The sequence below is a fragment of the Aquila chrysaetos genome, chromosome 16, assembly GCF_900496995.4.
Source record: "Aquila chrysaetos chrysaetos chromosome 16, bAquChr1.4, whole genome shotgun sequence".
NCBI lineage: Eukaryota > Metazoa > Chordata > Aves > Accipitriformes > Accipitridae > Aquila > Aquila chrysaetos.
The window spans coordinates 16,357,854-16,418,801 of NC_044019.1; the positions used below are offsets into that span (position 1 = coordinate 16,357,854).

General features: G+C 42.5%; 1 protein-coding gene across 3 annotated transcripts; it reads left to right on the plus strand.

Annotated features, from left to right (window-relative positions):
- The first annotated feature begins 14,845 nt into the window (after positions 1–14,845).
- On the plus strand, positions 14,846–60,720 carry RRAS2 (RAS related 2). 3 transcript variants are annotated; one of them, XM_030039290.1, is made up of 7 exons: positions 14,846–14,921; positions 14,964–15,203; positions 47,192–47,279; positions 48,018–48,120; positions 50,489–50,597; positions 58,664–58,782; positions 59,263–60,720. In XM_030039290.1, the coding sequence occupies exons 2-7, from the start codon at positions 15,099–15,101 to the stop codon at positions 59,348–59,350; spliced, it is 612 nt and encodes a 203-aa protein (XP_029895150.1). In that variant the 5' UTR covers positions 14,846–14,921; positions 14,964–15,098; the 3' UTR covers positions 59,351–60,720. The 3 variants fall into 3 exon arrangements, with proteins under 3 accessions (XP_029895150.1, XP_029895148.1, XP_029895149.1); XM_030039288.1 differs by lacking the exons at positions 14,846–14,921; positions 14,964–15,203 and adding an exon at positions 16,297–16,344; XM_030039289.2 differs by lacking the exons at positions 14,846–14,921; positions 14,964–15,203 and adding an exon at positions 46,140–46,161.
- The last annotated feature ends 228 nt before the right edge of the window (positions 60,721–60,948 follow it).

Here is a 60,948-nt window from a genome sequence, read left to right on the forward strand (position 1 = left end):
CTGGCCAAAGGAATATTCCATACCATGTGACATCATGCCCAGTATATAAAATGGGGGGAGTTGGCCTGGGGAGTGCAGAACGCTGCTCGGGAACTAACTGGGCATCGGTTGGCAAGTGGTGAGCAATTGCATTGTGCATCGCTTGTTTTGTATATCCCAATCCTTTTATTATCATTATTGTCATTTTATCATAATAATTATTATTATCATTATTATTTTCTTCCTTTCTGTCCTATTAAACTGTCTTTTTCTCAACCCACGAGTTTTACTTTTTTTTCCTGATTCTCTCCCCCATCCCACTGGGTGGGGGGAGTGAGCGAGTGGCTGTGTGGTGCTTAGTTGCTGGCTGGGGTTAAACCACAACACCTGCTTTGCTTGCTGTACCTTCTGTTGTGGTTCCCCCTTGCTGAAACACCTACCTCTTTTATCTCTTTTTTTTTTTTTGGGGGGGGGGGGGGGGCTTTTTTTTTTGTTTGGTAACATCAATCCTTCTCTTCTTCCAGGAAAGCCGGCACAGAGCAGCCTAGAGCTTGAAGGAAACAGCATTGCAGCACTAGCAGGAGGTTGCCAGATGGGAATGAGAACAAGTTCTAGGTGTCCATGTCCTTGAAGACCTGAGGAAAGAACTGTGCAGCGTGGTGACATGGCAGCTGTTCCCCATGTTATGATGTGGTACAGACACCTTGAACACATCTTCCAGTGAGAGTACACCACTAAATCTGACACTGTGTTGGATATCCATGCTCTCGACAGACTATGTGGGAGAATCACAGGGAGAAGGTATCCTTTGGATCCCGTTTCTAGACCCCACAGAGTCCCCCAGAGAAGACAAATCCAGGAAACTTCTTCAGCCCACTCCTAGACCCAGCCTGCATCAGTGATCCCTTGTGCCAGTACTTCTCGCTCCAGCCTGAGTAAGTGGGCTGCTTTTCTATGAATTTTTTGAGCAATTGTTGGGGGGGTACGAGTTGCAGCTTCTGCCAGGAGAGTTTCTGGCTCCTTCTAGAGCCACTGAGTTATGCTCCCAAGAAGTTCCAGGTAGGCCAGTTAATGGAGCACAAGGAAGAGTAATGTCTGCTGTGTCCCCCTCTCTTCAGAGACCTCTTTAGGTGTAGGCTGAGAGGACACAAAATGGCATCAGGCTCCATACCACATGGTGACCATTGGGGCATCTCCTCTCCACAAAACGGAGAGGCTTAGTAACATCTGGGGTGCAGGTGGCCTTTTGTGAGGTTCAGAAGGCAGAGCCACTCCATGAACAGAGGAGTTGGCCAAAAGCCCAGGTAAATGGGGAAATGGCCAATTTCTCTAGAGACAAAAAGGGGAGAGAACAGGACAGGACCGAAGGTCTTGTGTGACTGTGGACAGGGGGAAGGAAGATTTCCTTGGTGAAACGGTGCTTTTTTTGTCCTGCAGGATCCAGCCAGCTGGTTCCACCCCTTGCCTTACGAGCCCTTATCAAGTCTTACTGCCCCATCCACACGAGCTGCTTACACAGCCTTATTCCCTCTGCCGCTCTCCTCACTGCCTCCCAAGAAGCAGACGGCAAGCAAAGCTCTCCTCACCCTGCCCCCTTTCCTGAGCTGCATGGCACAGCCACTTGTCAGCCGCGTTTTTCTCCAGCAAAACACGTAGCCCTCAGCCTGTGATGTTTCCTGAGGGTTGTGGAGGCAGCAATCACAGCTGCATGCCAGAATGCTCAAAAGGTCAAAAAAGACATAGAGGGCCAGGACAGACACAGTCAGAATAACCATGCTTGGCCGGAAGAAGTGTGGATTGAGGTCCCCTGGGGAGTGAGTGGGTAAAGCAGGCAAAGCTAAACGCCTCCTCTAGGAAACAGAATGAGATAGAGAAGTCATGTGTAGTTAATTGGACTCCACGCTAACCTGCTCAGTTCAGCCTGTTAATGAAGGCATGGTCAGACATAGGGGGTCACCTGGCTTCTCCAGCTACTCACAGACTGCAGAAGGTGGGCGTAAAGCTGCTAAAGAAACTAGTCCTTGTTCTCCTGGCCCAGATGGAAAGGCTCAGCCAATTCCTTGCAGAAGCTGTGGAGGACACAGCAGTCATCAAGGCTGCACTGATCTGTGCAGCTTGTGCAGTTTGCACATTTGTGTCTAGTCTGTCAATCAGGACCTGCCATATTGTAGTCAAAGAAAAAAGCACGTTCTGCTTATTCATAGCATTTCATGGCATGTGGTTAAACTAGCCCTGTTCTGTACTGTTGGGTATGGCTTCATCACCCAACAGCACAGAGGGGTTTCAACCTCTGCCACCTTATGCGGTGAATGATCCTGCTTGGAAAGAAGCTTTCAGCATCCCCTCTGAACCTGATGCTGGAGGAGGGGAAAACACAGATATCGTGAGGCCTTCTAGTGAAGCCTGCCAGGATGTCTGTAAATCTGTGCTGGTGGGTCCACCGAGGCCTACTGACAACTGAGTGGGAGCCCTTCTGGGTTAAGAGGTTGCAGCTGCTCCGGGACAGGCACTGGGTGGGAGAGTGGCCCTTGTCAGATAGGGAACTTGTGAAGAGCGGTGGCCTGGATGTTTCAACGGTACATCTCACTCGTGCAGTCCAAAGCGAGAAGGTTTGGAGGATGGCCTTGGGATCTTTAATCAAGACTTTGCCCGTGTTGGATTTGTCCACCTCAGCCTGCTTGGCCGCTGGCTGGTGGGACTCAGAAGTCACGAGGCTCTAAGGGGCAACCACGGTGCAGCGCAGTGGTGGTGCCAACGGGTTTCATTTTGAAGTTCTGCATCTTGCTGCTGGTTGACCCGCTGGGCCGAGCTCATGTCCCTGGCCCGGAGTCTTCAGCTGACAAGGGACAAAGCAATTATAGAGACAAAGACTTTCAGAAACTCAATGCCTTTGTCTTCTTCCCCAAGCTGAGGGTTGTCCAGGAAGAGCCAGTTCACCCTGGGTGTCCTCCGAGAGCAGCTGCCGTGAGTGCAGTGTGAAGCCTCTCATTCGGCCTCAGCCTGTGACCGAACTCAGCGCTGGGAGGAGGACTGGACAGCAGGCCTACCGTGTCACCTGGAACAGGACAAGGAACGAGTGAGGCAGGAATATGATCGGAAGCAAAAGCTTGTGCGTGGGAGGCCTCGTGCTGGAGAGGATGGCTGGGGTGAGACGTGGCAGGTGGAAAGACAACTTGCAGGCAGGCAGAGCTTTGAACCTCATGCACAGTTTTTCAGTCCAGGGAAGCAGACTGCATCTTGTCCGAAGCAGTACAGCAGTGCATACCGCAGTTGTAGGGACCTCAGCACAGTTGAATTTAGTCTCCTGATCCACTCCTATTTCACTGCGTTCCTCGTTAGCAGGCAGTGCTCAAGTGAGAACTTAAATGTTTTCATTTGCGGGGAGCCAAGCGCGCAAATATTTGCTTGCGTCTTATAAGCTGTTTTGAAGAAGTGCAAATCTAATGCACTAGACTTGATGCCAGAACCCAGGAAAGCTGCAGGTCGCTTCCCGCGCGTCCCTGCACGGCTCCCCGCCGACGTGATAATGTGAGAAAAAGTTGCTGGTTTCCTGTGCAAGCTTTGCCACGGCCAGGGAAGATGTGCTGACCTCAGGGTCAGATATCTTACAAACGCTCTCATCACCACCAAATGTGTTATTTAGCATTGTCGCTGCTGATTTTCGTTTTCACCGCTTTCCTTTGCTTTTTAAAACATTGCTGGTTAAAATCAGGCCCTAGCCTTGCCAATGCTTTTGGAAAATGTCTACGCACAAGTTCTGCCTGGGGAACCAAGAAATGATTTAGCTGGGTAAGAGTTTGCTGGAATATTACTGATTAGCATTCATTTACTACAACGTAGTAAAGGAAAGTGCCATTTTAAGCACAGGAGTGAATTCAGTGAGTGGTGAATGCCCACATTTCAGTGGGCTCACAGTGTAAGCTTCTCAATGTGACTGTTTATTCTATGTAACTAATAGAAAGGTAAATTTAGATTTAATGGTAGGTTTAATGATTATTATAATTTGTTCCATTATTATTTTGTGTGATTACTACTTTTTTTTTAATATCTTTTCCTTTAATATAAGATTTGATAGTGAGCCAAAGCATCTTAAAAATTTTGCTTTATTGCCTTACGGACTTTTAAAAATGGGAGTTGGAGTTGCTAGTAACAGAAAATCCTGGAGATGTGTTTGTTCGATTTTTCTCAAGGAAGTTATTTAGCAAGTAGAACACTTGTCTTGCACAATGCTTATCAGAGAGGACAGAATTTAAAAAAATTATACATTGAAAAAATAGCGTCTGATTACATACAACATGTTCTGCCAGATATTCTGAGACAGCACCAGAAGGCACCACATTTCAAGTGGCAACAACATGTCATGGAAATATCTGAAAAGTCTCCTTTTCAATAAAATGTCTGTTTATCATGCACTTGTTATCAAGCTGGCCTGTTTGTTTTTACCTTAGTGTCCCCATTCTTCAATTGGTAGGTACATTTTCACTTTTCAGATAGATTCTGATTTTCAGTGATTTAAGAGCATAAACAAGCATAATATAATTTTTTAAAAAATACATATATTTAAAATTCATTAATTCCTACAACAGATATATTGATCTCATTGATTCTTATTGACTTCAGTCACTTGTTCTCATGTACATAAAAAATGACAACAAAAAGAAAATCTGTTTAAACAGCTTCTTCACCTGTGGTGCTGCTGGTGGTGAATTAATAGGCTGATTTTAAGGAAGATACAGAGTGTCTGGAGAAGAAGTAAAGGGCTTGTGTTGTTTATTCCCCACTATGGCTCACTTGACTGATGTAGGCTTTCTGCGTATCCTCAGGCATATTCCTTAGCGTGTTCATGCTTGAATGCCTTGTCTGCGAACAGGATAATATTTCTTCTGTCTATTTAGATGGTAATTTCCATGTGACAGAAACTGGGTTTTATGACATGTTGGTACAGAATCCACCAGTGTGATCCACTAATACAGGTTCTTTAAATTGGTGGTAAAAACCAACTTGTGCAAATACGAAAAATTAAATGTTAATTCCTCAGCTGAAATCTCAGTATAAGCTAATTTCACATATTTGAACAAGTGCTTTTCTTCTTCTTGGCAATAGGCCTCACTGGTCAAAATATGACAGATTTGGCAAAGTCTGCTAATATCACCTTTGAACCAAAAGCTCAAGTGCCTCTGGAGCCAAACAGAAGGTATTTGGACTACAGGGTACTCTGCTACGCATATAGGGTTTCCTTGAGGTATGTAGATTGGGGCAGGAGGAAAAGGAGAGGAGGAAGAATTGCTGAAACTCTGAAACAGCCTATTTCCTCACCTCCAGCAATTCTTCTTCCACTCCTATTTCCCCTTACCTAAATTGGGCAAGCCAGCAGACAACAATTTCACTTGGTAGTGTATGTCTGTTGAGTTTTGGAAAAACGCCCTTCCACGTCTTTAAGCTGCCATTCAGCAGTACCTTGGAATACCCCATATCCTGAGAAGGGGCTCCTTGGCCTGTCGATGATGGGAAGAGGGTGGAAAGGGAGTTGACTTCATTCTTCATTGTGTGTTGAGATGTACAGGGGGTGTGATGAGACTGCTAGGCTGCAGGACTCGGTGGAGGAATCTGAGGGCAAGACCAGCAGAGGCAATCAGTAGAGAGGGAGTTTGCCAACAAGGAGTTTCCCACAGAATGGGAAGAAAAAACGGGAAGAATGGTAGACAGGAGAAAAAGACACATTTTACAGGATTTTTACATTGGCATCTCACTTCTCACGTGCAAAGAAAATGAACTGCTGAACCTTCTCCCGTTCACCCACAACTAACCCTTACATGATGAAATGACAGTGCTGAGGCAAATTGTTGTAGGCTGAGAAAACAGTTTCACTAAGCAATAGCAGTGACTTCAGCAAGCTGTGACATCTGAAAACACAGACAGACTAGCCTGTCCTTTATTTACTAGCAGTAGAGATGCCCTGTTATGTTTAATAGGCAATAGTGGTCAGTAGCTTAAGGGTCGACCAAGACAGTAAGGGAAGCTTCAACTGTTGGGGCATCTTGAAAGTATGAAGAAATGTGGCACTTTGGTGATAGGATGCATGAAAAACAGAGTGGGGACAGAAAAAATATCTCCTTAAAAGAAATTCATGTCCCCAAGCAGCTTTTAGCCAGAGAAAGAATAATATTTATGTATCTATGAAACTCTTTACAGACAGGACCTTGCTGTACAAACCCCATTGCTAACACCAGTACTGTTTTAAGACACCACCTAGGTGAAGAATCCATGCTGCCCTATTTTTAGCGCTGGAAATTTAAGAGATGGATGTGAGTGTTTTGAAGGACAGCTCTTCTGGCTAGATGCTGATCCTACATCATATGGATTTTTGCTCATTTCAGTCGCCAAGAGATCAGAATGTGACATCTTGAAGAACCAAGCATTGGGCAGCCAGCAACCGAGGGTTTATCACCACCAGACCAGTGCTGATGGTTCAAGAAAGAACCCCCCATTTCATATCAATGAAAAGCAAACCTTTCACTGTCCTCAGGATGTACCTGCATTGCACGTGTAAGCGCACACTGTAGAAGCAGGGTGGGTAAACTAGTCTGGGCACCAAAATCAGGATCCATGTATAAATGTGCTTGTTTAAATATACCTCCAGTATCTCTATCCTATACTGCAACCTCAGTTGTTTAAACCACTCTGAAGTACTGAATCTTTTAAATCTCATCATTTCATAGTCTCAGACATCTGGTAAACTCCATCTGTGCTATGGAACTATGCTATTTCAAGGTCATGCATTTCAGTAAATGATTCCTAGTGCATTTTGCTCCTGTGTGGATTTAGAGTTCTCAGAATTAACCAGACGGCTCTCTGCATCCGGCTGAGGTACAGAAATACTGGGACAACGAATTCTAGAAAAATCGCATCAGAAAATTAATCCATGAGAATGGGTCATGAAGGATAAAGGGAAATAGAAATGAGGCTGCGAGTGGCCTTACAAAACGTGAGTTTATAGGAAATAGCAGAGTTGGCAGGTTGCTAAATAAATGCTGTGAAGCACAACCACCTTAGTGCAAAAGGAGGACAGGAATTTTACTAAGACCAGAGTGCCTCAATCATTAGCTCTCCTTTGATCTCAGCATAAGAAGGAAACATGCAGAAAATGAAATGTAGGTCATCATACTAAGGAATTATACTAAAATGGCAATACAAGCCTTTATCGTGGAAATTACACTGTGAGTTAGCAAGAGGAATAAAATGCAAGGAAGCATATTTCTGAAAGTATATCACTAAAAAGAGGGAGTTCAAGCTCAGGTGTTGTACGATACCAAGAAGTGAGGGAAAGCACCAGGGAAGGGGAAAGTAGGTTTTTTTTTTCATTCTTTCCTAATATACTTAACTGCAATCAAATAACTAACAAAGTCTTGTCTACATACGGAACAATGCATGTGTTGTTTCTGAATTACATTCTCTCTTTTCAGAACTTTTCCTTAATGCTTGTGGTCATTCAAAAGTCCTGTTTTCTTTTCCCCCAGCATGCAGCTTCTGAAAATGTAGGACGTGCTTTCTTGTTTCACTGTCTAGGTTATTACTGAAATATTTAATAATACTAGATCGGGTCAGGTCTTCTGCAGACTTGTGTAGTACTATCCTCAGTTTTGTCAGTGAACCACTGAAAATCACTGAGTCCAGTGTTCCCACCTGCCCTGCTCCCGCTTCAGTGCCACCATCAACATAATACAAGGAACTGGCCTGTTTATAAGCACGTCATGAAAGATAGTATCAGAAACTTTACTAAAATCAAGATGTAGAATGCATACTGCTTCCTCCTACTCAAATGCCTGTTAATGGATCATAGGAGAAAAATATTTTGATTTGACACAATTTGGAGAAGAACATATTGGTTGTCAGTTACGTCCTTGTTTTCTTCCAGGTATTTACTAATAGTTTAATTATTTGTTTTAATACTTTTTTTCAGAAAATGAGATTAGAGTGACTGATCCATAATTCTCTATTCTTTGTTTTCTCCCTTTTTTAACATATTTATCCTCTTCAGCCTCTTGGACTTCTCACCCGTCTTCTATAAAGTGCAGAGGGTAACCACCAATGCCTCCGAGACTGCTCACCATGTACTTGACAGCATATGTTGTCAGGCCCAGGTGATTTAGTCCAACCTGCCTAAGTAATTTCTCACCCTTTCTTTCTCTATTCAAGCCTAACTATCACAATTAAGCGGATCTAGAAGAGCAGCACTGGTGTGGGAGCTTTGTGTGAGTAGTGGAAATGCGGCTTTCACATCACAGCTCTCTTGGCTGCACTATCTTACCAACTCCAGGAAAACAATAGAAGCCAACTAAGATGTGCCCACAAACCCTCAGGTTTTTTACAAGATGAGTGGCAGAGGTTTCTTGGGGCAGGCGGCAAAAGCTAACTGCCTCGTTCCATTTCTGGGCAGCAGGATCATGCATGACCGAAAGGCGTGGGAAAATCTGGCTGTTCCCAATTTGAGATTAAGAGGCTGTTTTGGATATCCAGGCATTTCCTACACAAGAACGATCTTTTTGTTATCCTGCCTCTCTCTCATCGCTCTGTGGAAACATCATAAATGTAAGAAAGCAAAGAGGCTTCTGAGCGTTAGGGGAAAATAAGAAGTTTCTTATATCCTGTACGATGGGAAAGGAAACCAGCAGTGTTTAGCCTTTTGGCGGTGAAGAAAAAAACCCCAGTTTCTGTGTCTCGTGCGGGGCAGAGGCTCCGGTCATACTGTGGTACACGAAGTAGCTGTGTGCATCGATGAAGATAGCTCATTTTCCTGGCCAAGGAAATCCAGCTGTGGTTTGCGGGATTGTCTTTGACAGCACTGCCGGTTCATTTCTGTCTGAAGCCCCCCAGATTGTGGAGGTGGCGGGCGCAGTGAATCCGGCTGCCGAGCACCGTCAGGCTGGAGGGCGGTCTCCCGCGGCGCGACACGAGAGGGGGGCAGCTCGCTGGGATGTGAACCGGAGCCTGGCAGGTTGCGAATCCCCCAAACTGCCCTCGTGCAGCTGGCACGTGCTGCCGTTGGGGATGCGCACGGAGGCGAGCCGGGGGACAGAGAGTTGCAGGTGTTACCTCCTCTCCCAACCCTGAACTCGCCAGCCGTGGCTCCACTGCAGCAAGTCGGGAGCTGCGGGGCTCTGCAGCAGACCTCTCGCCGGGGGCACGTTCTGGCACTGCACGGCAGCTGCCTGCTCCTGGGAGACAGCGCTCAGCGTGCCCCCCGCGTCGGGAAATCACGGATGCGGTTACCCACCGAGGGGTGGGCACCACAACGCAAGCTCCTCTGGGATGCTGGGGGCCCCCAGCCAGCAAGGTCTGGCCTTGCCCTATCCCTCCGGCCCAGAGACAGGTCTCAGAAGATGCCACGAAGCCCCCCGTGATGGTCTCGGGCAGCTCTCTGCAAGGGGCACAAACAGCGACCGGAGGCACGCGTGGGGCTCGCCAGCCTCCGGGCAACGCTCTGCTGGGGTCCCATACTGCGAGGAAGCCGGGTCGGTGGTGACCACAGTAGATGGAAAGAGGTTTGCGGTGTAAGGGATTGAAGGCACCACGCTGAACGGCAAGGAAATGTCATCCGCCCCGAGCTTGCTTCTGCTGTCTATCACAGCCAGCAGTTGTACCCCTGGTTACTCACTTCATCTGGAGAGAGACCAGAAAAGGTACACTCTCCCTTCCGATAGAGTAAGGGTCTTCTTGCGAGCAGTAATTTAGAGGTGATTTGTGGAGAAATTTTCTTTTGGGCTCGCTTTCACATTTTTAGGGTCTGTGGGGAAGGTCTAAAAGTTTCTAGTTTGGGTTTCTTTCCTGCTTCTTTTCTATCCTAGCAATATCACAAAATAAATGTATTAATAAATACATATGTAAAAATATACACATACATAACATCTAAATATATATGGAAAAAAAATAATCAAGATTGGATTGCTTGTTTTGCTAGAGGATTGCCTGAATGCCTGGGTGTGCAAAACCTGACCTGCTCACTAAAGAACTGATGCTGGTGCATTCTCCAAAAAAAAATATATAGAAATTCGCCCACATGTTAATTGCTCAGTGCAGTTATGTAAGTGTTAGGGAAAACATATACCATCATAAACTTAAACAATGTTGTCTAAAAGCCTGTTCCTACACAGTTTATTTTACTCTTTTCTCTTGGGATGTTATTGTTTTGTAATTACAACTGGGTATAAATGCATCTGAATTGCTAAAGTAATCATAATAATTAATAAAAATTGATAAGCCCATCTTAGAAATTACAGCAAAAAAAAGGGGGGGCGACACGACACACATAGTATTTTTCCTTTGTAGATCAATTTCAAGCCTCAGAGAAAATGACACATTTTGAAGTGTTTACTACCGACTATTTTACTGGAATAGGTAGATACAAAAATAGATGAACATTTATAAAAAGCTGTAGCTACTTGGCTGAAAATAGTTTTATTCCTTACTTAGACAGAAACTGATAAGTGTGTCCGACGAGAAATGGCTTATCTTTTCTTCTAGTTTCCGGGTGCTCATTATAATTGTAACAAATAGTTCACATTTTTTTTTATACACAGGAAAAATTACTGCCCATTTTATTCTGAATTAGTTCTTGCATTCCTATCCCAAGGAAAATCAAATTGTTTATAACTTTTCTCCCAAGCTTCTTGTTCTATGGTTTTGAGAAAGCCAGTTTCCTCCCATCTTCTTACGGTCAGTGGTGGAGTTCTTGGTGAGAATTGCAGCACACGGATCTCCTTAGGTCACAATATTCACACGGAACAAGAGGTGATGTTTAAAGCCTATTTGAGCAAGGTAAATAAACAAGTGCCACCATTAGGTACATATATAATCCTAAATTAGTGCAATAACTCAGTGTTAAAGTTACCTACCATGCTGACTGGTGTCCCAAAGATTTTTGTAACTTTTTTCTGTGATAAGCCTGTGAACAAGTTTTCTTTTAATTAAGCTACTATGTTCTCAGAGAGCACTTTTTAGCTTTCAGTATGTCACTTACTGCATACACGTCTTCTAACCTTCCAAACCCACATCTTTGCCAGGCTGCCAATGTAAAATAAAGTTCTGGATCTTTCCCCCAAGCACTTCCTGAAATCTTTTTTTTCCTGTCATTACATAAAGCACCATAGTGCTCTTTCTTTTAAGCTTGCCATCTGGATGTCATTCTTGATTTTGTCTCTTTTTAAATACGGATATTCAGGCTAGACCTGAAATGACGCAGCTTCTTTCTATGTTAACGGTTCTAAAAGCTATACTTTCTTTCCCAGCCGCTTCATCAAAACTTTGGTCATGTCTTCATCATCTCAAGTCTTGATATTTCAAGTTCTTCCTCTCTGTTATGAAACCCTGCATTTTCTACCTCCCTAGGGATATGCAAACTGGTGCTGCAAAATTTATTTTCCTAACTGCATGGGCCATACAAAACCCCTTTTGAATCATCTTCCCCCGCCACCTCCTACCAGCCACAAGCTCCTTGTCTTCACCTTCTAGGCACCTCACCACTCAGTCTTTCCCAGGTTAGCTGGTCTTGAAATGAAACTGGAGTGTGCTGTATCCTCATCTCCATGTCTTTATTCACACCTTGTCTCCTGAAACCGGGGCTCACAGCAAGGGCTGCTCCCGAGGGAAGACAAGGTGCCGAGTCTCTGCCAGGGCTCAGGGTGCAGGGAGTAGAGACTGGCACTTCCAGGGCTGGCTCTGCCCTGGCTGCCCTGGTGCCCTCCTCTGGAGGGTCCAGCTTCTGTCCTTTGACAGCATGGGGAGTACGAGACAACTGTTTCCACGTACAAAGTTACTATTATGCATAGATGTTTGAACACCCAAGGTTTTAGACTCTCTGTATCTCTGAACTTGAGACTTTCTCTCTCTACCTACGTTTATATAACAAAGAGAAAACAATTCTTACTGGGATCTTTGCATGCAGTTATAAAACTACAGGAAAAATGCTATTCATTAATTGCTGTCCATCTCTTGTTTTTCTCTGATCACTACCTTGTGCTTTGCAAGAATATCACTCTATTTATGAAACTGGATCCCATTACCAAAAATAACAAATGCAAAGAATTTAACAGTAATAGGTTTTTTGCAACAGAGTCTTTTTTATCGTAATGGATGATTGTGTTAATTGTTTTAATCCTTTAGCGTATCTGTCAGTGTTGTTTAAAAAACCAACAAGATTTTCTTGTAGAATTCACAAGACTGGATAGCCACATCAGAGAGAGTAGCTATTTAAAAGGATGTATAATGAAACTGAAAAAAAGGTAAGGGAAAATAAAGATGTTTGGTTTTCTATGTATCTTTAAACCAAGAAATCAGATATCCCGTTGCAATAGTTTGCATAGAGATGAGCGTGTTCTTAAAACTCACTTAAAGTCTGCTTTTCATGTCACTGCCATTCCTGACAGTGGAGTTTACTGGTTACTGTACTAATAGCCAACTATGAGACTGTAACTGTATTTTTATTAAAAAACACCTAATACTCGATAAACTAGCAGCAGTTTCACTTCATCATAGTCCGCACTTTCGATTTTTCTTAAGCGAGAGAACATAATTAAGAATTAGGAGAAGACTTGTCCTGCTGGCTTAATACTCACAGGGGTTCCTGATCCTGACAGTGGCCAGTCAGCGATTCGTAGGCAAGAGCACCAGAACCAGGACACGTGGAAAGCAACTCGTTTCTCATAGCCAGCCTGCCTTCAGGCTGCCAGAGTTTGAGAAACTTCCCGAGTCAAAACTGTGTCCCTGATCGCTGTGCTTAGTAGCTGCTTTATGCTCTGTGACTTTGTCTAACCTTTCGTCACTCAGATGCGGTTTTGTTTTCCACAGCCCCTTGTGGCAGCGACTTCCACAGTTCCATGATTGTGTCTGCGGAAAACACTATCTTTTTTTTGTTTGTTTAAACTTGTTTCTTCATACTGTCACTAGGTGTCCTTTAGTTCTCCTATTTTGAGACTTTCTCTTCAACTTCTCTGTGCTGCTTATGACTTTACAGACCTCTGTTATTTATATCTCCCACTCACTTATCTTTCTTCCCAACTGGAAAATGTTAGGCTATGTATTCTCTCCTGCGTGATTTGTTCCGTATTTTTGATCAGCCAGGGCAATAAGGAAATGGATGTGAAAAAGCAGCTTATTCCTACAGGAGAATACCAAGCCAACGGGGCCCGAGTCCTGGCATTCCTCTTCCAAAATTCAGCTGTGAATCCTGGCGACAAAATGTCTCCATCATCTCCCTCTCATACAGTTACCCCGTTAACTCACAAGGTATCGGTTTGTTTCCTGTGTGTGGAACGCTCTTGCCCTCCACGGAGACAGAATGGGCGTTGAAAGACGTTATTCATTATGTTGCTTTTGGTTTTACAGTTTGGCTTTTTTAAGCAGAGAAGTCCAGTGAAAGAGTTGCAAAGTTCAGCGTGACAGATTAGGAAATGGTGGAATTAAGATTATGGGTACATCACTGATTTACCCCCATGCGTATACATGGTATCACGTTAGTTCTTAATTAGCTCCACAATATGTTATTTCTCCGTGGATCTCTGTTAGTCACTGCGTCAGGCAGTCAGTGCTAACCAGTGGGGTCTGCGCCGGGAAGGAGGCTCCTGCCTGTGGGACCCTCACCTCGTTTGGTGCCGAGCCAACACGTATGTCGAACGCGGGAAGTCTGGGTTTCTTGGGTGAATAAGCAGAAGGTTGCCTGGATTGCTGTCCCTGCCTCCCCACCCAGCTCCACTGCTGTACGGGGCAAGTCCCTTCAACAGAGCTTCATACACGGCCACTGCTTCTGGTTTTGTTATTTTCTAGGTAGGAGGAGCGTGTCCGTCTTGCAGACTTGTTGGCGTGACTACACCACTCGGGAACGCGGCCACAACTAACCGTCATTCCGTGCTGGCAAAAGGCTGTACGTATGTGTATGTACGCACGTAAAATTATACAGGTACGATTTTGTTGCTATGTATCTTTTCAAAAAGGGGCAGGGGAGAGGAAGGGAAGAAGGAATTACCTGGAAGTAGGCCTACCAGCAAAAGTTCTGCTTCTCTGGAGTATGTGCAGCGGCCATCTGCCTGGTGCTTTGGATGTCCAGACACATACTGGACGGTAACGACTCCCCAGGCAGGTAGGGCATCACGGAGAGCAGCAGCCTGCCCCCGGCCGGGGCAGTGCAGACGTGAAGGGCCAAGGTGAATTCACCGCAGACCGCAGCCAGCGTGCGCTGACCGCGTACACAACGGGGTGACCGCGGGGCCGTGACACCCAGCGGCCGGCGACGCTCGGGGGGAGGGTGGCCTTCATCCGACCGGCCCGAACGAGCGGGAGACCCGCTCAGGCGCACGGTGACGAGAAGCCGCGATGAGGCGCGGGGAAGGGCTGGAGCCTCTGGGGCTGTCTTCCCCCTCCGCCCTCCCGCTGAAGCCGTGCCGGACACTCGCGACGCTTCGGCTTCAAGCCCCTCTGCGCCTCGGCCCGGCGCCCGTACGTGGGGGCAGCGGTGCCTCCCTCCCGCCCCGCGGCTACGCGGAGAGGCTCGGCGGCGTCGGTGAAGCGCCCAGCGGCCGGAGGGAGGGCGGGCGGGCGGGCGCCCCAGGAGAGCCCGTGAGGACACCCGTCGTTACCTCTCCGGCGCTCTGCCTGGAGGGAGAGCGCGGAGGCGAGGGGCGACGCCGGGGCTGCCACGACCCGCCCGTTCCAGACAAAGAGGCGTGGTGCCCCGGAGCCGGAGCCGGAGCCGGGCCCCGCCGGGCCGGGCCGCCCGCCGGAGCGCAGCGGCGGGGCGGTGAGCGGCAGGCCCCGCCCCTCGTGCATACCGTAGCTCTGATTAGCATACCGATGAGGCGGGCCCCGCCCCCCGGCGGCCATTTGTAGCCGCGGCGCCCTGGCTGCGGGGGCGGGCGGTGCTCCCCAGCTCGGCGCTGCCGCACCGCACCGCACGGCGGGGCGCTGCCGGCGGCGCACTCGGCGGGGCGCAGGGGCGGCGGGGCGCAGGGGCGGCGGGGCCTGCGGCTGCTCGGCCCCGGCGGGCCCAGGAGGAGGGAGAGAGGGAGAGGCGCCGGACCCGCACCCGGCGGCGGCGCTGCTGCCGCGATCGGCTCCTGCTCGGCTCCCCCATGGCCGCGGGCTGCAGGGACGGCCCGGGGCAGGAGAAGTACCGCCTGGTGGTGGTGGGCGGCGGCGGCGTGGGCAAGTCGGCGCTCACCATCCAGTTCATCCAGGTGAGCGGCCGCGGCGCCCGAGGCGGGGGGAGCCGCTCCGCCCGGCCGCGGCGCCGGGGCCTGGGCGCTGCCCGGCGCGCAGCGCCGAGGAGGAGCCGGGGCGGGGGAGGGGGGGGCCGGGGCCGGGGCGGCGGGCGGCAGCTCCCGGAGGCGCCGGCGGGCGGGGAAGCGGGAAGGCAGGGGCGGGGAGGCGGCGGCGTGACCTTGAGGGGCCCGGGGCGGCGGTTGGGGCGCGGCGCCCCGGGGCGGCGCGAGCCCCCGGGAAGGTTCTGGAGGGCGGGAAGGGGCGGACGCCGCCCCCGGCCCGCCGGGGGCCTCCGCCGCGCCGCGCAGCTCCGGCACGGCCGGCGCCGCCGGGGCGGGCCGCGCCGGTTCGGGGCGGGGGCGCGGGGCGGCCGGGGGCGCCGGGGCCGGCGGCCTCCCGGGGGCGCGGGCGGGGTCCGGCCCCGCGCTCCGCCCGGGAAGCGGCAGCGGCGGTAACCGGCCGCGGCCGGGGGAGCGGTGACACTCGGCGGCCGGCTCCGAAACAGCCGCCCCGGGGCTGAGCCTCCGCCTCTCGGGCCCGGCCGGGCCGGCGAGGGGCGAGGAAGGTCCTGCGGCCCCCCCGGGGAGGAGAGGGATGGGCGCGGGGCGCGCTGGGCCAGCGCTGACCGGCCGTCGCCCACCGCCCCTCCGAGATCTTGCTGTTGGTGCTTCAACTTCTGGATAACTGAACTTTTTTTCTCTTCGATTTCGGTAAAAGCCGTGACAGAATAGGTGGTTTAAAGCGGGCGTATCAGTCTCACGAGGAAGAGTCCTTTTTACTGGTCCGCCGCTAATTCGGCCGTACCCCCTTTATTTATTTTCATCTTCTGCCCTGTTGCTTTCAGTGTTTCTAGCGCTGCCGTGGGAGCGTTATTAATCTGCCTCTGTCTGTGTATGGTGGAAGGAGGAGACAGCTACTTGCGTTCTGCTTGCTGATATTGCTGATGGCAGATCAGCAAATCTGGAGAGAATGACTTTCTGTTTGTTTTCCTTAATTCCACCGAGGAGAGGCCGTAATGCTCTACCTACCCCGAAGACGGGCTGTTTGACAGCGAGGCAAACTTGTCTTTTAACGCTTGGAGCAATGATATTCTCAAATAATGTACCGTTGGAACAGGTGATCTAATAGCAAATAGACTGTTTCTGTTTTTCAGATTTTCTTCATTAATGCATGCATCCATGTGTGTGTTAGCTGTAACCGTCTGTTGAGAATTTAAGCTCTGCAGCATAGACTAAGTAACTACATAGAAAACGGCGCTTTCAAAATCTGGGTGAGCACTGGATAACTGAATGCTTAGAAGATCCAGTATTGTGCAGGACATTAAAATAACTGACACTTTAGGAGAATTAGTTCTTCGGAAATCAGTTTGAACAGTGCATTTGAGATGGAAAGGAAATGCCTGTGGTACAGGTGCCTTGTTTGTTGGTCATGTAGAGCTGGTCAGATACTGGTAAGATACTGGCTCGCTGGTCTGTTTGAAGGTGATGGGGCTAGAACAACTGCAGTCCTCTTGGTGTGTGGATTGAATTCCTCATTGCTTGTATATGGAGATAATTAATTATTGTGGCTGACTGAAGCTGCTTTAGAGTGCCATTCTCTCAAACATGGTACTACTGCTTTAACGGTATTGCCTGCGTCTTCCTGTGGACATCTGAACTGGTTGTGACAGTAATGTGTGCAGCTGGACGCGGCTGCAGTGGAAAATTTTGCTGAATGGATCTCTGGTGTCCCTGGCGATGTTAAGGCTTGTGGATAATTTTAACTTAACAAAAAAAAAGCTGTAATTTCTATTAAAGACATAAGGAGGAAAAAAAAGTGAGGTTCACACTTGATGCCTTGGTATGTCCATTTATTTTAATAGCAGTAAAGTCCTGCCAAGTACTAGATAGCTTCAGTATTTGAATGCTGGTAGAAGTTCATTCTTTAAACAAAAGCTTGAGCTACACCCCTATAGAGATAAAAGTTTGGGCTCAAGTGCTGCGACTGACACTTGTCTTCCAGCAAATATCTGCAGAAGAAGAACCTGTGTCTGCTTTGGCACAGATAAGGATCTCTTCAAATTAATAGCAGAAAAAGAAATAGTTGGCTTTGAGTGTTGAGGCAACAGCACTGTAGCGTTAGGCTGACATGCTGAGGGTGAATTTTTCAAAACAACTTATTGTCAGTTTGTGTTATCTGTATCTTCTTGCCCTCTCAGCTGCTTTATCTTGAGATAAAATCTTGCCACCACAAAGTAATGTTTAGCAGAAAATTCAACCTTCAAAAAAAATGAGAAATAGCTGGGAAGTAAGGACCTTCTGAGCAGAACCTCAGGTACCTTCGAGAAGAGTTTTGTATTGTTTCCATGCTTGCCACGTAGTTACGGATAATAAGAGACAAGGCTTGGTGTATTATTTATATACCACGGTATCTTCCTGAGCTCTTAAAGCTATGATGTTATCAAGTGTGTGCGATGCCTTGCAACCACTTCTGTAGTTTCTGTACCGCAAGTGTATTGCCAAATACATTGTTTGTCTTCTAAGACTGCATAGAAACTGCTCCAAATTGCTTTAAAATCGATTACAAGCAAGTCACATGCTTCATTTTTGGAATTTCTTAGGATTAAGTGACAAACTTGCAGTTGTCTTCACTAAAATGTGGATCAGTACTAGCTCTTGTTAACATGACAAATCTTGATGTCAGTGAAGGATTTAAATTCTCTTTTGCTTCTTTATTGCTTGAGTTTAAAATATGGCTGTCACCAACTCGGTTTTGAAGCTCAAAAAGGAAAGTTTCTTCTTACTGATACTAGCAAATATTTCTACACTTGGTCTTGCTTTCCTATAATCCTCTATTTAATTTTCAGTAAATCAGTACTCAAGTACAGTTATTCTTGCTTTTACTTCAGTGCTGCTAATTATTTTCCAGTAGACAAGACTGTTGTGGTGGTAGGATATCATGGGAAGGCATGTGCTGTGATTTACGTTGTATCCTTTAAAGATGAAGAGGGGTTCATATCTGAAAATGGGAAAACTCTTCCTTCATTTCAGATGAAATAAGTAAAAACATGAGGAACTGAGGATGTAAGAAGAACCAGTATGTAGTCTTTCTTTTGCCAGCTTCCTGGTGTTTGTGCACAGCGCATCATTTCCAGCCTTGTTTAGGTGTTGGTGGGGAAGCAGAGAGCATTCATTCTTATAAGAGTAGCCACAGCTGAGGTTGGACTCTCACTTTGGTAGTGATCAGCACGTAAAGTATTCCTGTGCACGAGAGTATCAGTTCCTGAAGATCGTTGTGCCTCAGTCTGAGTTGAAACAACAATGTTTTTGTAAGGAGGCTGAGTGAGCAAACCCACGTCATACAATGAAAGCCCTTTCACGTACTGGGTTCAGCATCGTTGTGCTGATTATTACAGTGCAGTGGGAATGGTACACGAGATGTAACCAGTCACTTGTGTGTAATTGCTTGTGAGCTTGGGTTCCCTTTTCAGAAGTTCAGCTAACAACTTGGAGAAGCTTTAGAGAACAAATTAGCAGATCAGAGCTTTCAGTAGTTGGATGACTGGTGCGTTCCTCAAAATTCTTCCTCCGGGGAGATAAACACAGCTCGATATTGCTGTTGGTGGGCCAGGATTTCATCCTGGAAATATCAAATCACTTCCTTTAAATCAGGATATGATATATGAACTTACTGGTGTTGAGTCTGTGCACTGTTAAGACAGGAAGTGAAGACGCTTGAATTGTAGAGGAGAGTTGATGGGATCAGTCGCAGCTATAAACTTTAGGAAAGCAGCAGTGAATGAGAGTTCAACATTACACCACAGTGTTTTGTAAAACTGTAAGTGATAGAACTAAGCATGCCTTCTCTTATTTGAAACATACACAAATAATCCATCATGCTCACATCCCAAGAGGCAGAAAACTTTTAAAATGCGTTGCAGCCAGTTAACTGGCCTTCTTAGCAGGCTGAGGTATTTGGGAGTATGAGCTGTGCCGAGCACACAGCTGTTGCTACAATAGCTTTTCTCCAGCTGTCGTGCAGAGGTCTGTCACAAAATACCCCACATTCCCTTCTAACTCAGTCCTTTGTAATATTCAGGTTTCCTTGCTCAAAGGGAGTACAGCCTAGCAAATACCCAATCACCCTCTGCATCTTTTTATACTGCAGTTGCCATTTACTTCATGCTTTTTTTTGTTGTTAAACTGAACAATGTATAGCGAGTTTTAGCAGTATATGGCGAGAAAGCCATTGTTGTTTTTTATTCTTTCAACTCTGCTCTGCAAAATAGTGGATGCTTTTGATCAGAATTGTTAAAATTATGTCATACTATTTTTCCTGTTCATAAAAGTATAGCTTTTGTTTTGTGACAGTGACGTGTATTTTTGCATACTGAGTAGACTTTGGTGACTTACAAGGATGTATTGGTTAATAAATGTCCCTAGAACCTTGAGATGGTATTGACTGGATGTAATTTAGTGTGGCTGAGTTGAGCTTAGTTTGCCAGTCAGCTTAATGTTAACTATGGTAATGCATGAACATGTTTGAAACTGCGAAAATGCTTAATGTAATATAAAAATGTATGTAGGGGTTCAGTGTTTGGGTGGTTTTTTGTTTGTTTACTGATTTAATGCTGTATTTACAAGCTTAATTCTTACTGCCAAATTTGTAAAATAAAATATCTTTCCTAATGTTCTTACTGTCAGTAACAAGCTCTGATTGGAGCTGAGCTTACTGTTCTACTAACTAGTGAGTAAAATGAGTTGGGTGTAGGTTTGTTGACTCTTTAATGTTAGTATCAGATACTTGTCTGAAAGCAAGCATATATGACTTGCAGATGGGTGGTGAGCAGCTGTTCAGACTTCTTTTTCCCTTTTTCCTTTCCTTTTCCAAGCTGCTACTTTCACAAGACTGTTAGTTCTCATTAACTAGCAATAAAGCTAAAGGTGGGTTATTTCAAAGTATCTTTTATCTCCGATATAGCTGTTGGGCAAGAAAACGGCTTGTTCTGAATTTTATGGTAAAGCTCTAAAATAGAGTAGTAAAGCAGATTGAAAAGCAACAACTGAAAATGCAGCTGGTGTTCGAGCTGGCGTGCTGGATGTTTGACAGACCCCAATGTCTTAGTGTACCACTTTTGTATGCTAGACTTGGGGGATGTGCAAATCCCTCTGCAGCTTCTGGGTATTCTGACTAACTGTTGCTGACCGTCAAAAAAATGTTCTTCAAGTAAGCACATAAGAAAATCAAAGGAATAAAATGCCATGAATTCCAGGCTGCGGATTCATGCAGGGCTACACTAGGACTGGTATGCTTACTTTTTGATAAAGCGTGGGGCCTTCTTACGGTAAGTAGTAAAATGTAATGCAAGGTGACAAAATACAGTTTAGGAGAGTGAGCGACTGATTGTTGGCATCTGTTGAGGTTAAAGGTGGGAAATAAAAATCCTAATCAAAACAAAGCACTTATGATGCAGTCACCTGGAATAATAAGGGCTGCTTGTTGCACTTCTTGTGAAACTTGAACTGCTCAGCTCCTTACTTCCTAGAGCACTGCTACCAAACAAAAGATTTGTCTCGCTCCGGTTCGTTGTAGATCTACAGCCTGGGAAACGTAGTAGATGACTTCAGGCTTAACTTGCAGGCAAGAAGGAAGCATTGGTTTGCATGTTAGTGTGCTCGTATAGCTAGCAATGGTATCATGCGTTGTAACTTAGCCAGCAGGGACACCATGTATTAATGTACATATAGGGTAGAGCTGAGCTGGGTTCAAAAGCTGGCATAGATTTGGAGTAGTGCTTAAATTTTGACATACTGCTAATTCCAGTTTTGAGGAATTTACGATCCTTTCCCAAAGTGAAATTCCTTTGGGATATCTTAAACCACACTGCAGTCAGAAAGCACCTTTCTGTGTGTTAACCCCTAGCAGCAGTTGCTTGTATAGCAAGTAAATATTGACGTACCTTTTGGTTATCAGGTTGTCTTCTACTGCCACTTGCACAAGGAGTACTGGCACAGCTTCCCGGATTGCTGGCTCACGTACCCTTTGCACTCTTGGGGATGAATAGGCAGCCGCTGGCCCGTAGCCCTGTTCTTCCTTCCCGTGCTAGAGGGAGAAGCTTCTACTTCTGGTTTTGGCCGGAGCTCTGAATTCCAGTGTTCAGTAGTGGTGGTAGAGGGTGGCTTTTATAAGTAGAGCCCTTATATTCAGAGAATCTTGAAGGATCTGAATGGCTCGTGTTTGTATACCTTACGCAACCTGTCTGCATTTACCGAAAGCATTGCCAGCGCTAAAAATGTGACTGAACTCCTTGAGGTACCGGAAGATAAATACCAACTTCGTGAAGTGAAATGTAGCAGTCTTCTGGCTAGCTGGTAGGAAGCTAGGTTTTTTGCAGACCTTCCTAAATTAGTTGCTCTTCAGGTCTAGACTGGTATGACACAAGTGGATAACTTCTCTGTTGGTTCTGACGATTCAGGGGGCTTAACTGCGCTTTGATAGTCTTGTCTTCAATTATGGTTGTAAGCACCGTTAAAGGCAAATGTAACATCCATGTAAATGCAGCACTTATTATAAATGTGTTCTATTTCAAGAAATGTGTAAAACCAGCATTAAAACTGAAATCACACCTGTAATTGTAATTGCTCTTTCTCTTTTTTTTTTTTAACTTTTCCCTGTTGCTTTCATATAACATGTCCAAAGATTTCTGCATGTAACTTTGATCAAACAACACAAACTTTTACCAAAAGGGGTAGAGTGAATGGGATCCAGATCGAAAAGCTTAATTGTAAATAATACTGGTAGGCAATGTTTGCCTGGCAAACGGTTTGCCTTACAAAGTTGCTGAAGCTTTGTTTTGAAATACTGACAGGTAATAGTGGTAGCCTGTTACTTACAGATTTAGAGAGTTGGGTTGGATCCCAGGTGAATTATTTCTGTCTGAGCAGTGATTGAGGCCCTTCCTATTTGTCTTGAACTCTGTCTTTCTTTATGAAGAGAGGTATGCCCTGTGATTGTGAACAAATTTTTTTTATTGGCTTTTTTTACCTTCTGTTATTTGCCATTTTTATGTTTTGTCTCTCAGCTTAAGTGTGGTTGTAGCTTGGGTCTGGGATAGCCTGTAAGGCACTCTGTGGGAACAGGTAACACAAGAAAATACTACTTTTCTCTGTTTATAACTTAATTACTTGAAGTAGATAGCAGGCAAAAAGGATGTTTGCTTTGCCTTTTCTTACTGTCGTGGTTTAACTTATTCTCTTCCGATGACACACCATGCATATAGTTAAGTTAGTCACATCCCCACGTGTAAACTGCCTGATACACAGCACTTCTAGATAGAACTTCCATGAGGTTAAAATTACTTTTTTTTTTTTTTTATAGATTGCTTGCTTTTACTAGGTTGCTTCTAAGAGGGCTGGCTGGAATGCAGCGCGCAGGCTGTTGGTCGTTGAGTTAAAGAAGGTCACGTGTTCACGTTTGAAGTGCTTGATCTTGCGACTAATCAAGCATTAGGCTGCCCATCATTAAAGTGAGGTCAGGGATTCTTATCTGCCCCTGGAAAGGGAAAGGCTGGAGGACTTGCACTTTGGCTGTCCTTAAGTATATGCAGAGCCTCAGACGTGAGCTGGGCAGGGATTACTGGGGAGGCACTTCTCTAGTTACGGGTACGCTCGGCTTACAGATGGAGACCCTCTCGGGTGATTAAGTTCTGTGGTGAATTCTTGTAACGTACAAATGCACTCACAGAGAAGCTCACAAAGGACTGAAAAGGAGAAGGTACCTCTGGAATAGGCTTATGTGGAGCTCCCCAAAACTGTGATGGAAGGCAAGGGCTGCGTGCGTGGCCACGAGGCTGTTGCTGAAGCTGTTGTGGGTCGGAGCGTTGTGCCGGTGCAGCTGGCGAAACCGAAAGGCCTGGAAAGTGAGGGCAAGTTGATTGTTTCTTTGCTTTTTAGAAGGGACAATCAGTGGGGAGCCACAAGGCTAGAGAAATGTTCTTATTCTTCAAGCCCGAAGAAACAGGGCTTTGTTGCAATTGAAGGTTTAATTTGATAAACTAGTACTACCAGTGAGGGAAAACACTCGGAAGGTCCCCGTGCTGCCACAGCAATTTACCACTAGAGCTATTTACTCCATGTAGTTCTCTGGAACTCCACAAGTGATCAGAGTTAAAAATAACGAGGGAATGTTTTTACCCAGGATCGGTTACCCTGTCTGGTTCACTGTGCAGCTCTGCAAACAACTTCATCTGGCAGTTGTGCACATTTAACCGGACCTGCACCAGCTTCTCAGCCGTGTCCAGAAAGTAAACTGTAGTTTCTGGTGAATCTAGATAGGAGTGAGTTCAGATGGTAGGAATGTATGCAGAAGGGCACTATTAAAGATAGCATAAAGTACTAGCTGCTAGGACCAGCATGCATTAATAATTAACTAGATGTTAGCACTGACACATGAAAATGCTACAGTTCAAGCAAAAAAAAAAAAATCAGTGTAACACTAATGACTAAAGTACTCTACAAAGAACTTTATGCAGAAGACCTATGAGAAGCATTATTACTCAGCAGATTAACCTTAGGTAACATATTCATAACTTATCATGTGTATCACTTTCCTCAAGTCTTTTAAGCCAGAAGAACTTGAGCTTCCACACAACTTACAAGCAAATTATTTTTCCAGTCCTGTTCTGAGTATTCTGTAACTGTAGTGATATAATATGTTGACTCACTAGTTGTATTTGCTAGGAAAAGGAGAAATGTTAAAATAACTGCAGTTACCGTTTTTAGTTTTTCTGACAAAACTAACTTGCTCAGCTGGTATCACAGAGCATCTTCAGCATTCCTCATGTAAGCAGATATGAATCTATAAACTTGCAAACAAATCCGAATATTTTGCTTCTTATGTGGTAAGTAGACCATGAAATGGTAGGATGCCGGTGATAAATCTGTGTGAAAAATCTGGCATCTTTGGGTAGAAAAGTGATCTGCTAAATTTCTTCTGTTACTAGACTTACTCTATGTAAGGAAAGTAAGTGGGATTACAGTAATATGTACTGCTTGAGGTAAGGGGTTTCTAAACTGCATGTTCCTAATAGTATTTCTGCATTTATCTCTCCTTTTATAATCATGTGTAAAAAGCAGTTGTTGATAATATACTCGTGTATGTGCTACCAACTCTACTACTTAAGAAAAAGATCCTGTTAAAAATGCATACAATGTTTTTCTCTACTAGCTCACACTAAAAAGTCTTCATTAGCAAAACCTGATTAAGTAATGGTGATATATTTAAAAGGATTATGGCTTTGCATGACCCAGCATTACTCAGAATGCAATTATGAGTGTATTTTAATTTTGTCTTGCAATTTCACTTTCTGCTTAGGATCTTTTTCTAGCAGTTTGTCTTCAAAGTTCTCCAGAAACATACTCTCCTTGCCTTTGCATCTTATTCTCCTGCCTCCCCTCACATCCCAATGTTATCTGAATCTTGACTGCATGTCCTGATTGAGATTTCCAGATGTGAATATACATGCTGTATCATTTTGTTTTCCTATACTTTGACTTTCCTTTAACTGATGTTGCTCCTCCCTGTGAACCACGTTCTCACCCTGCTGGGAGTTCTCAAGATCCTGCTTGGGGTCTTAAAATATCATGGGTGGAGACAATATCCTCTTGTGCTCAGCAGCATTCCTAGTGCTGCAGTGAATTTGGAAAACTTGTCAGTAGGTTGTATGCCGTGATAAACAATTTCCAGACCCTCAAGTTTGAAAGTAAACCTGTGAGGCCAGAATCCTTCCTAGCACATAAGCACGGTAAAACAACTCTAAGTTCTTAAAGCCAAATATGTCTTGCCTTACTGTCTGAGAGTATTTAAATGAGAAGTTTTATATCTTATTTCTGTCTCTGTAGGGGTGAGATGTGTGTGTAGTGGGGTGGTTTTTTTGGGTTTTTTTTGTTTGTTTTTTTTTTTTTCTAGAAATGAAGTGTTCTGCCTGTGGCATCTAGTGGATGGACTACTTTGAGTATCCTGCCTTGCTACTTTTAATGCTGGCTCTTAACAGGTTGTCACCAACCAACGGTGCTGTTGACTGCTTAGTTTTGGTTCAGATGCTTGTGCTTCTAGCTCTTTCAAGTCCAGAAGTCTCTTCCCATAAACTAAGGGAAAAGGTATACTAAACTGCTGTACAGTCTTATGAATGGTTTAACTACTTCTCTAGCTTTTGGTGCAATATTATTTTATGTTGTAGAAGTGATACTACCAACTGCCAAAGTACAAAACCTTAAAGCTTTCATCTTGTTTGATTGCCGCAATAACTAATCATTGAAGCTGTATACCATACCTGGATTATGGGAGGATTAATCATCTGGAGGCGCTCCAGAATCATCAATAAATTATCAGAAGGGAATTGGGCTGCTCACTGTAACTTCTTGAGCATGATTTTAGCATTAAATGTTACATGAAAACAGGTCTTCAGCAGTAGAGGTAACTTAAGATGCTTCCACTTCCACCGGTTAATGCAGTTCATAACTTGCTCTGTTACATTGCTTCAGCCGGTGGGGTGACACTGTAAAAAGGATCACAAAAACCCGGGTAAAATTCTCTGTAGCTAATGTGGACCAACGCAGTTATGCCAAGACCCGTGTGCAGGCAGAGTGAGTGGGGGAGGGATGGGATAGGCAGCAACTTCTGCAGTGGGTTAACCACTGAAGGTGATGTGTGTACTACTGCGTGAAATCTTGTGCAACGGGGGGAAGTTAACCTGTTCCAGCTCTGCTCGAGATGGAGAATGAGACTCAAGAATGGTTGCTCTTACCGTGTAGAGCAAACACCAGAAGAGTTGCGAAATGCCTCCTGTGTATAATACTGATGAGTGACTCCTCTTATCTGATAAGAGGGTGTTCAGTTGAAGTCTCTCAGACTTTAGACTGTGTCAGATCAGCTAATGGAGCAAGAGGCTTGATTTCTTTCAGGTTCAGCTGAAAATGTCAAGGCAGCTCTGAGGCTTCAAGCTATTGTGGTCTCCTGACTAGTCTAGCTACGGTAGGTGCCTGTGCATCTCTGAGACCACAAAGGCTGAAGGTTAGTTACTGCCTGTCAGTGGGTTAGCTCTTTGATCCCCTCGCGTGTTAGTTCTGAGAGCATTACTTTGTGCAAGGAGACTTTTTTAAATTGAATGCTTTACTATTAACAAGGATGTTCAAATCTGAAAAATGTCTGAATTCCTGTTTCTGTGGCCTAAATCTACTAACTGTAGAAAATGTTTTGTCTCCTGCAGGGTTTCTGCTTTGTTTCTATTTTGCTGGAAAGGTACACTCAAATATATTGATGCATACATCTCAACTTCTTTGAATTTAAAACAGACACTTCAAAGCTCAGCTTTTGAAGTAGTTAAAGATGCTTTTTCCTTTTGCTGTCTAGAAGTTTTTGCACCTATTAGGATGACTATAGTGTGTATCAGGCAACTGAAGGATTTGATAATTTTTTTTTTCTGTGGAACTAATTTTTAGTCATGAACATTCTACAAAGGTTGATGAAATTCACTAGTATTTGTAAATTTGAAATTGCCCAGTGTCTATGTTGGTGGGACTGTATGGGAAGAGAGCCTCAGATCTGAAGTAGTTGACTTCTGTGTCCCAATATTATCTGCCTTCTTCCAAGTAGGTTACATTCCACACATTTTTAATAGTGGCTTCCCCTCCTCCATAGCTGCTTTGACTTGTTTTGTGGGAGGACTTGAATATTTTGACTGACACACCAGAAGCCTTCTCCCAAAAAAGGGAACTGATAATAGAATTGTTCACTTTGAGCAGAATTTGAAAATAATCTGATCTGTGCTGCCTGGATGTCTGTTCAGTGGAATTGTGACCTGGGGTTTTAAAATCCCACTGAGTTAGGGATTTTGCTCAAGGCTTAAGAGTTTGGGATTTTTCTAGTTTAAAAGCTAAAATTCCACCTTGAAATTCTGTGTTCTGTGTATTTCTTCAATTTACAAATATTCTGCAGAAAGTGAACAAAAGCCCTGCATCTCCTGATATGATCTCCTGAAAAAGATGCTGGCTGCCTCCCTGTGTGAGTGAAGGTGGTGATCTGGAAGAATTTGTTCAGGGTGGTTGCAGAAGATGAATAATTTAAGCTGCAGCTACTTGCTTCAGACTAGATAATTGAGACTGAGTTTTCTAACAGCTGAACAGCTTATGTTAAAACTTAAAAATTTCCTGCAGTGCATGTACTTTAGCTAGCTGTTTTTCACATGAGTACTTCCATGCCAGTTGAGTAGCCTTAGAAATTTAAAAGTACCTCAGGTTTTCCCCAGTGCTTATTATTTTCCCCAGTAGTTATTATGAGATGCTACTGTGATTGCCTAACACTATTCAACTAGGTATTTATCATCTTTCTGTAACTTCCTTGAATGGATTATGATGTCTCTGGTCTGTCCTAGATCTAGAAAATACATGAAGTGTGGTTAGTGAAAAAGGGACTTGTGCTACTTGATTCTCCAGGGCAAAACCTCAGGTGTATGCTAGTTCTGTTACTGCTGAGTGAACACCTCCGAGTTGGAGCGCTGGCTTTTTGTCAGCTTCCATGCTAGTGGAATTATCACATTTTCAATGTGTGCTGTCACAAACCCGTGGCTGCCTGCTCTCTTAGCAGTGGGCTACCATAGTGATCCATAGGAAAATATCCCTAGATTTGTTTTTATCTCTTATCTTTAGGATCTGACAATCATTTCCTAAACCTGAAGCATGTAGGCCGTCAGTGCCAAAACATGTTTGAAGAGGACTTTGTTGTAACTCTGCTTTCTTTCTAAAAAAAACCCAAAAACCAACCAACCAACCAAACAAAAAAAAAACAAACCAAAAAAAACCCCCAAAACCAACAATGTATTAGTGTGGTCTTGATTCTGTTCAACAAGGTTGTAATGTGTATGGCCCATCTAATCAGTTTTGAGTTTTGGTCATTATGAAAGGTTGCTTTTAACACATGCACAGGAAATAAGTCTACAAGACTTAGGATTCAAATTAAAATACTTTCTAATGCTGGAAGAAAGCTCAGAAGAGAAACTATTTGCCTTTAATTGGTAGCATCCACTCTGTCCTTGTAAATAACATTAGCTCTGCTGCATGTTAAAAGCTGGCAGAGCTGTGTGGTGGTAATGCTGTGTTCAGAAGTATGTTCACACTTCACTACGTAGGAGTTAACCAGCAAGAAGATAAGCTGTTCTGAAGGGTTTCTGCTTGTCATACTGATGTCCTGCCTGTCCAGAGACTTCATCTATGATTACTGGAAACCTGAATAACACTGAATAGTCCATTATTCTAAGTATGATGAAGTTGAAGAACCTGTTTCTAATCTATAAAAATGAGAGAAACTACTGTGCTTTCCTGTGGTTTCGGTGCAGAAGGCTGGCTGCCTGTGCATTCCACGCTCTGTTTTCTCTTCACTGAATGCCTTTACCACAAGATCACTGGTCGGTAGAATATGGGAGCGGAAATAGCAGTAGGTTTTTTTTTTTTTTTTTTTTTTTTTTTAAAAAAAACCAAAAACAAAACCAAAAAAACCCAACAACAAAAAAAACCCCTCTGATCAAACCCCGTGCATTCTAAAACCTTCTTCTGAAAGTAAACAAATTGAAGGTCTTTGCACACTGCTCACACATTTTAAGAAGGCAGTCACTGTACTGCTATCTCTTTATATCTTTAAACAAAACGATTGCATAAGTTCTTTTCTCAAGAAAGCAATCAAATAATGATGTTCTCTACTTAACATCATACTTTATTGTGTGTGTCTCTGTCAGACCAGGGAAGAATATTGCACATGACAACTTGAATTTAGAGGTTGCTGTATAGATAATTTTCTTAATGCAAGTGAGTGCTTTTAGGTGATGGAGTGTGTTCTTTCCTACAGCACAAGATGTTTTAAGCTGTCTTCCCTATTAGATGTACAATAAGGCCACTTTTTCAAGTGCTGCTAACCTGTTCCAATAGTAAAGGTGCTGCTGCATGCAATGGATTTGACTAGTTTGGTATGAGTTCCTTACTTCTGTACATGTTAGGAATTGGGCTCGGGTAATTTATTTATTAGCTGCTGAGTTTCTATCGATGTGAGCTTGCTCGGAGAGAGAACTTGAATTTGTTTTGTTTCTAATGTTTTAGTTTGGGGATTTCACAATTGCTCTATTTCATGCTGCAGAAACTCCTGGGCTGCCTTCTTTCTTCTTGCACTTTGCATGGGATAGCTAATTCTCCTGGTGCTGTGCCTTCTGCACTGTAGCATCAGCTTCCACTTGGATTATGGCCTCCAGAAATGAGGTGAGGAATGGATGGATTGCTTTGGAGCGGTCCAAAAGGCAAGTTAAGAGCGGCAAGGTTACATTTGAGGAGTAACAGCTTCCTTCCTGGAAAATTGTGTGGGACCTGTCAAGTTGAAAGACTAAACTAGCATACTGTAGCCGATTATGGCATTTGGTAGTGGAAATTTGTCATGTTAAGACAATAACCAAGAAGGGTCTACCTTGTAAGTCACTATTAGCCTGTGTAGAAATCTGGTACTTTCTTTGCTGTTTGTTGGATTCATACTAGCATTCTCTTTTCTAAGCTTGCTATCTGCTCTAAGAATACTGGTATAAGTAACTTTTTTGTAAAGGCAAAATATCTCAGCAATGAACAGATTACTGAGTTGCTTTTGTGGCAGTGGCTGTTCATGGAATCTGTCCTGAAGAAGGTAGCTTACTTCATTGAAGATTTGTTACAAGTTAGTAATTGTAAAACCAGAGAGAAATAGCAGCAGGTAGTGAAACCAACTTGTCTTAAGTGGAGAAACACGACTAGCATGATAGAGTTATTTTTCATCAGCCCTTGTCCTTCCTCACTTTGATCATACTTGTACATGGTTTAGATAATATGTTTACTGATGCTTTTCATGACCTATATTCATCTGATGTGCACCTGTGTTTTCCAGATAGGGATGCTTTTCTCCTCAACTGGTGTCTGTAAAGTAATATTATATAGAGAAGTCAGCATGTATCCTCTAATGCAAATGAAGTAAATCATGTGATCTGGCTGCTCTGTGTAGCTTGTAAGTTTAGAAAACAAGTTTATTTGAGAATATATGTAAATTCTTTGTAAGAATGAGAGCACACAGGGGACAGAAGGGAAATCACCTTGCTGGAAACCCCCAGAGCAAAACTTGACTACATGCTGTTACTAAACTGAATTATCTGAATTTGAACCCTTAGTTTTTAAGTTCACACCTTTAATAAGCCTAAAAATCCAAAAGCCTACCAGTCTTGAGGATGGGATGATGAACTGGTCAGCATGAGTATGGTGTAGGAGAATTAACAAATGCTTTACTTTGTTAGTGGTGTGCATCCCTTATTTTCCCTTAAAACTTGAAAGCCTGCTAAAATACAAGATTGTGTTTTATTCAAAACAGGAGTAGCAAGAGAGGGAGAGAATAAATGAATCTATTCAAGTGAAATTTGGTAAAGAGCTTTCCTTGAAGGTTTGTGGGTGACTCTGAAGGTTTAGCTGTGTCCCTTGAATAAGAAATGCCAACAGAAAACTGGGCTCAAATGTGTTTAAATAAGCATAGAAAGTTACAATGTTGCAAAAGAATGGGAAAAATATTTTGCTTAACTGAATTGAGCTGACATCTGTTGAGTGTAAACTGGTAGTGCTTCTGCCCCCTTCTAGTTGGGATGGGGCATTTTCCTAAAGCAAAGCATGTGAAAGAGTAAGATCCCACCGGCAGAAAGGAAAGACCTTTGGGTGAGGGGAGCCTGCTAAGCTTCGGGACACCAGCGAAGGCGATACTAGAAATACCCTCTTGGAAGGGTTTGTGTGTCTGTAGTGCAGACGGGCTCCCTGTGGTTTTTAATATGAGGGATAGGGAAGGAGCAAGGGAAGAATGCAAAAAGGAAGATGAGCATTTCTAGATCTGATGGGGGTTTGGCGTTCTCTCAATGGTCTTTAAGTTCTGTAGGTTCATTTAATGGTCTCCAGAGTTTGCTGTTATACTGGAGGAAGAGCATTTTGATGATAAAGCCCTATTTGCAGTATTAATTTGCTATCCAATTACTTAAGCAAAGATGTGTTCATGAGCTTTAGATGGCAGAACCATCTGAGAACGGCTGTCTCAGTGCTGTGCTTTCACAACATGTGTGGCTAGGTTAATCTTTGGGGCACTTGCGCTTCAAACAATGAATTGCAGCACCCATAGTTTCATGAGAAAAGCTCTTCACTGTAGAGCTCAGGTTTTGCCAGAGCATCCAGCTCTTCAAAGAAATAAAGCACTGTTTCCTTTTAGCAGTTTTTTTTGTGCTTCTGAATGAGACTGTCTATAGCGTTTGCTCTCAATTTGATCTTTAAGTTCTCCTTCCCGGTGGAGGAACCTCACTCTCAAACTGTGGGTAGACAACTATTCTGGAACCTGCTCTAACATACTGCTAAACAGGATGTTGGAGAAGAAAATACTAGACCTTGCTTTCCAGTGACCCTAAGGTCTACGGGGCTCAAGCAAACGCTTCTGGTTCAAACTGTGAATTCCCTAAACAACAAGGGTTCATCTGTGGATATAGTGTTTAACGCAAATCATATTTTTATCTGTTACTTAGAATCAGTAACCATGGGAAGTGGTGCTGCTTGGTGTAAAACTGCTCCAATCTTTCATTTGCCTTCTTTACTGCTACCATAAATGGCTATACTGTAAAAACATTTGTTGACTGTGTGTGGTGTTTGATTATGGAGCGCCTCAGCTGAATGTTTGCTTGCAGTTTCTTGATGTGGTTTGTAATAGATGTGGCTTTTTGTAATGTGAAAGTAGGTATTTGCACATAAAATTGTTGTTCGTGGCATCAGGTAGTGTGAAGCAGATCTTAACGTGAGAACAAGTCTGCTAAGGCTCATCTTTAGCATACTGTGTCGCTGGGTTTTGTTAATTGTAGGAGGATGGTGACTTACATGAGATGCATTTATTTTTTTGTCTTAGTTATAACAGCACTTGCTTTGGGGGTAATTATATTCTCACTAAAGTAAAACAGTCCTTGCTATTAAGATAATAAATTCTGTAAAAGTGTAAAAGACAGGATTAACACCTAACTATACTTAACGTCTACAACATTAACAATGTTGGACAAAATCTTGGTTATCTTTATCTCTTTGTATTCCATGCAGTGTCTACGATCATTCCAAGCAAAAAGTAAGCTGCCTCTGAGTTTTCTACATGTTTCCCTGTCTTGTGATTTTGGGGTGGTGCTGACTAAGACTGGTACTGCACCTGCAGGTGCAGAGACAAAGGGGAAGAAACACTGTGGTTGGTTTTAGTATAAGCAAATGTTTTGCTGGTAAATATGCTTTTTTTTTTTTTTTGATGGAAATTGATGCTTGCTTAAATATGTAGACTGAATATTGAAGGCAAAAGCATTTTTACTAAAATTTGAGAACATAAGCATGTTTCCAATTGATACTCTTATGACTTTAAAATCTAAAGTTGCTGAGGCTGAAAATTCTGGCACTGCTTAAGAGAGTTTGAGTTGTGCTTACTGGGGCTTTAGGATCTCTTCCTTTTCCCTGTAGATCAGCTACCAAGCTAATTTTAGCAAGACAGTGCTTGTAACCAGTTCTGCGCTATGAAATCTTGCTCGCATGTCAGGATTAGCAACCGTAAAACCACTCGATAGTTTCTGGTTCCTGGAATTTGAGTCTGTATGCATTTCCCCATATCTAAGTTGCAACAATATCGGTCATGTTGTGCTTTTAAAGCCTTCCTTAATTGGGAGCAAAATGCCACTTAAGAACTTGCTTCTGTCAACTTCCCTAGTAAACATTCCGGTTGTGAACGATTCAGCTTCATGAGTGCCACGCTGCTGGGGTGTGCCTGTGTGCAGCCACTTGCTTGCTTGGTGAGATGAAACGGGGGGCCATCCCTGCATCCCCTGCCAGGAGAGCATCTCCCTGTTTTCTTGTCGTGTGATTCTGACGTTGATGTGACTTTGTGCACGCTGTAAAAATAATTCGGGTAAAATAGGTACTGCCCAGTTCGATACTCTTGAGCTAAGCACAAGTAAGTATGGGTTGGGGGTGAGGTGCACAGAAAACGTTAGGTCGTATGTAAACTTCAGGTGTTAGTCTGCAAATTTGCTGGTTTAAAAGTGAATTCACCGATTCTGAGCAACTTTGTGCCACTGAGGTATGGATGTAAGTGTAGCACAGGCAGGGGCACAGAGCTCAAGAGAAATAAAACATAGGGGCTGGAGCTACTGTAGGACAGTATGGTTGGGTTGACTTGTGGGATGCTGACACAAACCATGGAACAGTAACTTCTAAGTCTTCCCGACCATGAGTCTGGTGGTTTGGGGTTTTTGTTGTTTTTATTTCTATTGAGGATAAAATTTTTTCTATGACCCCTTGTATTTCTTCTAGGAACTTCAGCTAACTGTCTCTAATGTAAAAGTTCCAATACACATGGCTTTGCTTCTGAAAGGTCAGAAATGAAATGTTACACTTCCTATGGTAAACAATCCTCATGCACTGTGCTGCAACTTACCACTTGATGAGAAAACCAGTCTGAATTACACTGTTGTCAGATGTGAAGGAGTAATAACCTTTGATCTTGAAATCTACTGCTGGTGGTAGTAAGAGAGGCTATGAAGACATTCTCCAAGGATGTTAAGATTTAACTTCTCTGCAAGCACTGATTAGGCTGGAAGGAAAAGCATTGTAGTCTGCTGGTATCTGTCATGGAAAATACTCAATATTACTTTTTTTGAAGTGGTTTGTCCAGCTGAAGCTTCATTTCAGTTACACAAGTCCATGCTGCATGTTCCTTGAACTCTATATATTGGATTTCTTATATTTTGTTCTTATAGAAACCTGGAGTTTTTGAAAATAGTGGTATTAATTTGAACCATGACTTACGAAGCAGTAGCGTCTACATCTGTGAGGCTAGCCTCTGTTTAAAATACTTGTGCTTTTTGACAGGTATCATGTCTTATGATTTCAGGTCATCCTGCATCACTGAAATCTCTCTGTGTTGGGTATCTCTGCTGAGGTGGGGTAGGATTTCTCTGTCTTGCCTCAAGGGTGGAGTAACTTACACATTGCTCTGCTAAGTTTAGTTGACAATGACCAAGTCCGGTCTTTTTTTCTTCCTCTCTGATAATCAAATCTGTCAAATGCTGTGCCCAAGCAATCAAACAAAACAAAGGGACTGCTTGTGTGTCAGGAAGATCTGAACACGCTGTCCCTTGTGCGAAAAAGGCTTGTACGGCCTGCCCTACCTTGGAAGAGATCCCCTTCCCTCCTTTTCACTCTCACAACTAAGTGGGTTAACCTGACACCTTAGGTTAGAGACCAGGCAAAAAATACTCTTAAGCTTTTTATTGTTTGGCTCTAAATCCCAAACTAAGGTTATGAGTACTTCTCCTTGATGCGTCTGGGTTAAAAATCTGATGCTGAAATGTTAATATCTTGAAAAACTTCTCTTCGCAGGGGGGACGTTAAGGTTATGGAGCTTGTTGCTAGACTGGGGAGCGACTGGCACGTAGGTGCTCTGTTCTCCTTCCCGGTCCCTGTGGGAGCCCAGCGCTGGCCCTGCCCAGAGCTGCCAAATCTGAAAGTACAGATAGCATGGAAAAAACACTTGTTGACCACTACAAATTCTCCCCTCTCTGAGGTTTTACTGCTTAGCCACAAACTTCCAAGAAATATTTTTCGGGAGGCAGAAAGCACGTTTTCCTCTTAGAATACAGCGTGATGACCGATACTGATGTGCAAAAATACACGGAGCTGGGGCCTGGCAGGTACTCCTGACTGCTGAGCTGCTGTGGCCGACGAGACTACAGTGTGGGGCTTGCGTGCGTTGGGTCGGGCAGCCTGGTTCAGTATGGCTTTCATGCTGTGTCTGTTGTGGTGCGGAGAAAACTTAGGAGCTGCCTTGTTTAAAAGTGTGCATTTAGCAGGTTATCGCTATTGCAGTTTTTTTAGCATGAACTTTTTGTTGATAGCTTGCCACCTGCAAGCTGTTCACATAGCCTTTTCGAAGGGGAAGTTGCCTAGTATGTTTTCGTTTTAATTGATATTGCTGCACATATTACTGTTATAATATGTGCATCATGCAGCTTCAGACGTTGGCACTCCTGATTGATTAACACTTTCAAGTCGTCCATTATTTCATAGGTAGGCAACCAATTCTTTCATTATTAAAAATTTTCATGTCTCTAACAGCTTTGTGTGTCTTAGTTGGGCAAGGACTTTGGGGGAAGGCTAGCAAAAATTAGCTTTGCTAATGAAAATAGATGGCTAAACACTTATAGCTGCCATTTCAGCATTCTTGGCACTTCTGGTGATGGCACTTCCAAAACTTAAAGATTATAGTAATTGTCTGTAGTCTGCAAAATGAGTCTAGACAGTCTAGTCTCAGGCCAAAAGGTTGGAGTTGAATAAACACATAATTTGGGCAAATAAAGCTATTAGAACTGTGCTTATCTTCTGACACAATAGTTCTTGCTAGATATAAGTGCTATTTTATAGCTTTTTCCTAAATAATTAGCTTCTAATGATCAGTCAATAAATCTTCGAAAAATAAAGTACTCCAGACTTTGCTAATGAAGCTGAATGTTTTTATGTTGGGTGTTGTCCAAGCTGGTGTTCAAAAATTCCATGGGATTAACTGTGGTAATGGGGGGGGGGGGGGGGGGGGGGGGGAATTGCATGACAGGAACTAGTGTATTGTTATCTGTGACTACAGTGATCTCACAGTATAAATAAGATGTGTTACTGACTCTGAAAGAGTCATCTTAACTTTTAATTACTTGTGTGCTAATGATTCTGTCTGTTTTCTAACAGAATGAGTGGTATAATGAAAGCTTCTGGAATCTTTCACTCTTTTGATTCAGTCCCTGTTTGGTGCTTTTTATTTTTATATATATATAAGCAAATTATATAAAAATATTTATATATATATTAGAGTGGGGGGGAAAAGGCATCTTTTAGTGATATGCTGTGAGCTTTCCTGAAGTGTCTGGACATTTAAAGGTGGTTTGCAGCTGGCTAGTGTTTGGATGGGGGATTTTTTTTAATTTTTGGCTGGCAATTTGAACTGTCTGGTCTTCTGATCGTGCTGCAGGCAGCAGGGAACCATGGTGGAAGGTCAGGAGTGGGGATGACAAAACCTCCCTCTTCCACTAGCAGGAAGTTCAACTGTTCTGTGAAATACTATCCTACAAATACTTAATCCTAACTGGAATCATTCTAGAAAACTATAGGTTCTGGGTTTAATGGAGTAGTTAAGCTGGCTGTATTGCAGTGTTAAATGTTTTGAGAGGAAGAACACAGAGAACTTGCCTTCTTCAGGCTTTCTACCTGGCTCTGGTGAACTATGTTCCAAACTGTTACAAACCTACGCAACTGACAATAGCGCCTGGCTTTGTAGAGAACTGAAATGTAATGGTAAAGGTAGGAAAAGGCTCTTACTAGTGAAAATGGGTCTTTACTTCCTACTTTCAGAATAAGAAAGGTATTAACTTCAGAGATTTTTGACCTTAGCTTCCTCTGGAGTCCCAGGGCTCGAACATTGCCAAGTACTTAAAATGTGCAGTAGGAGTTAATATTACTAAAAAGCACTAGAGCTGCTGAAGTGAGGCTTTGTTTTACTGGCTTGTTTGGGCTAAAAAACTTCTTACGGCATTAAGGTAATTGTGTGGGTCCAAATGTCCATAACCAAGGCTAGACAACCTGAAAAGTCCAATTAACAAGCAATTTGTTTGCAACTCGAACTTATTTTAAAGGTTCAGATTTCACATGAATACCTGTACTCTTCTCAAGAGTTTTTTTTGCCATGGAATTAGCTTTTTCAAACTGCATTTCAGTTCTTCCACTATGTTCCTTAAGGAGTTGTGAAGTGGCTTATTTATTAATAGACTGTAAATGCCCTTAAACATGGGTCTCCTCATAGCCTCTAACCTGAATTCGGTTGCTGACTGTATTTTAGTTAAGTTTAAGTTACTGAAGTGAAGAGCTATTTTAATTGATTGTAAGTCTTACCCTGTTACCGTTCTTACTTTTATAAATCAAAAGCTCTTACATTACACTATATATCTTGAGGTGTTTTAATGTTTTCATGTGTATGAGAAAAGGCATTCCAGTAACTTTACTTCTGCCCCACCAGGGTTTTTTTTTGAGTAACCTTTCTTTCTTTTCACTCATAGCTATATTCCCATTACCTGGGTATACGCATACTGTAAAACCAGATACCTACTTTTTAAAAAATATCATGGACTTCTTGAGGTAAAAACCAGAGCTCATCCTGAAGAGTTTGTGTGAGCTGCTATGTTGAAAACTGTCTGAACCTGATAAAATTTTATGGATGAAAAGATAGTCTGTAGCAAATATTTTAAACATTCCTTGAATTGCAAGTGGCCAAGATGGGGAAGATTAAGTACTTGGTGTGTTCATAGTTCTTGCACATATTTACTGTGGAGCAAAAATGAAATCAAGACTCATCGATGCTTGCAGTATAGAGTACATTTTGGAGTCAGACATGTTTCGACTTGAGAAATAGTATAGCCGCCTTCAAAGAATTTTGTAGGTGCTTACTGGCATTAAAGGGCATTAATTCAACGCATTACAAAGAAGTCTTAACAGACAGTGGAAGCGTACCTTCTCTGATCTTGAGTAATGAAAACTGCATCACCAGGAAGTATTCAAGAAGCCAAAGTTTAATACATGTACCGCCTAAATCAAGTTTCTGTGTGAGTGTACTTGGTGTTTGGTGTGGTTTGATTTTGAGAAATTTGAGAATTATAAATAGGTGAAGCTGTTTTAAAAAAGTATCAATCTGCTTTTTTTAAGGAAGATAGTATTTAAAAAGATGTTCGCATGCATTTCAAAATATATATTAAAAAACCCCCACTCATTAGTATTCATGTTAAATGCATGTAACCAGTGCCCACTCTGTCCATAATTCAAGTGTTGAGGCTGCATTAATGCTTTACAAGAGTTATCCTAACAGTATGTTTAAGCTTGGCAGGATGTTAGCAACAAGGCATGTAATTTTTCAATAAAGTAGTTGTAACAGTTATTCTTTAAACCTCTATGATTTGAACAGAGAGAGCACTGAGAGGCTGCCTTAGTTATGTTTCTTTTAAAATTTCTTTTTCCCAAGCGAATCTGCTGTCTCTGGGTGGTTTCTTAGTTTTGTCACAGAATCTTCTAATCATCTGTTTAGCAGTTAAAAACATTCCAGATTTCTACCTGTAAGCCTGAGCTGTTTTGCAAGTCATGCCTTGGGTGCCAAGTTTGAGGGAGAAGAGAAGGGAGATTCTTTTCTGTGCTGCTGCAGCCCAGGTGGGGTTGGAGAAGGTGAAGCTGCTTTGTTATAAGTAGCAATTAGGGGCAGGCCAAAAACTAACTGGCAGGTTTTTTAGGAGTGTTGAAAGGTGTAAAGAGCTGATGGATATTCCCTTTCAGAGCACAAAAGTCAGTTTGATATCAGTCTTTCATCTTCCTGAGTCTTAGTCTACTGTGTGACCTGCACAATAAGTTGATGCTCCAGAACCAACATGACTCTTAAATCCTTAATGTGAGTTAGTCCTGCTGAACTGTGGATGAAATCTGTGGAATTCCCTACTGTATGGATATGTAGAAAAAACTAATTGGAAATGAGTGTGTTTATGGATACAAAGTTCAAGTGTTCATTTTGGAAATACAAAAATTAAAGGTGCATAGACAGAATTCAGGTATGTCTATTGGCCTTCAGATTGAAGGCACTTTATACCCTTTCTCCACTCGCTCGCCCCATCCCAACTCATGTTTCCCAACACCTGTGAGGGAAGCAAATTTAGTTTTGTCTTTAGGTACTTTGGGTAGTGATCACAACAAAGCCTGTAAAGAAAAGAGCTGTGTTATATTTGGCTATGGGGAATAAATATGCCCATGCACTGAACACAGATTTCTTAATAGTTTTCTCTTTTCTGAGGTGCTCATTCAGTGATCGCTGTATATGGAAGGGCAGGGAGTGGAGAGAGAGAAGAGTATGTGGCTGTATAATAGGACTAACTTATGCTTTGTTTAGTGTTTCCAGACCAAGCACAAGCTCTTGACAATCCTTGCGTTGCATAAAAAAGTTAAGGGGAAGACTTACCTATACTTAACCAAGTCAGAGGTTTATTTTTCTATCCTACCATATCTTATTCAGAATTTAAGATTTGTATCTCTTCTGTCTTCGAATTATGTGGTGGAGGGGGTAATCTAATGGAGGCACTCTGAGGCCACCATGGGTCATTCAAGAACTTTGCATTCTCAGTTACGATTTTTGTCTTTAACAGAACCATTAAGATTTGATTAAGCATGTACTTAATCGTAAATATCAGTATTTTATGTATATGTAATGCTAGTTCTTCAGGAAGAAATAAAAACTTTTCAACCTTTGTATAAATTTCCAAAGGGTTTATCTTGTATATGGCTCATGGCATCTTTCTTTCACTAGAACTTTCTTTCTTCAGCCTAATCCTCTTCTCTCTTTGTCTCAGTTTTCACTGTTCATGAAATTATCAAGCGTTTCGCATCACTGGATAATTGCAGTAATTGTAGTTACAGATGACATCTGTTTCCCTGGATAGCCATAACAATGCTGGCAGTATACATTAGAGTGGTGGGAAGTAGTGTAAATTGAGGGAAGCATCGTTGATTGCTCACAAGCACTGACTATCTTTTAATTTGTATTTTTGGGAAGATAAGAAGAGATGATCTTATGTCTTGTATAATTAAAAGTAAGTTACTCTTAAAGATTTGTATGAATATGGGATAATTGGAGGAGGATACACCTGACCTTCTGTAGCATGATCTAGTGTTTTATTTGTTATCTCTGCAGTCTGGTCTTTATCGGCATGATTTTAGACCTTTGGTCCCCCACTCTCCCCCATGTTCAACACCAAAATACTTCCTCTTGTTCTACAAAGTGTGACTCTCTATGCCAGCAAAGCATGCTCAATGCTATCTCAAGCACTTCTGTTTAAACCGATGCTGGGTTGCTGTGGGTAGCTCCTGCAGTCTTTCTGGTGGTGTTTGGTGCAGCGCCCAAGCCCTTTGCAGAGGTGGCGTTCCCTGTTGTCAACCCCGACAGCATCCATCTCCCGCTCCCCCGACACCAACCGATTAGACCTGTCTGGAAACATCACGTCCTCCTGAACCACCTGCTCTTGGGGAGGTACATGTTAAGTATTTAACAAGCTTGTCAAAGGCTATCTAATCAGTGGTGTGCTTTTTTTTTTTTGTTTGAGTTTTTTTTGGTGACCTAAGTACATGGGGCTCTGCAAAATACTGAATTTGTGTTTTGTTGTGTCTGTTCCTTTATTCTGGAATCCAGTCTGGGTTTAAGTTTGCTTCCAGAAGTCAGTTCAGGTTTTTTTCCTGCATGTTTTCCTTGTTTTCTAGCCAGCCAACTCAAATATTTCTAAAGAAATGACTTGAGGAGTCTCCTTTGTTGTGTGAAAGGAGGTGCTTAGGTTAATCTCTTCGGGTGCTGAGGCCCTAGCAGCTGCTTTGCTTAATTACCAGATCTGCTGGGTGGGTTAGTTCTGGACTGGGGCCAAGGTAGTGCTTGAGCGAGGTGGCAGGTTACTGCCACCCCTCCTCTGGGAACATGTCTGTGGTGACATTGAACCTGTTTGTGCTCCTCAAGGCACAGGGACAGAAATGCAGATTAAAACTCCTGGAAATGGTCTCTAACCTCCTCTGCAGCCGGGAGGAGGGTACAGTGTGACACTGTGGGCACTTCAGCATAGGCTTGGATGCTGTGTCACTCTTCTTGGGTAGAAGAGCTGAAGGCAGAGGCTCTAGGATTTCCATGGGTGGCAAAGCAGTGAAGGTTACAAACTGATTTGTGCGGTCAGTCATTTAGATCTTAATTCACGGTCTGAGAAACTTGGCTACACCATAAAAGCTACCTCAGACAGAAAGGTGTCCGCTTATGGTCCTACTAATTGGCCAAGGCACTAGAGTTCTGGTCTTAAACTATGGCGCTGACTTTGTCTATGACTTGCAACAAATGCCAGAAATACTCATTTAAATGCAGAAAGCTGTTTAGAAGAGACCTAGGTCAGGTTTCTGTCTTTTTCTGGGTTAAGTATTTCTGATATGATCACTGAGGTGCATAAGAGCTGTAGTTGGTACTGTTATTTGTTCTATGCTCATGTTGAGGACCTGCTGCTACAGATCGTGAATTGGACTTTACATCTGTTGAGTGGAACAGGAGCAGACAGATGTTCTGGTGAAGTGCAGAGGAAATGAGGAAAAACCTAGAGAAGAGGTGATAGTGTTAGAGATAGTCAAAGGAGAAACTACCAAAAGAAATAGTCAGTCAAGTAGCACTTACAGCCTAGGAGTTGTCTTGGGATCATATATTTCAGGTATTTGGAAATGTACTCAAGTCTGAAGTTGAAGCTTTGGTGTGTGGCATTCACCAACATGTTTGTTTTAAATTCTAACTTATAAATTATAGCTAGGAAGGATTTTTGGGCTATTTGCGATGCTGAAATTGTAGGTGCTATTTAAATCCAGAGCTGGTCTGGAACTTCAGCTGGAGGGTGGAAACCCTTCTATTTCCTTGCCTTCACTGGGTTGAAACCAAAATTTTAAACATGTGGAAAAAATTTAAATAAGCAACTAGTGGCTCTTTGAAACATTAAGTGTATATTTAGTAAATACAAATGGAGATTATAGACACAGCAAGGATGAATATGTATTTTGGCATGTACCACTCCTTCAGCTTACTCATAGCCGTGTGTTTCCACTGTGCTGGGCTGCCTTTCATTGCAAGTCCTGCAAGCTTTGTGTAAAGATAAAAGGAAGCACCTTACGCAACCAGCCTCTGGACTGCAGCTTATAGCAGCTCTCCATTGATAACATCTGACTTGTCTCTCACCTTAAAACTTCAATGTTGGTGCAAAAGAGTAATCCAGTGGCTTTTCAGCTTGTGGACTGTTGATGACCTTACAAAGAATAAATAAGAAAAGCTGCATAAGAGCTGTGAAACTGCACTGGGGTTCTCCATCTTTCTATGTAAGATATCTTTACTTAGTTGTGTTTTATTAATTTATGGAACGGGACTCCTGAGCGTGTAAGCAAGTCCAGCTAATGGAGGAATTCCCTCATGTATATTAGAGGCAGCGTAACAAAGGGGAAAGATGATAAACTCAAAGCGGGTTTTCACATGTTCTCCTTGCCAAAACGCTCAAGTGATTGAAACAATGATTTAGGGATTGCTATTACCTTAAATGGAGAAAGACTGCTAGAGCAGTATTCGGTTAGTAGTGTCACTGTTCCTGAGCACCACAAGTAGAAACTCCTGCAAAGGTCTGGAGATTGCGTTTGAAATACGTTTTTAAGATGACAAGTGTGTGTATAGGAAGGGATTTCGGTGGTGGGTTGCCCAGCTGCAAATGGTGTAGGTGATGTGGGGATAGGGTTTTTGTTGTTCTTCGTTTTTGTTTTTTTTTTTACCTCTGCAAAAGGGCTGGTGTCCTTGGCAGGCTTTCCCATATCTGGACTTGATTGCCTCAGCACTCTTAGAAAGAGGAAACCTAGAAAACTTGTTACATAATATTTTGGGTAAATTGAATGGTTGATGAGACTACTGGGCTTGGCTTCTCATTTCCCTTCTAGAAGTGGGTGGAAAGAGCCTTGATTTCACTAGTGATTAAGGGAGTGGTGTAACAGAAGCACATATTCAAGTTACTATCTTCACAGAAGAAACTTAATTTCTTCTAATTATTTCCTGCAGGCAGTGGCCAACTGTGGTGGAGCCAGCTGAATGAGACTTAGCTCCTCCGATTTGTCATAGAAACTGAAGTGCTCCTAGAAGAGCAGCTCTGACAACCTGATCTGTAATGGGTCACCCTAGAGAGTGGTCCAATGTGTTTTGGACCAGCTGGCATCCGAGACACCTGCTTTCTGGTATTTTGGTAGTTTAGTAGGACAACTGCTTTGAAGTGTTAGGACTTGCACATATGGCTTTCACAAAGGAGACCGCGGCAGCCAGCCCTGGGTGTTCAAACACTGTGGTGTGTGCGTGCTCCTCAAATTTGTCTGGACTCAGCGTTGGTTTAAAACCAGTAGGTTGGCAGTGGTTTGCATCTGCTGGAATTGCACTCCTATTAGTCTTTTAAGCAGTTCTGCCACAAACTCCTTGACCTCTACAAAGCTACTTATGCTGGTATATGGTCTTGGGCTTGCTGGGTGTGCAGGCACCTTCCCACTGTTGCGGGATAGCATTCAGGAGTAAAGGTACAGCCTCAGGGAGTGTTCTGGGATATGCTCTGCCATCCCTTAATTCTTTAAACACTGTCTGTACAGCAGCGGTAGGGTCCGTTTCTGCTCAGATTGATAAATACTGCTTTGGCTACATCTAATTTTTGTAAATCAACCCTGACTGAATAAGGCCTGCAAGCTGTGGTTGACGTGCTCCCTGTGGCAAATAGTCCCAGTGCAATTTGGGAAGACTCCTTCAAAACCAGTAGCTATTTCAGGCACATTAGTCTTGTCCAGTGCCCGGAGGTAAACCACAATGCTAATTGTCTTGCAAACCTGTGCTGTGACAACAGATTTGGCAGCGGCAGCTCCATGGGAAGGAAGAAATTGCTCATAAGAGACTTGTTAAATGGGGGAGCTCTGGTATCTGCTCATTCTGAATTTGAGGTGTGGCTGATGCTGGATCAGGGCAACTTAGTCTTGTTCCCTTTTTTGAGGGAGGAACCATGTTCCATGTCTCTGTACCTAGTCTGGCGCTCTTGCTTTGTGTGTAGTTTCCATTTAAAAAACAAACAAACAAAACAAAACAAACAAAAAAACCCCCAACCAAACACAAACCAAACCAAGAAAGGGTGGAGGGAATCACAGAAATGCCCTGGAGATTACAAAACATGCTGCAGCTCTTGGCCTTTGGACAGAGAATAAGGAAAATATGAAGAATCCTTCTGAGATTATTATGGTTTTCTTTTTCTGACTTCTCTCAGTGAAACGTATTGCCCTTGTTGGATATAAACTTGCTGCTTTAGGTGATCTACTAATACTGCTGTGTGAGAGTGAAATAAATTGATTTCAAATTCTCCCTTTTATTTAAAACTTGGCATACTTTACCGCTTTATAGATGTAAAGGGTCAGACAGTAACTTTGAATTCTGCAGGACAGAGAAATGAAAGTTGAAGCTGGAGAGGGTTAGAGAGTAACTTCAGAGCATGTGCTCTATCTTCCAAGTTAGAATCCTGAATTTCTAGATATACTGATGGTGAGACCATGGTTTAGTCACCTAATGTTTTTTTTATAAATACCACTTTCTGTTTCCTTAATGAAACATAGGACTTAAGTTCCTTTCCTTATGATTGTCCCTTCTAAAGTCAGATTCTGTAAATTATTTATTTACACATTTGTATGTTCTCATAAGGGAATTTCTCTTCCATGTTTCAAAGATTGTTAAAGGCCACAGAAGACTTGAGACCTAATTTATAGTTTATGAATAAGTGAATTCCTCAAAAAATCTGTTCTTAAGCTCCTGGATAGCACTTTTTGAGTCATGGATGCAGGCAAAAGAAAAGACAAGAACAGTTTTGAAGGCTGTGTTTTTTCCTCTTTAAATCTGCAGAGAAGCAGTAAAGGAACAGCTTGTAGTCTGAACAGCATCTTCTGGGGCTTGTTCCGTGGTGAGATGTTCTGCTGTCTGCAAATTGGCACTCTTCTGCTGGAAGACTTGAAGTTTGTTTGTGTGCTCCATTTAGGAGCCCATACCTGTTGGTTTGTTTGAATTTGGGGGGGGGGAGATTTTGTTTGGGGTTTTTTTGTTTTGTGTAAGTGGGGTTTTGGAGGGGGTTGAAGGGAGGAGATTGCTTAGCCTGGCCGAATGTTCTAAACAAGGGAGAAACCATTTCTTTTCCAAAAATGAGCAACTTGACTTACGTGAAGCACTGAGAAGGGAGTGAATTACAGCATCTCGTGTGTCACAGGTATCTCTGGTGGGACAGATTGCTAGGATTTTATCCTTCTTGGAGCGGAACATGGTGGTTTTAATGTTATTGCTACCTGATGGTAGCTGGTTACACACTGGTGCCATTGATGCAGAGCGGCTGAGACTACTGTGTAGGTGTATCCCGAGAGGACAGTTTATTCATGTCTGCTTAAAATGCAAAGGAGATGATGTGCAGAGCTGTTCAGTGTCTCTGCTCTAGGGGTCAGCAGTTTTTCAGTGTGGTGCCAGAGCTAAAGCAACAGGTCAACAACAACCTGTACGTACTCTTCCTGTAGCCAACTGCATGATGGTGAGCTTGTGGTATATGAGCATAGGTTATATATAGTATACGCAGCTGGTAAAGTGTGTTAGAACTAGCGATGTGTTCCTCCCAGGAAGGCAGCTGCGGCTCAGCTGATGAGCTCTGCTGGGGAACCCGTGTCCATGCTGTTAAACCAGAAACCTAGCGCGAACGTGCACAAATGGTGGGAGGCAGCTGGGTGCAGCCAGGACACAGTACTGCAGCCAGCCCTCGTAGGCAACTCCAAATTGAAACTGGACAAGAACCAGTACAACCACATTAATAAAACTGTGTCTGCAAGAACAGAGTTAACTGTATTCTAACGCTGACAGTGATGTGTCTGGAGAAGGTTAGTGGGCTAGTGCTGTAACTTCAGTTATTTCTTTTTTTCTTTTTTTTTTTCCCCTACCATGACATCTGTTAACTTGAATTCGGTAAGTTTAGAGGAACAGAGTGGTGTCTTGTTTGTATCTTTGTGTGATGGGAAAGATGCTTCAGTGAGAACTATTAATTTTGACATGAACAGGGAGATGCACCCTGGTTTTGGTGATACCTGCTTAATGCAAGAACAATACCTGCCTTTTTTTTTTTTCTTCCTAGGAGCCAATATGTAGTTTTAAAGCATTCCTATTTCCTTACTGGCTTACAGAACTGAGTAACATATGCAGGTAGTACTCCTCCAGCTACTGTGGTATTCATTTGGGTGCACACGTGCCCGATGTGCTTGATTTCTGAACAGTCAGGGTAGTATGCATCCCCGCTGGCTGCTGCATTGAGCACGGCGGGGAGGAATTTGATCAGAGTTCGGATTTGTTATGCTGATCTGCTTTAGTTTTGGGTGAAAATAACATTGCTATGACTGCATGCAAGCTACACATTCATCTTTTGAAATCTGAACTCGTTGTCTTCAGATAGTATTGTTACCCCAGTATTTGATACCAGGTCACCCAGTCTCTAGAAAGATGTACCAGAGTATGCTTTGCTCTGCAGTTCTGGTGAGAACAGACTGGCAGTATCTGGTGGAGCCTTGGGCTTAGGCAATGGGTGACACATGGCTTATTCTGCTTTCAGGAGTTGTCTTTCTGGAGGGTGTGTGTGCTTACAGTCACTAAAACCAGGAGAGAAATGCTGGGAAAAAGGATGACACACTAAACTTTATACAGCTTACAAACTTAAGTGCCAGCAGTATGGAGCTGTTTATAGAAATTGTTATAAAACTGCTAGAGAATTCTAGAAAGAGCTGAAAAAATCCTGGCACTTCCTAGAAGTTACTGCCTCTGGGAGCAGGGCAAGAAACGCTGGAAACTTTTGTGAATTCCAGAAAACTTCTAAACCCTACCAGAAGTTCAGAGAAACTTAGCACTTACTGGAGACCTTAAAAGCTGTTAGAGACTAAAACTTTCTAGGGATTCCTGCTGGGAAATTCCAGGAGTTACCAGAAATCTCTAGAAAATGCTAGAAATTCTGTAGGTATCCAGTAAATTCAGTGACTCTGCTAGTAATTTCTACAATTTACGAGTGTTTACTAGGAATAGAAAAGCTGTTACCTGCTATCTTTTTGGATAGTGGCAAACGGTTATATACAGGTAAAACCTGCTCATCTTCCCTAAGCTGCCAAGCATACAGTTTTAGCATCTTACTTGATGAGTGTCCTATATGTGCTTGTCTTACACACAAACTTGTTTTTATTTTCTGCAGTCCTATTTTGTTACGGATTATGATCCAACGATTGAAGACTCCTACACCAAGCAATGTGTCATAGATGAAAGAGCTGCGCGCTTGGACAGTAAGTAGCCTGGCTAAAGCACAGTACTAACAGCCTGTAGCTGTTGGTGCCAGTGCTGGCATCTGTATGCATAAAATGTAATGCGGGTAAACAACTGTGCAGCATGTGGTTTTTATGTAAGTGTGTGGCTGATAAAAGCTGCCTACCTTTGTTTTATTAATGAGATACCCAGGATTTGAAGTCCTTATGCCTTATTTATGTGCATCTCAAGTAAATTGGATGTTTTTTTGAAGAATTATTCCCAAAGCCTGAGTGCCTACAAAACTAGAAGAATTTACGTAACTCCTGGCAGTTACCTGTGTGACATGGTGGAATGAAAAACATGTTGCTTGGCTGTTGTGTGCTGCCTCTCCCAAGTGCAATATAAGTGTTTTGCTTTAAAAGCTTCAGTTCTCCCTTGTCAGTGATTTCTTTAAGGACAAACCAGCAACCTTCCCAACCCCCATCCCTAAGTCCTCTCTTAAGCATTTTCCAGCTGTTTCAGCTGGTTGTGACTTAGCAACAGTCCACCAAACTTTGTTGTTCAGTTTGTTTGGTTGGTCTTGAATTGTTCAGTTGGTCCAAGAACTTGTTGGGAATCTTAGCAAAAATCCAATAGTATCTGTGAAAAGTGATTTCTCCTTAATTACAATATACAGGAGAGGTTCTCACAATATTCTGTTAGGAAGGATTTTTTTTTTTCTTGGTCTATACTCTAGGAACATGAACTATAGTAATCGGTGTTTTGCTTATGTTCAGTTCTGGATACAGCAGGACAAGAAGAATTTGGAGCCATGCGTGAACAGTACATGAGGACAGGGGAGGGTTTTCTGCTTGTTTTCTCAGTCACTGATAGAGGAAGGTAAGCCTGATGTCAAGTTATTAAAACAAGAAAGTTGTAATTAATCTTAAATTGCTACTTATCCTTTATTGAAACAATCTCAAACAGAAAGATTATGTATGTGTTCACTCTTAGATTCTATGGTGTGATGCTCTTTCAGCCCTGATGAAAACCTATTTTAAACCAATCACTTGCTGAAAGTATCTGTCTCTTGCAATAGATGACTTGCAAGTATACACAAAAAAATGACAGCTCTATTCAAGCACTTCATTACAGTCCAGAATACTAGTTTCCTGGAAGCGATACAAGTTTAAACTAAGGGCAACATGCTATCAGTTCATCGGTCTGATCAGTTCTTAGAAATATCCCCTTGCTGTGTGGTCATCAACGTTGAGTGCCTGGCTCTGGATTTCTGAACAGGGGTACCCAGTTCAGGGTATGTCTCTGCAGGCTTTTGCAGGCAGTCCTTACTCTGCTTACTCCCATGAATTGACTGGAACCTGCATAACTGATTGACCGCAGAGTTGAGATGAAACATGCCTTCTTAGAAGCTCATGGAGCTTGGTCAGGTAGCTCCTGATCATTTTAAGAGTAGGAGACTGCTGTGTATATACAGACAGTCGCTTAACATTTTGGCTCCAATCTTCCTCCACTGAGCTTATCAGATATGTAGTAATAAAGGAGAAATACTCAGGGATCTGTCCTTCCACTTGTTTCAAGTTGCAACAGAAGAGCAATCAAGTGACAAAATTTTGTCTCTTCCACCACCTCACCCCCCTGCCCCTTACAGATTCAGTCTAGGCTCTAATAAGTTACTTATCTTATGAACAGCTCTGTAATGAGAATTAAGATAAATTTTCTATGGAGCATGGTCATGTTTCTGTTGGACCTGTATCTTACACTTAAGAATGCTGCTAAATGTATAAATTCTCTTGATGTACTGTTCAGAATAGACTCTTAGGCTTCTGTCAGAGATCTGGGTCTGTGAATTTCAGACATACTGAGCACTTGTGTTAACATAAAGATTTTTGCTGCAGAGGACTGTAGATTTTTTTTGAAGTAGTCACGTGAACTCCTTGGTTTGTCTAAAAATCTTAAGTTTTTCTCTGTTCTTCTGGCTAAGGGTCTGCCTTGATTTTAAGCAGGTCTTGACACATTAAACCTGTATATTGCTGTCCTCTCTGAAGTCCCTCAAAGACTTCTGAAGAGCAGAGTTTTCATTTACCTTGCCTGTCAATGAAGTAACTGCTAGGGGTGTCTGTCCCTTGTGTGGTAGAAAGTAATTCTGTAGCAAGACGAAATCTACACGACTTAGTTGGTGACTTTCAACTCTTCCTCCAGCTGCTACAGACTTCTGAGCAGAGTATTGAACCAGCATACCTAAATGGAGGTCCAGCTATGCTTAGTGGCACACTTCCTTCTAATTCACCTTCCTTCTCATAACTGCTTTGTATGGATGAGGTGGATTGGCACTGTCATATCTGACTACATAATTTTTTTTAATGCGGCTTTCTTACTGATGATCATCTTGCTTTTAAATTTTAGTTTGCAAATCTGAGTGTAAATGGCTTCATATGCCTGGGACTAAACATAGTGCTTGGGAAGTCTGCTCCAAAGGACGTGTAATTGTCTGCAAGCATCCATGCTGAAGCTCCTTATGTAGTGAAGTAGCTTTAACAGTGTTTACTTGAAAGCAGTGATTTTTTTTTTTTTTTTTTTTTTTCTCCAAAAATCCTTGTTTAGGCCAGAATTAGCTTGTTTAATATACTGTCCTTGGAGAAGTTTTCTGCTTTGCTCACCTTCCCTTAAGCACTGCTGGAATATTCCTTACTGAACAGCATCAATACCTGGTATAACTTATTTGGTAACTGGAAAGCTTTCTGATCATTTAGCCTTGCCATTTTTTGGTTCTTCAAGAAATAAAATTTTCCAGCTTTGACAGCTTCCCCCAAAATTCCTAGAAGTAGCTGTGGAGGTTGCCAGCTGAAATTGATCACCAGGGTCTGTAGACTGTAGTTTGAATATTCTAGCCAGAGTTGAACTCCAAAGTCAATATTTGTAAAATGGACTGTGGTTGCTTGATTCTCTGCAACACATTGGCATCCGATTCCCTCTAGATTGAGACACAGTAAGCATTTTGCTTACCCTGCAGCCCCACCTAAGTCCAGTGCATAGCACACTGCTAACTTGAGGATTCTTTTAGTTTGAGTGTTGAATGATTCTCTAACTGGTCATGCTGTGACAGTGGACTCTGGAGTGCCTGCAGCTGTCTGTGCTTGTGTGGCATGACAGGGCAAGTCCAAATAGGTGACTCATCATTTCTGAATTTCTACAGAACCTGAGAATCTATGAATTAGTACACTGATACTCTACTTCTATTCTTTTACAGTTTTGAAGAAATCTATAAGTTTCAGCGACAAATTCTTAGAGTGAAAGATCGCGATGAGTTTCCTATGATTCTAGTTGGTAATAAAGCAGATCTGGACCACCAAAGACAGGTAATTAATTTGCTATTAGTTACTGCTCACTTTCTAGAAGAAAGTTTACAGTTTTCCTCCCCAAAATAGAGTGGGAACAAGAAACAAATGAGAAAAAAAAAAATCAGATCATGCTAACTGATTCCAATGCAAGAAACACAACTACACTCAGTTTCTATACTTGAAGAATCTTAGAAGCATGATGGCATTCCACATAGAGCACATGTTCTGGCTGACTCAGTGGGGTTATGTTGAGACCAAATCTATTCACATCTACTTGAGAGTTTTCTGTCATGACTTGATTACTCAGGCATGAACGTGTCTAATTCCTCTGTTCTGTAACTCACCACAGCACGCTGTGCCAAGCAGAGTGCATTCCAGCACTAGCTCTAACGATCCTGAGACTTCAGTGCTGTTGCTTTTACCGTTCACTGCTGTCGTGTATAAATGAGTAGCCGTTCACTGTTTTCTATTTGGCCACTCATCTTCTGCATAAGTGACTTAAAGCTTTAAAAGTTGGAAGTACAGCAACACAATTACTGTTGTGTTTATGTACCTTAAAGTTTTGAAACCAGTAGATGTCAACCTCACCTCTAGTTGTAAGAGAGCTTAAAAGATTTGGTTTAGAATGCTTTGAAGAAGATTTAAATTTGTTCTCCCTGTTTACTCCTGATTTTTCATGAATCAAATTGATTTGAGCTGAAATGAAAATAATCTTACTACATCAGCAGGAAAGGAACAGGCATCAAACTTGTTTTCTTCTTCAGCAACTTATTTCAGAAGTTTACTATTTTCTCCTGAGACAGTAAGATGACCCTTAAAGCTTGGTAACAAACACATGATTGATTTTTATCTGAGAGTAAACTAAATATTACTAACATTGCTGTAGTTATTTTAAGAGTTTCACAAGGAAAACACAGCTTTAAACAACAAGATATTCTCAGATTTGTGTCCCAGGACATGACTTAAGTTTCTGTCCACAAATGCTTACATAGGTTTTGTTCTTTGCTAAATAAAATCTTTTCTCTGTCAAAAAACAGTGGCTGGAACAAGAAGAAATTAGGTTCAAAACAAATAATGTTAAAGAGTTTAGTGGGTTAGTATGTTGTTGTTGAAGGAGTTTCCTGAATACAACATAAAACCTTCAGTACAAAAAAGTCCCTGTTGAGTATGCTTCCTTGATTGTCACAGCCTCTTTGCCCCAGAACCTGTGTAGAAAGATCACGATAAAATTAAAACCTATGCAGAAAGATACTGTCTTGAAAGAAGTTTTCACAGAAGTAGCTCACGAAGTCATCAGAAGTAACTTCGTGTGCTCACACATGCACAGAACTATCAGACGACCCCTGAGACAGAAGTGAAACTCTTTCACTCTTCAGTTACCATCGTGCCCCCATCAAAATTCCCGAATATAGCCTTGCAGGTCCTGGAACATAATGTACTTTATCTCATGCACTAAAGTTGGCATGGAAATCATGTAGGTGAAACTGAACTGTTCTGCAAACTGATTGCTGAAGGACAAACATCCAGATGCTTTGGGAGGGAAGTAACATCATTGCTGTCACCTGAGTTCTCAGAGGATACCTGCAAATGTAGTTTGTAATCCTGTAGATCCATTTCTAGAAACAGTTCTGAACTTTGGTCTCTGTCCTCCACCCTCCTAATGTTATGACACTGCATCTGTTTCTCCCTTAAAGGTAGAAAGAGGTGCCTGTCACCTGTTCTCCTGCTAGTCGCTCTGCACCTGATTCCTAGCTGATTTTTCAGATGATGATGGGCTGGTACATGTTTGAGCTCAAAGTAGCTGTTTTCAAATTGCTTAACTTCATAGTTTTGCTGCTTATACCTGAACACAAATAAGAGCATATGTTCCCAAAAGCTCCTTTTGCTTTTTATGGCTATATTAATTGCCTTAATTGATAAGGTGCTGAGGAGCATAACTTTTGGTGCTATCACTCACACAGTTTACATGCAAATTGGTGGATTTGTGACTTCCATCATAACTTGGGGCTTAGACACCTGTAACTGAAAAAGCACTTCCAGGATTGCTGAAACAGCTACTTGTGTGTTCTTAACTCTTCCCTGCCCCTTCCCCTGCACATGGTGTGTTTCAGTTGGCCTTAAGTCAGTCTGAAGGAATCGTTTGGGGATGCTGAGCTGACGTAATCAGTCCCCAGAAGGGAGAGGCTTAGCTCCCCCTTGATTTCACGTTCCCGCTCTTCCCTTTGCTGGCCCTAGCTCTCACTTGAAGCACTTTGAGTTGAATCATCTCTCTAGACGGGGAGGAAAACAGATGAGCTGGAATGGCTTTCTGGGACCTGTGTGAGTTAAATCAGCTTGCAGAAAGATTTGAGTGCCAGTGCTCAAAGCATGAGAAGGCGTGGGACTGTGGCTGGGAGCAGAGCAGGGAGGAGTTGGGGTGGGGGGAAGAAAGTGAGACCTCGCCTTTTGGCAGCAGCAAGCAGTTAGATGTTATCAGCTGGATGTGAAAAGCAGCCGGAATCTCCACTTCATCGGTGGGGTTGTTTCTGGTGGGGCTGTTTCTGCTTTGTCACGCGAACCCTCGGTGCAGGCACCCAGCGAGTTGGACCAGCTTGCTTATCTGGCTGAAAACTAGTCCTACCACCGTGCCTCTCTGCGTATGGAAAAACTTCAGCCTGACAAGCAAGGTCATCCTGCTCCGGCTACGGGTTTGCTGCACAGGCAGCTGCGACAGGAGGTCTGGGGGCAAAGGTGAGAGTACTCCCCCCCCTTGGTTAGGAGTGCTGGGGTGAGTGGGAAGTGTGGGGTGTCCCCAGGCTCTAACTTGTGGGCAAAATGTGAGAAGTGCTAGTTCTCTTCATTTTTTGCATTTCCAGTCTGCTGGTGTGTCAGGCCTCACTTTGGTTACACCGAAAACCTCACCAGCCATGCTAGAGTGTCACACTGCACTCCTTTTGCTTATCTGGCAGTTCTACAAGAAGTCAGCTTAACTTTCCTAACTTGTTTAATTACAAATGTATGTTTTTGAGCTTCAGGATTTAAGTAGCATTTTTAGAAATTCAGGAAGCTGGGTGTGAGTTTTTAGAGCAAAACTACTTGCACTAGACATCTACCACCTCTTTCTGAAAGATAGGAGGCAAACTAGTGAAGTAATAGAGAACACATGCTAGCTCTGAGAGCATAAAACTCAGTTAATTTAGTGTGTGTTTTGATCGGCAAATGATACTGAATAGAATTAACAGACAAATCTTCCTGGAGCCCAAAACAGTTAAACATGTACAAAAGTTTTGGATATTTCAAGGGTCTGACCCCACCTTTATGCAAGTAATCGTGTTTTGTAGTTGAACACAGTAGAGAGTACTATCACTGTGATACCATAAATTTGGAAGCAAATTATGCGTAACTAATAATCTTTGTGTGGTGGCAAATGTTTCTCAAGAAGAAATGAACCGAGTTGTACAGCAGAAGTGCACAGATGATAGTATGATCTTGATGGTGTTGGGGCATTCCAAAGGTGTAGTCTAAAATAGTGGCGGCTGTAATATACTATCGGTCAGCTCACAGGTGTTTTTGGAAGAAGAGAGGTGAAAGAGGAAGTTTGAAACAGTCATGTGCTACGGTAATAATTGTATAGCTGAATGAAGTTTGGCAGACTTCTTGTAACTTTGTATCCTTTGTGGTATGGGAGGCAAAGTCCTCAATATCCACAGGTTAGGTTGACAAAGAAAAATGAGTTATTAGAGGTTGAGCAAGTGTTAGTCTTTAGAATGTCCTTGTATGATAAGGAATAAAGTTACCAGTGTTTCCAGCTTCCCCAGTCACAGATTGGTGACTGTGAAACCAAAATTGAAGCACCATCTCTCATTGCTCTTTCCTTAAAATAAATGCTGTGTAGCAGTCTTTCTCTTAAATGGGTTAATTCCGTACAACTCAACACTGGATGTTTTTACAGTAAGACAATTCAGTAGAGCACCAGATGTTTTAGTAATAACCACTACTGACGGAGGAGTAGACTTGTCAGTGCAGGATATGTATGACTTTTTGTAGATAACTGCTAGCTTAAACTGGGTCAAGTCTGATCATTCCCCAGATGGCAGGGTTTCAAGGAAAATCCAAGTTGCAACAGGAAAGTGCTTGGGTTTTATTAAATGCTAGTTTTTGCTTTTGCATCATGACTGAACTAATACAGTGACCTAGTGCTAAGATCATCTGTGCTGCTAGATACCTTTAAAGCAAGGTTTTAAAGAGAGGTCCAGGTGACTTCAGTTTATGCATAGATAGATGATGAGCAAAGCTGATGATCCCAGGCAAGCAGCCTCCTGCTTTGACCTTGATCGCCATCAGCCTAGATGCTAGCAAACAAGCGGTTAATATGTTGGTTTTGCAGACTCACTGCTTCACAAATAACTTGGCCTGAGATGGCTTATTCCAGGGGGTGGATGGGTACAGGGACCTCGGTGGTGGCCTACCCAAATTCATTAACATTTCTTTTTGGCCTTTCTCTTAACTATTGTGACCTGGTGTGAAAGTGTGACAATAGCTTCTTGAGATGGTAGATTTTTATGGCCATATGTAGTGAAGCCTCTGTTCTCACAGATGCATTGTACCTTCAGGTCTTCCCATGGCTTGCCTGACTTTGAGCTTTATAGATAACTAGCAATCAGGCATCTGATGCAGTATTCAAACACAGCAAGTCAGTCTGAATATGTGTCAGTGCTTCATAACCACAGTTTGTGTGCACCAAAGTGACCTTTTATATGGGAATGCGGACAAAATAGAATTAGTGGGCAGTGAACTACCCCTTCAGAAAAGCATTGTAGTAGCCCACTGTAAGCATGAACAAGCGGCACTTTTGGGTGGGCTGGTGAGGCAGAAAATCAGGATGACAGATGCACTCTTCAGGAGTGATGGAGCTCTCGGCAGGAATGGGCAATGTTTCTGGGCGGGGAGCACTGTACGGTGACCACAAGGAGGTAGAAATGGATTCCTCTCAAACCTGAGGAAATTGTTACCTGCTGATGCAGGTACAATGTGGCCCTTGGTCTTGCGTAAGTGTCCAGGCAAAATACAGATGCAGTGTTAGGTTAGGCAGCCTCGTAGAGTTGCTTTAGGTGGAGGAAAAACCAGAAACTTCAGAAATGAATATATTTCTGATGGTTCTCAGCTACAGTAGTGAAGAGGGAGGACCACATGAGATGTTCACAGGATTCTTGCACAGATACTCAAAGGGAAACTCTCTCAGCAAGAAGACTGTTAACTTAGGGAGCTGGGGAATAAGCTTTTCCATGTTTAACTTGCTCACTTGCATCTTCTGTAATGGTGTTTAATTAGAGAAACTTTTACCAAATATCTGAACAGTGTGAATGAATGATACCCAAAAACAAACAGTAAAATATCCTATAATAAAAGATAAGCATTGTGATTCCCATTTGTATTCAGCCTTAAGCTTACCAAAACTTAAGAGACTTTGACTGCAGAACCAACACACACACACGTATGCACACAGTTACTACCAGAAAATCTGTGGTTCTCTTTACTTCTGTCAAAATAAAATACAGTGTTCTTTGAAGAAAAAGAATTTTGTTTTTATTTTGCTGGTGACACTTAAGCTCTCCCATCACACATACTGAAAAGCCTGTCATGACACAGGGTTGTTGTACATGAGAAGGGAAAATAAAAAGATGTAAATTCATATCTTTTTTTTTTTTCCAAGTATTTCTATGTTTGTACTTACTACATTTTCCTCAGCTTTGAAAATGGAACTGGTATGTTCTGGCCTCTAATTTACAGCTTGGATGCTGCAAATGCTTCTGTAGTGTGCCCAAAACCAAATTTCTTTTTTTAAACTGACTTTGAGGTCACTAAAGTTGATCACAAGCTACTTGACAATATACTTGTGAGATAGACAAAAAGATTATTTTGGAATTAAGCAATCACAGATACTCTAGTAAATACAATAAGGACTTTAATGTTGCCCCTAATAATGCAGAATATTGTGGAAGTGTAGCTTGACTTTATTCCAGTATTTGTTTGACTTGTACCTCTAATGTGCTGTAGATAACAGTAATGAAGAAAGTAGTAACCACATATGTTTAAAGACTGGGTTCAGTTTCTCTTCAGGACTATACATTCTTTCCCGATTATTTATTTTTATTAGACTTTAGCCTCTCACTTTCTGGGGCTACAGTAGACTATGGAGGGATGAAGAAAAGTAAAGGGGTTTGCTTTTGCAAAAACTGCCATATCCAGACTTTAACTTACTTTTGTCTGGTGAAGGAGGCAGAGGTGCATAGAAGGTTCTGGAAGCCCTGATGGAAATTTTGGGGGATTCTGCAATGTCATTGATGTGCCAGAAAACAGCTACAAATGTTTCTCTAAGTGCAGCCTTCATAAGCTTTGGAATAACGATATTTCAACATCTGGGGCTAGAGAGGAAGGTGGAAGTGGATTTGTTAGCTAGTGGAGCAAGAATCTTGAGTATCATTCAGTTTTCAGGCTGCAGTGGAGGACTGAAGGATCTCAGTCATTCTCACTTTGTGCCCTGCAGTTAAAAGTGCAGCTCCAGTAGTTGATCTTGGGGTTGGGTTGGTTTTGAGGGTGGTTTTTGGCTTCAGCTAACGGTAATAACACTGAAATAAATGTAGAGTTTCCGTGAGTGTTTGAGATCACCAGATACATCCTGAGTTAGTACAGCTAATGGCACAAGGTGCTGGAGTTCCTTGTAGAGCTTCATGAGGGTTTAGTGGGAGCAGCCCTCAATTCAGCAGTAAATGTATGAATATAAAATACCAGTGGGGGTGCTAAGGACAGAGGAATCAAAAGCGTTGAGATGCTGTGCACGAAGGCGCTCAAACCGTTTGTGTAGCTGTTAGGAAAGTATTTTGCAAGCTAAAAAGTACTGCTGTATCTTGCGCTGTGGTGAACGCTGCCAATGATGCTTTTCTATTCCCATCTATTTCCATTTCTGTGTAGCTTCTTAATCTAAGTGAATATCTGAGTGCCTCTTCAAAAATAAATTAAAAATAAACACTCATACTTTTTTGTTCTCATCATATCAGTCCTCTACGTGCTGGTTTAACGTTTTTCTGTGAAAGCAGTGTAATCTTTGACATTTCTTCCACTAGCCATTGTCTTGGCAAAATCTGTTGTACTTCCTTTTATCGCTGGAAGCTGCCCTTTCCTCCCTGGCCCTGGGGGTGACCTTCCCGTTGAAGCCTTGCATGCCTTGCACTGCTCAGGGTGGCCTTCTGTTGTCTGACCTCGCTGCTTTCTACTTCATCCAAAAATACACAGTGACCTCCTTTGGTTTTGCCCTGTGACTGACTGACTTCTCCTTCCTATAATGGTCCACTAGCTTCCTGCCTTCTGCTTCATGACTTCAAATTTTATGCCATCTCTTTATGATGCTCATTATTTCTTCTTCATCTCCCTTTCCTCTGTCTGAAGGAGTCAAGAGATAGACAGGCTTTTTCTTTAATGTCTCTGGATAGCCTGCGGGCTTCATGGATTCTTAGATCTTTTGTAATTTAAGCTATGTTTAAAACTGGCTGTATTAATATTTTGCTGTGTCATAAACAGATTTTTTTTAAATTACTTTTATAAAGATTCAGAAGCTAAACATCAGTTCTTGTTTTAAAACTAGTAATCTGTTTTTTTTTTTTTTTCTCTAGATTTAGCTGGGACAGGGAGAAGGTGAATTTAGCAATAGTATTCACAGTTCTGTCAGTAATCTATCAGAGGCTGACTGAAGCACTTGCTTTGAGGAGGGAGGAGTGAGGGACTCTTGTATGCCTGTGAAGGAAAACTTGGTCTTGTTATGCAGAACTGAAGTGAAGAGGAGGCAGCTGCAGTGAGGGAAATTCCTTGGAGGATCAGTCTTTGTCTAGTGCAGAAACTTTTTTAAAAAAAGTCTTCACTTGCGTTTGAAAAGATGCATTACGTGGGTTTGTTTCCCAGTCATATTATGTGGACAGTGTGGAAACTCTTCTGTGGCCAAATAAGCATTATTGTTTGAGGGAAATAGATCCTTAACATGTATACGCAGTGTCTACTGATACGAACATGCCTGCAGAAGCCTTGAACTTAATGGTTGGTGTCTGTTACAGGTGACGCAAGAGGAAGGTCAGCAGCTAGCACGGCAACTTAAAGTAACATACATGGAAGCCTCAGCAAAAATCAGATTGAATGTAGACCAAGCTTTTCATGAACTTGTCAGAGTTATAAGGTATGATAACTTGAGACCAGGTAATTAATGTCCCTACATTAATGGATAGCTACGGCAAACGTATTGAAATGTAGTGGGAAATCACTAAGAAAATTCTGCCTGCTGTTACCTGTAAACTTTGACCAATGTTCTCCATTATAAATTATTCCTGTGTATTAGGATTTCCTAATAAATGTTTACATGAATGTAGTGTGTATTTGAAAGAATTTCTTCACCTTAATGTCTCAGATTTTATTGATCACCCAGTAAGTATGCCTGATAGACTAAATCTGAAATTGGCCTTCTGTAAAAAATGGTGTTTCTTTAAAAAAAAAAAAAAAGGCTAAACCCAAAACCCCTCTATCACTCACTTAATCAGTAGAGTGTCAAAAGTCAGTCCATCCTTTACAGAAGTGTAAAAACTGTAACTTTAAATACAGTATTTACTTTTATTTAACTGAAAATGATTCTATGAATTTAATTTGAAATACCTATTTCCAGGAAATTTCAAGAACAAGAGTGCCCTCCTTCACCAGAGCCAACACGGAAAGAAAAAGACAAGAAAGGCTGCCATTGTGTTATTTTCTGAGAATCCCAAGAACCAAGCTATCAGCTGCCAGATTTTTTTTTTTTTTTCTTTCCATCATTTTACATCACTTCTGGTATTGGTCTAGCCTTATATGTGCATGTCCTAAAAGTGGTCACCAGAATAGCCTTAGTCCAAGAAGCTGGCAGAATAGTTCTTGAAGAAGACTCAGTCATTCTGGGGCAGACTTCAAAACAAAACACTAAGGCTGCTTCTTTAATACCACAGTTCCTTCCTTCTCTCCCTTAAGAGCTTGCACCTTGTGGAGTTTTATTCGCAAAGGAGATGAAACAAAACCGTGTAGGACAAGGTGTTGAAGTTGTGCTTAAGTTGTCTCTTGTGAATTAATTTATTTTTACTTCTGACATTTCATTAGCTATTACAAAGACCTATATTGAAGTATAGAGAATACTTTTAAAAAAAGGGGTGGATTGGCTTTTTTTGCCCTCAGTTAAATTAGACTTGAGTATTCAGCTAGCCTTAAGAAACCTACACTGAATTTCATTGTCAGCAAAATTTTTCATCTGTCATTTATGCTGCAGTTTTATTTCAGTGGCCAAAACAGTCTACTGTATTTATTTTATGAATCCAGAACAGCTACAGGATGATTACTACTACTATTAGGATATGGCCAAATACCTGAGCTCATTCTGGATTGAGGCATTTCAGCTTATTAAGAAATTTCACATCATTTGTTTGGAAACAAATTGTGTCTTCCTTTGTATTTCTGGGTAAGGGATTAAGGAAAACTAAAATTGTAGCTGTTTTTGTTTCATGTGATATAAAAATGAATTTGATCTTTCCATTGTCAGAGATGATTAAATGTTTTTGCTATATACTTTTATACATTATTTTCTTATCAAACTAGTTAACAAGTATTTTTATATGTTTGTAAGCAAATATGCTTTCACAGCATAACTTGTGTATATGTAAAGATGAGTATTTAATTCTCACAGTTCACTTTTAACTGACAAAATGTGGGACTTGCCAAACTGTGGTAAACTTCTCCGTACTCTTCCGGTTATACCCAAGAATGGCCAATTATGTGCCAGCCCAGCACACCCATAGAGTAAAATCTAGTGTTGTGTTTTAATGAATTTCAGTATCCCTTACTAAAGACTGACCATTATGTGAATTATTAAACTGTAAGACTTTTAACTGATTGTTTAGTTAAACTGTGGATGGTTGTTTAATTTTGAGTTCTGTGGATTGTGTTTAAACAATTCAAGAGTATGGTCCCTGATATTGAAATACTGAGTGGTATTGCACAGTTGTCACCTTACTGAATGTGTCCAACAGTTCTTTGAAACTTGATTATTAAGCAAACCCTTGTATAACTTCAGGTGCTAGAATTAAAGATGATCTAACCATTATTGGGGGGTAAGCACATTGCCTCTTTCTGACTCTCTTCCAAAACCTGAATTTTTGGGGGGTGGGGGGAAGAAGGTGGTGGTGGGATCTGGTTAGGAGATAGATATGCATGTCTGCATGACCCTTCTTCAAGCTTGGAAGTAAAGAAAAGCCATTTTAGTTTAAATCGTGATAGATGATAAGTGCTGATGTTTGTTTTGACTTGAAGCATGTAGTCGGTGGTCTATCAA

What these genes read in the sequence shown, in the direction of transcription:
- RRAS2 (XM_030039290.1), top strand. Translation starts at nt 15,099, where the DNA reads ATGGCCGCGGGCTGCAGGGACGGCCCGGGGCAGGAGAAGTACCGCCTG. An exon ending in TCACCATCCAGTTCATCCAG is followed by an intron (nt 15,204 to 47,191) that starts GTGAGCGGCCGC and finishes TATTTTCTGCAG; the next exon opens with TCCTATTTTGTTACGGATTA. An exon ending in AAGAGCTGCGCGCTTGGACA is followed by an intron (nt 47,280 to 48,017) that starts GTAAGTAGCCTG and finishes GCTTATGTTCAG; the next exon opens with TTCTGGATACAGCAGGACAA.